Source organism: Malania oleifera, chromosome 5, assembly GCF_029873635.1.
Source record: "Malania oleifera isolate guangnan ecotype guangnan chromosome 5, ASM2987363v1, whole genome shotgun sequence".
NCBI lineage: Eukaryota > Viridiplantae > Streptophyta > Magnoliopsida > Santalales > Ximeniaceae > Malania > Malania oleifera.
The window spans coordinates 13,274,276-13,346,364 of NC_080421.1; the positions used below are offsets into that span (position 1 = coordinate 13,274,276).

General features: G+C 36.5%; 3 protein-coding genes across 8 annotated transcripts; 1 reads left to right on the forward strand and 2 right to left on the reverse strand.

Annotated features, from left to right (window-relative positions):
- Window positions 1-4,406: 4,406 nt before the first annotated feature.
- On the forward strand, window positions 4,407-16,256 carry LOC131155736 (pentatricopeptide repeat-containing protein At3g57430, chloroplastic-like). 3 transcript variants are annotated; one of them, XM_058109104.1, is made up of 5 exons: window positions 4,500-6,785; window positions 6,897-7,309; window positions 8,044-8,157; window positions 8,428-8,655; window positions 14,591-14,882. In XM_058109104.1, exon 1 carries the CDS (start codon window positions 4,718-4,720, stop codon window positions 6,749-6,751), a length of 2,034 nt encoding a protein of 677 aa, XP_057965087.1. In that variant the 5' UTR covers window positions 4,500-4,717; the 3' UTR covers window positions 6,752-6,785; window positions 6,897-7,309; window positions 8,044-8,157; window positions 8,428-8,655; window positions 14,591-14,882. The 3 variants fall into 3 exon arrangements, with proteins under 3 accessions (XP_057965086.1, XP_057965087.1, XP_057965085.1); XM_058109102.1 differs by having other exon boundaries at window positions 6,897-8,157; window positions 14,591-16,256; XM_058109103.1 differs by lacking the exon at window positions 14,591-14,882 and having other exon boundaries at window positions 4,407-6,785; window positions 6,897-8,157; window positions 8,428-8,975.
- Window positions 14,133-22,714, reverse strand: LOC131155738 (B3 domain-containing protein Os01g0723500-like). Of its 3 annotated transcripts, XM_058109111.1 has the most exons (5): window positions 22,396-22,714; window positions 19,698-20,070; window positions 19,161-19,480; window positions 17,933-18,101; window positions 14,133-14,687 (listed from the first exon to the last, which is right to left on the reverse strand). In XM_058109111.1, the coding sequence occupies exons 1-5, from the start codon at window positions 22,462-22,464 to the stop codon at window positions 14,659-14,661; spliced, it is 960 nt and encodes a 319-aa protein (XP_057965094.1). In that variant the 5' UTR covers window positions 22,465-22,714; the 3' UTR covers window positions 14,133-14,658. The 3 variants fall into 3 exon arrangements, with proteins under 3 accessions (XP_057965094.1, XP_057965093.1, XP_057965092.1); XM_058109110.1 differs by lacking the exon at window positions 14,133-14,687 and having other exon boundaries at window positions 17,649-18,101; window positions 19,161-19,474; XM_058109109.1 differs by lacking the exon at window positions 14,133-14,687 and having other exon boundaries at window positions 17,649-18,101.
- Window positions 22,715-43,415: 20,701 nt separating this feature from the next.
- LOC131154801 (B3 domain-containing protein Os01g0723500-like) lies at window positions 43,416-52,377 on the reverse strand. Of its 2 annotated transcripts, none has more exons than XM_058107557.1 (4): window positions 51,927-52,377; window positions 44,805-45,186; window positions 44,306-44,592; window positions 43,416-43,840 (listed from the first exon to the last, which is right to left on the reverse strand). In XM_058107557.1, exons 1-4 carry the CDS (start codon window positions 52,014-52,016, stop codon window positions 43,610-43,612), a joined length of 990 nt encoding a protein of 329 aa, XP_057963540.1. In that variant the 5' UTR covers window positions 52,017-52,377; the 3' UTR covers window positions 43,416-43,609. The 2 variants fall into 2 exon arrangements, with proteins under 2 accessions (XP_057963540.1, XP_057963541.1); XM_058107558.1 differs by having other exon boundaries at window positions 44,306-44,568; window positions 51,927-52,358.
- Between the last annotated feature and the right edge of the window lie 19,712 nt (window positions 52,378-72,089).

Genomic DNA, 72,089 nt, shown 5'->3' on the forward strand with positions numbered 1-72,089 from the left:
AATGTTAGTGATTATTTCGACCATGGCCATGACCATGCCTGCGACCTCGTCCTCAACCACGAAATGTATTCATATTCACTTTAGAGAATGGTGTCAAACTAGTTGGACGAGTTTGGTAATTTTTCATCAAAAGCTCGTAATTTTGCTTAGTGACAAGAAGACAAGATATTAGTTCAGGAAATTTAGTAAATTTCTTTTCCATATATTGCTGCCACATGAGCACATTAGTGAGTAATATTTTCACCACATAATTTTAGTTTCGAGCTAATCTTATGCAGAGCCAAATTATATTTACCGACTGTTTTAAAATCTTGCAACCTTAGGTGCAACCATTCATATCGAGTTTTTGGTAAAATCATAGTTTTCTAGTGGTCAAATCTATCCTTTAAATTTTTTCATAGGATAAGTAGTTATTTACCAATGAGGTATTCAATCTTTAATTTTTCATCTAAATGATGATGAAGGAAGATCATATCTTTTGCACGATCCTGCAAGGATGCAGTATTTCCATCTAAAATAGTGTTTCTCAAGTTCATTGTATTAAGATAAATATCAACATCAAGAATCCATGATAAATAATTGTTGTCATTGATATCAATGGGTACAAATTCAACTTTACTTAGGTTCGATATCTGAATAAATTAACAATAATAAGGCAATTTAGAAAATAAAATGTAAAACTGAAATAAAATTAAGATAATAATATAATATTATTTCCATGCACCCTTCTGGGCTACTTAAATATGTTTCTTCACGAATATTATTTTATTTTTGTGAAGACTCGGAAAAGTAAAAAAAAGTAAAAATAAGATTAATTATTAATTAATTAAATATTATTAAATTGAATTAATTAAATTAAGTAATATGATAGTTATATATATATATATATATTTTTATATATATAAGATATTAATATATTGATATAATATATTATAAGGATATAATATTATTATATAGGAAAGGAAGACTTCTTAGGAAGTCTTCCTAATTTCATTTTCAATTTCCCCCCAAAACATCTCTCTGTCTGTCGCCACTCTCTCTCACTGCCTCTCTCAACTTTCTCTCTCCTCCGTCACCTCTCTCTCTCTCTCTCCTCATTTTCTCGGCGAATTCTCGGTCAATCGAAAAACAGAAAATATCCTTGGATTCCATTCTCGACTACCAACATTTTAATCGGAGTGGATTCATGATTAGGGCGTCTTAGGCACCACTCTTGGGATAAGGTAAACTCTCACTCTTTCCTTAATTTCTCTCAAATCTTTAGCCAAATCGATGATCAGACATCACCACAGGATCCTAACTTCGATCCTCGTTATTTTAATCGGAGCAGATTTTTAATTTGAGTTTCCTAGGAACCGCTCCAAGACTAGGATAAGGATAATGAAATTATATTAGTTAATTATTTTTAAAGTTTAATTAGTTATTGGGAGTGTGTGGGCCTAGGAAATGTTAAAATAATTGTAGTTTTAGGGTTGAGTTGATTAAATTGAGAAAATGTGATTTCAGGGTTTTGAGCTCCGAAACGTCGCGAGCTTGGGTTTTAGGCAGTAAGCAAGTAGTTTTGGAATACTATGAAATGAATATTTTCCCTGTGCTTATTATATTATGATTATTAGTTAAAAATTATGTAGCACGAGGAATATGAAATAACAGTTGTATTAGTAAGAATGTGGTTGATATTGAAATATGTGATATAGAGATATGATAATATGAGATACTCAGATATGTTTTTATTCATATGTGAAGTTATGGGAAACCCAGTTATGTTTTATATATATATATATATATGATATGAGATTTATATACAAATGTGTTTTTACTAAGAAATTATGATAAATTGTGATATACAGAATATGTTTACAAAAAAATATTGAAATGAGATATGTATACAAATATGAGATGAGAATTATACAGAAATGATGAGAATTACAGATAATGAAATGGGAACACAGAAATGTGGAAATGAGAACCCTGATGGACCATAGTATACAGAGCACGATACCGTTGCTAGCATTGTGTTAGTGCAACCACATGGCTTGCATAGCGTGTGGAGAGGTAGTCGATTGGGCCTGTGAAGGGTTGTGTTACCCCCTGGGGTCCGAACCAGGATTGGGTAGGCCAATCGTACTATAGACGCGTTTCTTGTTTTGATCTAACCGGGTAGGCCAACCGCGGTTAGGTCCAGCCTTTGAGCTACACAACCCAGTTATGTGGGGTGAATACATGATGATGTGATTATCCTCAGGATGGTTTCTCATTACAGACGCAAAAATGAACCAACATGAGCTACAGACGCATAGTGTATTTTATACTGGTGGATGCTCATGAGTTAGAAAATGTTTATGAAAAGTGAAAAATGAAATGATTAGTCATGAGTTACAGACGCGTAGTGTATTTTATACTAGTGGATACTTATGAGCTAGACTGTGAAAATGAGATATGATATAAGAAATGAACAGTCATGAGTTACAGAAGCGTTATGTTATATGTTGGTGGATACTCATGGGATAGAATGTGATTATGAATATGAAAAATGAAAGAGTACATATATGATATATGAAATGAATGGGTATGTATATGATATGAGATATGAAAGCTTATGTATATGATTAAAAATGATATGAAAGTTTATGATACTATGTTTTATATTTATGATTATGAGTACATATCGGTATATTTTCTCAATTGTTATACTAATTTAAATAAATGTGATGATATATTAAAACTCATGTGCCACACACTATCAATAATTTATTCTGTCTCAATGAGAGTTGTCTCACCCAGAATCTAAACATTTCAGGAAACCAAAACAGGCCAGTAGAGAGAGCTCCGAGGTAGAGGAGACAGTTGTGCCTTGGGATTCAAGGTAAGTGTTAGAGTTGGGGTATGTTGTGTAACCCCTAAAGTACCTATTGATTTTTGGGGATGTTCATGTATGTGTGTGTAGAGATTATAGCACTCTAGTATTGTATTGTATTGTTTTTTGGATGGTACTGTATTTTGGAGCTAGACACAGTATGTATTCCGCTGTGTGAATAGTAGGTTTGATGGACTGATTACCCAGCACCCACTTCGGGTCGGGTTATGTATGATATATGGTATTAGAGTTAATTAACATATGATGATTGATTATTGCTGTTTATTAAAAAAAAATGGTAGATAAACCAGGTCGTCACAATTTTTCTCAATTTGTACTCTTCAGAAGTGTGATTCCAGTTTACAATATTAAATTGGGAAATAATTTACCACATCTTTCGGAAGTTAAATATATTATCTCATCTGGAGGATAAATGTTTCACCTCTTCAGGAGGTCAAATTTAACATCTCTTCAGAAGGTTAAAAAATATACCCTCTTCATGAGGTAAATATTTATCATCTCTTCTGGAGATTAGATACATAGCTTCTTCAAGAGGCCTCTTCAAGAGGTCTATCTCTTCGGGAGATTAAATGTGTAGACGAGCAATTTAAATATATTGCCTTTTCAGGAGAACTATCTTTTCGAGAGATATATATACGGAAGATTTAAATATATATATAGTCTCTTCAAGAAGACTAATTTACCATCTCTTCTGGAGATTGGTAGTTTAAATATATATGTATATAGGTAGTGCAGAAATAAAATTGTCAATTACGATAGTATAAATATACAGAAATATATTAGTCGATTAGAGTCTTGTAAATTAAATAAGAATTAAAAAAATATGCTAGTTGGTTAGAATCTCGTGCCAATAACGTGTTATAAAAGATGCAGAAAATAAATAGAGACGAGACAGAAATTTTATGTGGTTCAACTATGCCTACTTTACAGGAGAATGGAATCAAAATTTCACTATCACAGGAGGAATTATAATATGATATGGAATCGACCTTGTATAAGATATATTTATCTTTTCTTTATCCTTTCTTCACTTTATCTCTCATCTTCTCTTATCCTCACTAAATGTCTACTTATATGGAAGTATCAAATGTGTATCCCAAATGAAAAGGGGAGGACGTCCTTTTATAAGGTAATATGGATAGTTAAACATTTATTTTTGGGGGGGGGGGGGGGGGAGGGAATCTAAGGGGTTGTAGATGGGGTGATATACACTTTATTGGTACAAACATATGGGGCAGGTTTACATGAGACATGAATTAGTGTAGATATATGTGATAGGTTTATAGTTGACATGGGGAACATCTACCTATATTTCATAACAAGATTTAATATTTCTATGAAAACAATTGTGAGTTTTAACTAGCATCATACAAATTTTTTTCCATAACAAAGTATTTAATGTAATATAATTTCATAAAGTAAAATTTTTTTTATTGCTAGAGATTTTAGGTTTTGAGGTATGAAATGTTTTAAGATGATATAAGTTATGACATGCCTATAAAAATGGTTCAAGAATGTATCAATGAGCAAGTAATGATTTATCTCTTGGATGAATTCGAAGGCTTCCTAGATAGGAGTTCCGGATAATAATAATAACTTAACTCTTAAACATGGTGGCGGCAATGTTGACCCAATTTATTATTGCTCTTTCGTTGTGTGCAACCGTGCAAATTTACACTTTACCTTGGCCGTTGGATTCCATGAAGAACAAAGAAGGGAGATAATGATTCAATTCCCAACGGTCATCAACCGTTATTTTTCCCGCCATAGAGGGTATTCTCTCCATTTCGTATATCTCCAGCACACCCATCACAACCGTTTCAATTCAACTCGTCGGCCATGCCCCAAGCTCTTTCGCACGCTTCAATCCTCCAAGGACTCAAAGAACTAAAGCCCCTTCGGCAAGTTCATGCCCACATTATCGCATCTGGGCTTGCCCGCAATATTTTCCTTTCAAACAGATTGATGAACTCATACGCTTCTTGTGGGCTCATGGCAGAATCAGAGCAAATTTTCCGTCAAATGCCCCAGAAAAATGTGGTTTCTTGGACAATTTTGGTATCTGGGTATGCTAAGAATGACCTCTTTATGGAGGCCGTCGATGTTTTTCGGGAGGTGATATTGAGTGGCATCAAGCCGAATGCCGTGGCAATTACTAGCCTTTTACCTGCTTTGGCTAACTTGGGTTTGGCCCGGATGGGGAAATCGGTGCACTGTTTTTGGATTCGGTGTCTTTTTGGTGCCAGTGTGTTTGTGGAAACATCTTTGGTTGGTATGTATTCGAAATTCGGATGTATGGATATTGCTCAGCATTTGTTTGACAGAATGTCGCAGAGAAATACTGTTTCTTGGAATGCACTTATATCTGGTTATTCTCATAATGGATTTGGTGAGGAAGCGCTTTGGCATTTTAATTTGATGCGAAGAAAAGGGTTCTCTGTGGATTTTTTCACGGTAGCCAGCGTGATATCATCTTCATCGAGTATGGTGGGTTCATTTATAGGAACTGGACTCCATGGCTTTTCAATTAAAACTGGGTTAGACAATGACCGACTTGTTAAAACTACTCTAATGGATATTTATGTAAATGGCAATAACATTGATGATGCTTATCAAATATTCACTGAGATGCCTGTGAAGGATGTGGTTGCATGGACATTGATGTTGACAGGCTTTTCAATTGGTCAATATTGGAAGAGGGCCATTGAACATTTCAATGAGATGATGGCAGCAGAAAACATTGCATTGGATTCTGTTGCTTTCATCGGTATCCTTTCGAGTTGCAGCAGTTCAGGAGCTTTACAACAAGGACTGCGGGTTCATGCATTGGCAATGAAAATGGGGCTTGTAAATGATATTTTTGTAGGATCTGCCCTTATAGACATGTATGCGAACTGTGGAAATTTGGCAGATGCAAGAAAAGTATTTGAAGGGATAAAGGAAAAGGATGTTGTATGTTGGAATGCCATGATTGCTGGTAATGGGATGGTTGGGTATGGTCATGATGCAGTTGATCTTTTTTTGCAAATGAATGCTTCAGGCATAAATCCAAACGAATCAACTTTTGTAAGCATTCTTCATGCTTGCAGTCATGCTGGGATGGTTGATCAAGGGCTCTTTATTTTTGATCGTATGGTTAAAGACTGGCACATTGTTCCTAATTTGCGACACTATGCTTGCGTTGTTGATCTTATGGGACGAGCAGGGCGCTTAGATGATGCTAAGTCATTGATTAGTAGCATGCCACTGCAACCTGATTCTGGGGTCTACGGTGCACTCCTTGGTGCTTGTCGTGTTCATGGTAACATTGAGATGGGACTTGACATTTCCCAGAAATTTTTTGAGTTGGAAGCAAATGATGCTGGGTATTATGTCTTGCTTTCAAATATGTATGCTTCGGCGGGAAATTGGGGGGGAGTGCAAATGACCCGAGCATTGTTAAGATCAAACGGATTAAAGAAGGACCCTGGATTCAGTTCGATCGAGATAAATCGGGAAGTCTTTACATTCATAGCAGGAGAGAAAGATCATCCCCAGTATGCTGAAATTGATAAAATTTTATGGTTCATGATTTCAAAGATAAAGAAGGCAGGCTATGTGCCTGATCTTAACTCCGTGTTTCAGGATGTTTTAGACAATACAAAGATGGATATCTTGTACCATCATAGTGAGAAGATGGCCATTGCCTTTGGACTACTAAGAACCAAACCAGGAACTATTATTCGGATAACAAAGAATCTCCGTACCTGCAATGATTGCCATTCTGCGAGCAAGTTTATTTCCACAGCTTTTGGAAGAGAGCTTCTGATTAAGGATGCAAACCGTTTCCATGTTTTCCAAGATGGAATCTGTTCTTGTGGAGACTATTGGTGATGTAAAAGGATGGTTCGAGATAAATCTTGATCAGGTGATCTTTTTATTTTATTTTATTTTATTATTTTTTTTTTTGCTGAACCTTGGTCAGGTTATCATTGTATAGCAGCATTTCTATTATTCATTGTTTTGTGATTCGATGCAGGGAGATAATGCCAACCATTTTGTGATTGATTGTGAAAGGACCAGCAGAATACTCAGGAGGGCTGCTGCCTCCATGTCGGATTTGCAACTCAACAATCACACATCATGTCACGTTAGGGTGTATTCAGCTGTGGAAAACAAGGGTGTTTTCCAGGAAATTTTCCTAAAAAATAAAAAAAATTGAAAATATCTCAGTTGTAAGAAAACAAAAAAAATTAGAAGAATGGAAAGCTAAAAATAACTTGGCATGGAAAGCAAAAAATAACTTGTTTTACAAAATTTCCTCCTCTCCCTCCAGAACTCATTTGACGCTTGAAGCAGCTTGCTTCTTTCCTCCACTCCACAGATTGATCAAGGATTTGTTTAGCATCAGATAGAGGAAATCTGTTGAAACTTGAAAATATTTCACATATGGTAAGAAATTATCATGTACGTTTCAGATTTGACTATTTTTTTATCGATCAATCTGACCTATTTTTTTCTTGAGAGCTCTTTTAATTCTCTCAGTGGCTGAGATATTGGTATTCTTTTGAGCTCTTAACGATTTACAGAGAAAAGAGCTTGAATTCTCTCTTTTTTGTGCCAATTCCTAACCCAGAAATTCTAGTTTCAGAAACTCTCATGAACTTTTATACCTAAACCAAGAGGTGAAGGTCAATTTCCATTGAAAATTCAGAGACACAGGATTCAACCTCACAATAGCCTCAAACTTCTTTTTATTCTCATCTGCCCCACAAAGTTCAACATCTTTCACCCATTCTTGATGTCCAAATCATCATCCCACCACAGTTACTTCTTCTAATCTTTTACCTGCTGCATCATTATTTACGTCATCAAGGGGCTGCTGGGTTTTCTATGGAAACGATGATTAAATGGCATAATGTATCAAGAATCCAGCTAGCTTTAGTAGAATATGTCAGCTGCATCTTTGATAAAATTTTCTGTCAAATTTAATACCTACATTTTGACAGATAGCTAGGAGCACAATCGTCCTGTCCAAATCAGTGAAATCACCATAACATCAACTTCATCTTCCTTTTTTTTTTTTTTTTTTTTTCATTTTCTTTTCTAAGACTATGAATTGCCACTACCAATATAGACCTACTGCATTATTACTGCTATTAAGCTGAGTAAAAAATTTTCTACAGGACAATTATGAGATGGAGTACTGCAGTACTGCAAGTCTCAGGAAATGGTTAATTTTCCTTGGAAGGATGATTAAATGAAGTACTGCCCCCAAAGACTGGCTTTATAGCCAAAATGTAGGTCAGCTTTACCTTATGGTAAATTTGTCTATCAAATTTAATTACTTACAGTTTGACAGGTACATTCTTCATGACATAAAAATTACAATTTTTTATGTCATGGATAGCAAGGATAATTCTTGAATGGCAAAAACTGTTGACCATATGTTCAACTTCATATATTTAGCCTTTTTTTGGCTAAAAAATCCCGCTGTTTCCTGTTCTCCTTTTTATGTATCTTCTTTTCTGTTGGAGATCTAATGAGAATTGGTGTGAGTTGTTGAACAGGTTGACAAATGCACAAACTCAGCTTTAAAGGGGAACGCGTGGCAGTTTGTTATTGGTAGAAGAGAGAGAGGACGAGGACTAATTACAGATTGCGGGTATGGAAGTTCAAACATTTTCGAAACCTGCTACTTTGCTCCCATTGCTGATTTGGAGTCTTAGTCTCCTGACCCATTCGGTGGAACTCAAAACCATAGGTCTTGTCTCAAATGGTTTGCTGTTGGTGCTGAGGTCAGTTCCATTTTTGTTAATATAGAAAGGAATTTTTGTTTTATGCTATATCTGGCTCATGGGAAACTGTAGAAGGAAAAAAAAAGTTATAATTTGTTTGGGATCTAGCATCCAAATTTTTCCTTTCATTTGCATCCATTTTCTTGGCAGCCATGTGGAGCTAGGTTGTGTCAAGCACTTGGCCTAGTAACTGATTTTTACTTATAGAATCAAACACACAAATTTCTTCAGCTTCTTCTTAATTGCTGTTGTAATGGATATTTGGGCCCTGTTGGCTTTGCTTTTGTAATGTTTTATTTTAGTAAGTTAATTAGGTGTTTTGTCATTCTTTTTTAATGCCCCCTCCCCCTACCTCTTTTCTTTTCTAATTTCCATGTTTCTATATCACAATTTCATGACTGATGAAATTGTTAGGAATCTAGGAACAATAATCACACACAAGCAAAAATAAGCACGCAAAATAAGAACACTAGATTTAATGTGGTTCGGTCTAATCTGACCTACGCCCACGGAGCACACCTAATTTACTATAACTTGAGAGAAAATACAAGAGGAGTAGACACCACTCAACTCAACTCTTTTCTCACACCTTTCTCTCTCTCACCTTCACCACAATACTCTCACACTCACTCACATCACATTCACGCACACACTTCTCATTATATAGTTGAAAGGGATGGATAGTAAAGGAAGGTATTTTAATGGGATTCAATAAGATGGATTAGCACACAGACATTCTCACTCCAACGCATCAAAGCTGGCTCCTCCGCAACTCATCCTCATCAAGGCTCATCAAATCTCATCATCAATACTTCGTTTTCATTTTAACTTAACAATCTCCCACTTGGAGACAGAAACACCATCTCAACCAGTATATAGATAAATGATGTGCTCAAATCTGTCTTCAAGCATGAAGACCAATTGAAGTTGAACACAACTTTAACTTCTCTGTAGTCACCACCTTTGTCAACATATCTGCTGGATTCCTACTACTTTGGATTTTTTCAAGTGTCAACACTTCATCATCTAATAGAGATCTAACGAAGTAAGAACGTAGTCCAATGTGTTTGGTTCTAGAATGAAATGCAGAGTTCTTTGCCAGATGTATTGCACTTTGATTGTCACTGTGTAAAACATTTCTCTCCTGCTTTATTCCGAGCTTTGTCAACAAACCTTGAAGTCAAATCATCTCTTTACTGGCTTCTGTCACTACTACGTACTCAGCTTCTGTAGTGGATAGGAGAACTATTTTCTGTATCTATGACATCCAACTAACAGTTGTTGTGCCAACAATGGACACATATTCGGTGATACTCTTGCGATGATCAATTTCACCAGCAAAATCGACATCAACATACTCTTGAATTTTCAAATCTCCATTGTTGAAACATAGATACTTATCAATAGCGCCACATAGATATCTCAAGATCCACTTCACTGCTTCCCAGTGAGCCTTCCTTGGATTTGACATGAACCTGCTAACAGCTCCCACTGCTTGACCAATGTCTGGTCTAATACCAACCATGACGTACATGAGACTTCCAATGGCTGAGGCGTAAGGTGCCTTAGCTATGAAGTCCTTCTCTTCATCTGTTTGGAGAGTCTAATCCTTGGAGAGGCGGAAGTGACCGACCAGTAGTGTATTTACTGCTTTGGCGCTGCTCATGTTGAATCTTTGTAAAACACGACTAATATACTCCGACTGAGATAACTGCAACGATCCCTGTTGTTTATCTTTGGAGATCCGCATCTCAAGTATCTACTTTGCTGAACCCAAGTCCTTAATGTCAAACTCCTCTGACATTTGCTACTTCAATTTCCTAATCTCTTCTGCATCTGGTCTTGCGACAAACATTTCATCGACATATAGTAATATAATGATATAACTAGATTGATACCTCTTGAAGTAGCAACAATGGTCACCATTGCATTTCTGAAAATCTTTCCTGCACATAAAGTTGTCAAATTTTCTGTATCATTGTCTGGGATTTTGTTTGAGACCGTACAAGCTCTTCTTCAATCTGCACACAAGATCCTCTTTACCTTTTACTGATAATCTTTTGGGTTGTTGCATGTAAATCTCCTCATCAAGATTACCGTGAAGAAATGTCGTCTTCACATCCAACTGCTCGAGATGTAAGCCCTCCTAGGCAAAAATGCTCAAGATTGATATGATCGTTGTTAGCTTCACAACTGGTGCAAAGATATCAGTGTAGTCGATTACTTCCTTCTGCTCAAAGCCTTTGACTACCAACCAGGTTTTGTACCTCCTGGATCCATTATGCTCCTCTTTGATCCTGTACACTCACTTGTTGTGAAGAACCTTCTTACTTTTGTTGGAGGTGAGAGACTTTATCTCATCCTTCATTGCAAGCTCCCACTTGCTCGAATCTCCTACTTGACATGTTTCATCATAACAGTCGGGTTCTCCTCCATATATAAGAAGTAAATAATTCATATACCTATTATTTGGTATATGCATCCGAGAAGATTTCTTAAGCTCCGGAGCTGGAGTAGGAGGCAGTGGTGCAACGATCTACTCCACCGATTCCTTCGCCTGAGCATTCTCGGCACCGGTGTTTCGTTGTCGTGTCCTGACACCTTCTAGGATATCATCCAAGTCTACATAAGTTGTTTTATTCTGAATTGGTTCTGTGGGTTCTGTTGTGTGTCTATCTTTGTACATCACCTTTTTATTAAAGATACATCTCTGCTTCTGATCACCTTCTTGTTTTCATGATCCTAAATACAATGCTCATGTGCATTTCCGGGATTTTGGATTAGGCTTGTTTCTAATATGATCATTGATATGCACATATGCAACATAACCAAAAACTTTCAAATATGAAAGTCTCACCTTTTTTCCGCTCCATACTTCTTTTGGTAGATTGTGGTCCAATGGTACTGATAGACTCCTGTTAATCAAATATGCTGCTATGTTGACTGCTTCTGCCCAGAACTACTTTGGTAAGCCTGACTGCATATGCATGCTTCTGGCTCTTTCAGTCAATGATCAGTTCATCTGCTCGGCTACGCCGTTGTGCTAAGGCATACCTAGCACAGTTCTTTCCATCCTGATGCTATGCTCATAGTAGAATTTCTTTAACCTGGTGTCTCATACTCACCACCTTTGTCGGTTCTCAGCTTCTTGATTTTTAAATCAGTTTCATTTTCAACCATTACTTTCCAAATCTTGAAAGATCAAAGACATCAGATTTATATTTCAGAAAGTAAACCCATAGCTTTCGAGAATGACCGTCAATAAATGTCACGAAGTAATTCCTTCCACCTGTGGATGAGATGGTCGTCGGTCCCCAATGGACTAGTTCAAGTCTCACTTTCTTTGGGGTTCTGGTGTATGTCTGGAAACTGACCCTCTTATGTTTCCCGAGTACGCAATCCTCGCATATATCAATCTCTACTGGCCGTGGATCACTCAACTTTCCCTTTGAGTGTATCACCCTGAGTCCCTTCTCACTCATGTGATCGAGTCGTTGATGCCAAATGTTGCTATCGTCATTTCCTGTAGCAATTGAAATAGACATGCAGACATTAGAGGTCACATAAAGTGTTTCACTTTTCTTACCTCGTGCAATCGTCAGTGCACCCTTTGAAATCTTCCATTCATCACCAATGAATGTTGTGGTGTATCCCTCATATGCTAGTTGTCCAATATAGATCAAGTTCTTTCTTAGGTCTAGAATATATTTGACATCCTTCAGCTTCCGTATGGACTTGTTCATCTTGATCTTCACAATTCCCTTGCCAGCTATGTCGCAAGGTTGATCATTGCCAATGTACACTTTACCAAAGTCACCTGGTGTATACTCCTCTAGGCAATCTCTACTGCAAGTGACATGAAATGAGGCTCCAAAGTTTAAGACCCAAGACTTTTTCTTGCTCTCCAAAAATCATATCAAGATATCACCTTTTTCTAAAGCGACATTTGCTTCTGCCTTTACCTCATATTCTTTCCTTGGACCTTTGCACTAATTTCTGTAATGCCCGGTCTTTCCACAGTTCCAACACTCAATGTTCTTTGCCCTGGAAACCTCTGGGATTTCTGGATCTAGACTGCTTGGACCTAGATCTGCCGCGATTGTTTGATCGTCCATGTCCGCTTGCTTTCCATGAATCTCTCCCTCGGCTTTCCACGTTCAAGGTTGAGTTTGAAGTGGAAGCATTGTTTGACTGCATCCTGATCTCTTCTGTCAAAATCATGTTGATGACCTCATCATACTTCAAATTAGATTTTTCTACAGAGCTACTGATCGCAGTAACAAAACCTTTCCAACTCTCAGGCAACTGACTAAGAATCAATAAGACACGAATTTCACTATCAAACATGATTTCATTTGAGGCAAGTTGATTCGACAACTCATTGAAATTGTTCAGATGTCTACTAAAACATTCACTTGCAGACATGTTCATGGTAAATAACTTTTTCATTAAGTGTACTTTATTGGCGGCTGATGGCTGCTCGTAGATGTTGGAAAGTGCATCCATAAGATATTTGGTGGTTGTCATGTGCTTAATGTTGAAGGTAATAGACTTTGTCAGCATCATCCTGATAGCTCTGAGAGCTTTCCAATCAAGCAACTTCTACTCGTCCTCCTTTATGGATTCTGACTTTTCCTTTATTATTAAGTGCAACTCCTTACCAAACAAGTAGTCATCAATCTGCATCTTCCAGAAACTGAAATTGGTGTCGTCAAACATCTTGATCTTTGAGCTCTTTTCATTCGACATCTCGATTCGCCTATCTAAAGATGGAATAAGCTCAAACAGACAGCAGAGTTGGATCTAGAATGATCGAAAACCTTAAAAATGGTTCAAGTCGTTCGAAAAACGAACCCGAAATGGCTCTGAAAAACCTGGTCAAACTTTCTGGTCAACCTTTCGTTAAACTTAACGAAATATTCTCCTCTTTAATGGAATATGCCTGACGCCATTACTGACACCATTAACTGACTGTTGGGGCCTAATTGCTGACATGGCTGCTGATGTGGCAAGTGGGCCCAGCCACTAACATGACAAGTGGGGTCCAGTTGTTGATGTGGCAAATGATTGGGTCCTGACTGCTGACGTGGCACGGTGACATGGCGTCTGCCTGTATGCCATGTGGCTGTTGACGAGGCGCTGTTGCGGCTTGCTGACGCTGACGCAGACGCAGACGCTAATGTCGGTTTGTGAGGACCGTGAGCTTTCCGGCGCATGAGAGCGCGTCTGGTGGTGTGTGAAGACGTTGCACTCTCCTTGGAGCGCATATGGGCGCATGCGGGCTCGTGGGACCTCCATTCGAGCTCCAGTTTGCATCGTTGGTTTCGTCTCATCTAGAGGAACATGATGGTGTGCTCAAAAATCAATTCTGAGATCTAGCGATTTTGCTCCGATCTAGCTCTAATACCAATTGTTAGGGATCTAGGAACAATAATCATACACAAGCAAAAATAAGCATGCAAAATAAGAACACCAGATTTAACGTGGTTCGGTCTAATCTGACCTACGTCCATGGAGCACACCCAATTTACTATAACTTGGGAGAAAATACAAGAAGAGAAGACACTACTCAACTTAACTCTTTTCTCGCCTTTCTCTCTCTCACCTTCAACACAATACTCTCACACTCACTCACATCACATTTACGCACACACTTCTCATTATAGAGTTGAATGGGATGGATAGTAAAGGAAGGTATTTTAATGGAATTCAATGAGATGGATTAGCACACCGACATTCTCACTCCAGCGCGTCAAAGCTGGCTCCTCCGCAGCTCATCCTCATCCGCAGCTCATCAAGTCTCATCATCAATACTCCGTTTCCATTTTAGCTTAACAGAAACTTCTCTTTATGATTTTCTGTAGCTATCAATTGCACTGCCATTGCCAAGGCTTTAAGTTTTTCACCCTATTCTAAAATCTCTAGTTTTTGGTAGGTGGAGGAAGTGAACTCCTTGGTGGCTGAGCTTGCTAACATAACTGCAAGGGAGTGTGTTTTGCTTAATCAGTGCAAAGATATCTTGTCCACAGCAGCTGCAATGCAGGTAAGAACAAAATTCAGTTTCCATTGAAAACATTACCGGGTTTGAATTTCAATGCCTAAAGCTGCTGAAAGAATTCTACTGTATTCTACAAAATATTGGCCCTTTTCTTGCATATTTCCTCGTACATTCATTTCTCACTCAAAATATAAGGATAATTTACGGTAATTGCCCCTGGCTTTCTAGTCCAAGAGTTCTTAGCATATCAGTTCAATTACTGCAGTGGCTGTAGCTTATAATGTCATATCTGCACTATATTTTTCAACACTTGCTAGTTATTGCAATTGCGGACATCATTCTTTTGAAAAGAATTTTATAATATTTTTTGCATTGCCACTGAATTTTTCCATAATGATGGAAGGCTTAGAGTGTGATTATCAGCTGGACAAACTGAATTTTATTATATTATTACAGTGCGGTGTGCCAATTCCATCCTAATTGTTTTTTGGGGAATGACATCTGTAGTTGTCTCTGCTCCATGCTCCAGTTTGTCCCATCTTGTACTACTGCCTTTCTCCTTTCTCTTGCATAATAAATTTAACTTATTTTTAAATTTTTCAAGATTGACATTAAAATTGTACAAGATGTAGTCATAAAGAGTTTATCTAGTTGTACAAAATATTTTTTATTTTTTATTTCTAGATTTTAAAATAATTAGAAAAAACACCCCTTATTTATTTTATTTATTTTATTTTTCTAAGTATTAGTATGATGGATTTTGTGACTTGAATTTAGATTTGTGTGGGTTATGAAGAAACTTAATATATAATTGGATAAACTAAAGTCTAATTCGAATTCTATGTTCTTATGCACAAAGTAAGAAATCTAAAATCTAAAATCTAAAAAATAGGAATAAATGTGATGATCTTGGGTCTAATTCGGATTAGATATTATTTGTTTTGACCACTTGTTTCATTAGGTTGTCTTATAAAAAACGTTTCACATAGTTGGAACTAAACCAACCCTTATAGGTTTAAGATTTTTTTTGTATGCATCTAATGTGAGATTGTGAGATTCTCCCTTGTCTAATCTTTGATGCTCTTGTGTGCGGACTTGTTTCCATATAATAGTACCTTGAGGGTGGCTCTAATATTAAATATAACAATCTCGAGCCTAACTCTAGTGAGATATTATCTATTTTGACCCACTGGCCTCATGAATTTTTTGAAAAAAAAACGCATTACTTAGTTGGAGCCTATACCAAATTATGAGCTCAAGATTTTCCTAATACATATGTGACGTGGAACTGTGATATCATCTCCTATCTAATCTCTGATTCTCTTGTCAGAGTGCCCTACTTGGTCCCACATGATACTACTCTCTAGGGTGGCTTTGATACCAAATGTAATAATTTTGAGTTCAATTCAGTTGAGATATTGTCCACTTTGACCCATTGGTCTCACAAGTTTGTTCTATAAAAGACGCCTCACATTATTAGAGTTTAAACCAAATTTAAAAGTCAAAGATTTTAATTAATAAGATATTTTAAAACTTTTCTCTATAGATTTGAAAATTAACAAATAAAGTGGGGTTGTTGTAATTTTTCAAAAAAAATTAAAAAAAAAAAAAACAAAACTATTTCAATAAGCAAATAATGTCAAATCTTTTTACTTTTGTTTATTTATTCATTTTTCCATAAGCAATTAGTTATTCTTTCCCCATTCTCAATTTTAAACTAAAAAAAAATAGAAAATAAAAAATCATATGAGTCCATAAATTTTTAACTTTAAATTTGAATGATATAAATTTAAACAAACTAGAGTATAAAAATTTGTATTAAATTTCTTATAAATTTAAGTTTCAAAATTTATACTTCAATCACTACCATAGATTTTCCCACCGGCAGAGGTCATGGGGAAGCAGATGGTAGGAAAGGATAAAAAAATGGGGAAGTAAAAAGGGGTAAGACAGCATTTTTCTTTCACAACTTCATGAATCATTTATATCTCCACCTCAATTTACCGCTGATGTGGCCGTTCAAGAAAAAAATTTATATTGTTCTACAACATATAATAGGAAAGGAATAAAATTTTCTTAATAAGATTTGGATCATTGTTAGACTCATAAAAAAATATAAATTATAATTTATTTATGATTGAATTTCTTAGGAAGAGACTTTGGGGAAAAAGAAAAACGGGTAACGGAAGTAATTGAGCCCAATGCATGAAATTGAGTCCATGAAAATACAAATCTAATCAAGTACAAATGGTGCATCAAAATTACATACATGCAATTATATAATCACATAATTATGCAATTAACTAAACAATGAGTGCATACAATCGATATACTTGATGTATACTGAAAGAGTCCTATTACTTGCCAATGACAAAATTCAAAATTACATTCGCGCAATTACATATACTTGCATATAATCACATAATTATGTAATTAACTAGATAATTACATGCGTAGAATCGATATACTTGATACATAAAGAGTGTTTTCTGTTGAATATCGTCCCTTGCAAGTAATAGGTCATTTCTTCAAAGTCCCAACCTAATTCTTGATGTGCCAGTCAATTACAACACCCTAGAGATGCTTGGAAAAAAATATATTTTTTACTAATTCTATGAATTTTTTTTGAAATTATACATGCATTTACAAACAATCGTATAGCTCAATGACAAAGGCAAGAAGGGGAATTTAGGCACAAGGGAAAGATGTCCCATTCAAGCTTGCATTGCTTGATAAGAAGGATTAGAAATGCAACGGTGGAACTAGTACTCTTAACCATAGAGCAATTGCAGAAGACTTTAGCAGGGTGGAGGGTGAGTTTAAAAAATTCCTGAAGGCCAAATTTATTATTACTGAGAATATCCTAATTAATATTTTTTTCCCATAGGATAAATTTCTTTTAGGCAATACCAAGTAAGAGGAATTCATCGATGACAAATGTAAATTTATGTTCTAAGACAAGTTTGTTTTGGTGACCAAGCATGGTTCAACATGAAAAACAGAGGAGCCAATCACATATCTGAAGCGGGGAAGAAATGCTTTTGTCTAGCAGGACTAAAATTGAGGACTCCCAACACAATAAAAAAGTTGTTGACCAGAATCTATTAACTACTATTTTGTAGATTTAAACTTCTCTATTGAAATGTAAAAACATGAACCTGCATTAAATTTTCATCAACAACCTAAATCTTTCATTGCTCTATGAACTTGTCTGGTCAATGGGAAAGACATGGACCTGCATCACATTTTTATCCACAAGCTCGAAAACACAGACATCACCTTGATTGAGATTGTTATCACAGGCAAAAGCACGCCATCCTCCAGAAAAAGCATGATATTTCTTGTTATAATTAGATGCAACTTCCCAAGCTTTCCCCTTCGAATTTTTTAGGACAAACCTTGTTTTCTGCTGAGGAAGGTAAGCCTTCGAAAAGGAGGTGGGGATACGCTGCATGAATACATGATGCGTCGTGTTAGTGGCTTGAGAGAGAGAGAGAGGCAAAAACAAACATTCAGGCACAAAACTATCAGTCTTTCTTATGTTACCAAAAGACAATATATGCATCAACACAGGTCGAATTTTTCATGGGTATGGCCCAGAGAGGAGGCAACATTGCAGTTCTTTGAAAATGAATTATATGCCAACCAAGTTTCAAAATCTTCATACAACCTTCATCACCTTACCACTAAACCCCAATGGTAAGTCACCAAAAGACAAAAGATTATGCTATCAGGCTATGGGCCAGCTTAATACTCCTCTTCTTTGTAGCCCTAACCCCTTCCATAGGGGCTTTACACTGGAATGCTATATTAATAGGGTTGTGTTCACGTGGCCTACAATCTTCCATAAGGAAAATTGCATTGAGGAAACTTGTAAAAGTAGATGATCAAACTGGGTGGATTCTGATTCACTTTACTTATGGAGCTTTGATTTCCTAGTCATTACAAAATGCAGTAAAATACTATGTTAGACAAGTTGTGAGAGTAATTAGGAGAAAGACAAGTTGTGAGAGTAATTAGGAGAAAAAAGGTGTCCCCATGCCATAAGGCCTGCCGTTTGGCAAGGACAGGGGGAGGATGGTCATAGTGTATACAGTCTTACCCCGGATTTTATGTAAAGAGGCTTTTCCTTGGACTCGAACCTGTGACACCAGCTGTTCACAAAGGAGCAACCTTACTGGTGATCCAAGGTCCACCCTCAATAATTAGGAGAAACAAAATGGAAATTCATCCACTGAGAGGCAGTCTAGATGAAATTAGGAAGCATGTGACTAATATGGCATTGTATTAAAAACCAAAGTAGACCAGTGGAGACATTGGATAGTGGCTTCAAGAGACACTGATCAAGATGTATCTCTGACTCAATGAGGATCATTTGTTACATGCTGGCTGGAGTACAATTTGAAGACTAATAGACTGGAGAGAGTATATATTAATTGTTAATGCCCTGCCGTTATGCTTACCGAAATATGTGGAAAATTAAGGAAAAAGAGGAAACCATGCTTACCAGAATAAATGCCCTTTCCGTGTTATAGGCTTTCATAAAGCTCTCAAAACAGGGAAATCTAGAGTTAAATGACCTGGCCATTTTCCAAACCCTCTCACATTCTTCAGCTAGAGGCTGCCCTCTTCGGAGTATGTGACTATCATGTAACTCCATTTCCTGGGCAGACAGGTCTTCTTCTTTCTTGATCTTCCTTTGGATGTTCTCATTTTCTTTAAATTTCTTGGGCCATACATCCTTTGCTCTGCTTTTATCTATTCCAGTCTTCATTTGAATTTGTCCCTTTTCTTTCAATTTCTCAGGATCATCTGACTGACCTGTTCCTTTAAAAACACATGAGGGACATGATTTTCAGTTGTGGGTATGTTTATGTGCATGCATGCTTTAAAAGGTGCATATTTTTTTGGAAGTATGTACATTAAAATCTTGTGAGTGCATGCAAACTAATTTCTGTACTTAAATCTTCATATATCCATCGACATGAGTGTTAATATGCCCTTGCTCTGGTGTGCATAAATCAGTATTTTAAACTACTTATACCTGGATTGTGTTCATGAGTCTTTGGCAGATGGAGGTGCGAGAAATATTTTCTTGGTCTACCCCTTTTTCTTTTTCCATTAGAGCTGGAAGATTCCACATGGTTTCTGTCAGTGCATACACTAACTCGCTCCCATCCACTCTTATCAAAGATTTGTACATTAAAACTCATGTTCCCCTCATATCTGAAAATTAATAACTCATAGTCCCCCAAGGAGTGATCTTTTATGAACTGTGGCCAACCATCATGTAGGAATATGCCATTTTCTCTCTCTTGTAGCTTGACATGCCAATGGCTGCCAGAAGGGCCCTTTAAAGTTACTCCACTGGGAATTTCATGTGATAAATACTTCTGGATAAAGTGTGGCGGAATTCGCTGCATGGAAGAAGAAAGTGTGGAAGAAAACAGAAGAAATGAAAGAAAAATCCAAATAAATGAGAATGAATGGAAAATCAGCAGAAGCATGCTCCTAAATTTAATACAGATATATATATATATATATATATATATATATATATCCACAATGAAAGCTCTCAAACTTCTATTCAATTTATCTCAAATTTCCAACAGTCTCCCACAAGTTTTAAAAACTTCAAAAATCAGAAAAGAAACACATGGACACACACACACACACACACAAAAGAAAATCATCCTAGTGGGCAGTAAATACAGTTAATGGGTATAAGTGTCCGTCAACTTGATCCTTGCTTAAGGTTGATAGTTTTCACATGAAAGAACCATAATGGACAACAGAAGAAATGAAAGAAAAATCCAAATAAAAGAGAATGAATGGAAAATCAGCAGAAGCATACTCCTAAATTTAATACACACACACAGACACACACACACACACACACACACACAGATATATATATATATATATATATATATATATATATATATATATATATATATCCACAATGAAAGATCTAAAACTTCTATTAAATTTCTCTCAAATTTCCAACAGTCTCCCACCAGTTTTAAAACTTCAAAAATCAGAAAAGAAACGCATGGACACACACACACACACACACAAAAGAAAATCATCCTAGTTGGCAGTAAATAAAGTTAACGGGTATAAGTGTCTTTCAACTTGGTCCTTGCTTAAGGTTGATAGTTTTCACATGAAAGAACCATAATGGACTAAAGCCTTGAATTAGCTACTCTTTGACCAAATTTTTTAATAATCGCCTGAGAGTACCAGCCATAGGACTTCTGTGGGGTTAGCGCTATGCCCTTTATCTTGATTCTCATAGTAATTTTAAGAAAAAACCCAATCCCCACAATCCCCACCTTGTGACCACTATCACAAGCTAGGTGAGTCCTCCAAGGGTATGAGTGGCAGTACCTAGCAAGAATTCTTGCCTTGGGTTCATTTATGGATAAGCGCCTCCTTATTGTCACACTGTGTGTACAATCAGCATAGAAATGGGAGGAGACACTCTCTCATGATAAATAATGTGCTTCTTCTATGAACCACCCTTACACAAGTTATTTCTAACCTCCTTCATGGGATCTTAGATCACAGAAGTTGGGTTTCCCTTGATGGTGACTCTAGGTCTCCATTTCCCTTGATGAAATCAACTATGCCCCTCTTAGGCTATTGTAGCTAGTAGCCTCTTATCTACTAGGAATTGCTCATAATAATACATCAATTTAAGCTTTCAAAAATTCAACACCCATAATTTCAAGAATCAGAATGCACCACACTATAAAACTTTCCTCTTAGTCAAACCCTCACATTTTTAAGAATTTCTTTTAAACTCCCTTCCGGGCACAAAGCATATTTTAAATGAACACACAAGCACACAGCTGCACACTACCACATTATATTGAAATGCAATAGGTTGTTTTTTGTTTTTGGAGCATGGATTTCAGGCTTCGATATGAATAAGACTCCATACAATTTTGAATTGCTCACACAAATCCAAATTTAAGGTCCCAACTCCAAGTTCCCAAACATGGGGATATATGTGTACAAATCCATTGGCCAATTTATTCAAATAAAGAATTAGATAATAATGATGAACGAATCCAAGTAATACAAATAGTAACAAATAATAACAAGGCTCAAATAATTTCAGCACACAAATCCGTTTGCTAATTTATTCTCATGCATGCCAATATTTATTTATTTATTATTCCTTTCCAGCCAAAACCTACCATATTAAAACCCACAACAAAGATAACAAGTAATTACCCCAAAACAAAATGCAAAAGTGATTAATGACGGTGCTTTTGTTTTAAACAAGACAATGAAAACACACATATAAAAGCCAACACATATATACTGATGACTGAAAAATAACAGTAATGCAGTGCAAAATAAATTAGGAAATTAGATATTATATATATTCGGAAGGTCTCAAAATAAATTCATATAAAATAATTTTAGAAAAAATATCTTTTCAGCGCAGGTCCGCAGCCATGGCAGAACTTTCATAGGATAAGAAATGGTACCAGTAGAAACTAAGGAAACATAATAGAAATATACTCAACTCAATCAATTTAATAAAGGAAAGAATGATATATCAATTTAATAAACTAACAGACTAATCAACAAAAGCATTCATTAACTGATCCGTAATCGCAATGCCCGTCTCAAATTGCCAAGTTTCGCAAGCTATGGTTCAAAAAGCCTTTAATACAAGATCAAATAGCATCGCGAGAACTGAAAGATTGATCAGAACAACAAAATACCAATCTGTCATTGGGGTAACCGGCAATAATAATCTTGAAGAAGGACGGGAATCGCTCCTTAGCGCTCATCTTCTCCCTGCTTCTCTGCTGCTATTAATCACTGATGAGCTCCCAAGACCATAAGAAGTGGAGGAGAAAGATGAGAAACTGTTAATACTGGAAGCCCTTAAGGGCATAGAGAATCTGATACACTTAACTGTTTTTCTTCATCTGTTCTGTAATGCATAACAAGAACGACAGGGAAAAAGGCTAGAAAAGTGGAGATTGCTCCCTTCACGGGAAATTATAGCTGGCGCCCGTCCCTCCACGTGGCCCTACGCCGATCCACTGGATGCATGACACGTGGCTATGAATGTGAAGCCAACGCTAGCAGTTCCCAACGTCCATCGCCCAGTGCAGGAACACTTCAGCCACGATAACCGACAATCTCGGCGCCGTGGTCCAACTCCGACGGCACGACGTTGGGTATGGAGCTAAACCGCATGTTCGGCGGCAGTGGCAGCGCAGCTCGCTCTTCGGGCCGAAGAGGCAGTCGACCCATTGGTACTCCCTCATCAATGTCTCTGTTTCCAAGTTTATGTGTAGACAAAAAAACATTGAACTACTCAAATTTATTTTCAAAAATTTTCTTGCAAGTCAGGCTGGGCAATTCGTTTAAACTTTTTTTCCACGAGAAGCTTGCTCAGGTCTGTCCTCATCTTTCCCCCTTTTGTTTCAAGTTTCTTCCCCCATTTTGAGTATGGAATCAAAAGAGAAAAAAAGCCATTGAAAGTCCTAATATATGTTGCCTACCGCCTGTTTGTTGTAATGTTTAGCTCAATGTATGTTCGATTATGTTGCCTACTACCCATTGACTTTATGTGGTTGCCGGAGATTTTCTGAAAATGAAACCCAAAACAGAGCACATGGAATATAAGCAACAGAAAACAAACTTTTTGGCTACCGGAGATTTTCTTCTGCGTTGGAGATTTTGATGGCTGGTGGAAATTTTGTTTTGAAAAATGAACCTGCTATTGAAAATTTGATCTTTCAAAATTTTGTCCCAGTCGGAGCTGGATCGCGGGGCCAGCATCACTGGCTTCGTCAAGGCCATCAAGACGAAGATGGAGTCGCTGGCGACTGGGTGATGGAGATTGGGAATCGCAGGATTTTCCGGCGGCGTTGCTGTGCACTTGTCGGCGTCAGTGTTTTGGATGAACAGCGTTAGCTTCAGAGTTTTTCCCCATTTTATCCCTTTCTTTTTAAAATATATTATATAATACCTTTTTTGGGAAAATATTTCCCTGAATAACCCTGACGTAATCTCGCTACTTCTACTTGGAGTAGCGAGATTTAAACAAATCTCGCTAATTCAAGTAGCGAGATTTGGCACGTGTCATTTCCATAAAAAAAAATTATTAATATATTTTTTAAAAAAATAAAAATTCAGAAAATAAATTATTCTGCGTAATAAATCAGGAAATAATTTATTACGCAGAATAATTTATTTTCCGATTTATCATTTTTTAAAAATATATATTAAAAAAATTTATTGTATAATAAATTGAAAATTTGAACTTTATTTTAAATTACTAATTTTAATTGTACCTGAAATTAATATATATATATATATATATTTATATATACTGACAGTTTGTTAAAGGGATAGAAAATATAACGTTCAAAAATATTATTCATTTTTTTAAAATCTTTAAAAATAATAATATATATTTAGAGTTTGAAATTTAAATTATTAATATGATTTTTATGTATTGTACAAAAATAAATAATTTTTTTATAATTTTACCCAAATATTAATTTGACTCTCGAATTCAAATTCCCAAATATAATTTTATTTTAATTATTAACTGGTTTTTTATGATCGATGAATAAAAAAAATCAAAGTAAAAAGTTGATTTTTTTAAGGGAAAAAAAAAAAAGTGTGTTGGCTTTTTTGAGGTTAAATATTCTTAAATCAAAGATTTGTGTAATTAATGTATTTATTTGTGAATTCTAATTATGTCGGAAACTCTTTCTAAGACTATTTTTTAGGTGTTTTCACTTATTGTTTTGTTCAATTAATAAAAAAAAATGAGAGAAGATTAAGATATGATAATTATGTATACATTTATTATTCAAAGTAAAGATGAATTATCTTTATTATAAGAGATGAGAAAAAAAAATGTTAAAGACTTGCTTAGTTGTGGAAGATATTTTTTATTTTCTAATATTTAAAATTTTAAAAAGTTATAAAAATTTAGCTTTTTTAAAAAAATATTTTGAATATACATATAAAAAAGGTATAGAATTGAGTGTAAATACCCAGAAAATATAATAAGTAAAAGAAATTGAAAAAAATAGATTTTTGGCTGAGAAAGGAGAAAAATCGGCGACGATTTTCTGGAGAGGAGAGAAAACCGGTGGCAGTTTTGGGGATTTGTAATGTGACGGTAAATAAAATTCATTTCAAATTCTAAATAATTCTCTTTACATTTTGTTAATTTATTATTTATTAAATATAATTCCGCCTAATTATCAACAAGACATTTAAACTATGATCATTTGTTAGCAATTTTTAAAAATTAAATTGTCGTATCCAAAATAATATATGAATCGCTTTAATTTAAAATTTTAAACAGAAGATAGTGCTTTTGAGATTTAGTGAAAATATAAAAATATATATTTTAAAATTTTGAGATTTGTTCAAAAATATATATATTTATCTTTATATTTAATATGAAAATATATATTTAAAAAAAATTATTCTACGTAATAAATTATTCTGCGAATAAATCGGGAAATAATTTATTACGCAAAATAATTTATTTCCTGATTTATCATTTTTTTTAAAAAATATATTAAATAATAATTTTTTTTATGGAAATGACACGTGGCAAATCTCGCTACTTCAAATAGCGAGATTTCGCTACTCCAAGTAGCGAGATTACGTCAGGGTTATTCCGGGAAATATTTTCCCGGAAAAGGTATTATTTAATATATTTAAAAAATAAAAAGTTAAAATGGGAAAAAACTCGTTAGCTTCACGTGATTATTTTTTCGGCATGAGCCACGCGTCATGCATCTAGTAGGACGGGCGCCGGGTATAATTTCCCCTACTTCACCATGGTCATCTGAGCTCTGACATTTTCATCTGGTGTGGTATAGTGGTGCGAGTGTGGGTATTCCCTGCGACACTATAAAATTCAATTTTATCTGCGTTGGAGAAAATGAATTTTAGGGTGCGAACTAGATTAGAGTAAATTTGAAAAAAGATTTTTTTTTTTTTCAGTATAAGAAAATAGGCTCCGTAATACATGGCCAATATGTTATAACATTATTAAATATAATAAAAAACATTAATAATGATGATTTAATATTTATATTAAAATATTAATAATGATTTCATAATATTAATATTATTTTTTAAATTTATGTAATGTATACTATATTATATTAATATAAATTATCATAATAAGTATTGTGCTCGGAGGAATTAAATTTAATTTCAACGTAAAAATCAGGAATTAAATAAATAAATGGATCATAAATGATCCTACCCATTTTGATCCTACTCGTCTTAATCTCTATTTATCCATTTAACATGTCTAAATTATGTGGGTCAAAATCATAAAAGGAGATTTGAGGGGTACAGATTATTATTTACGCAGTTTTGCATTGTTTTAATTTAATTTTGGTCTAAATTCATAGCTCAAAATTCATACTTTCAAATCTAAGTGGGAAAATTTTGATTCATCTCTAATAAGCAAACAATTTCACATAAAAGAAAGTATGGCAGAATGAGTAATTGTAGTAAGAAAATTCTACTATTGATTTTAGTGAAAGAAAAATATAGGAGGCATTAGAAATTTTAATGATGCATATGCATTCCTAAAATATTTGCAATATATGTTCTGCTAACGACAAAACAAGACTTCTAGTTTGTTTTTTCTAAAGTATCTAATGTGCTTCCTATACATAATCCTCTATTGGAATTCCTGATACTATTATCTAGATAACAAATCAGGGAAGGCAGCTCCATCTTCTCTTAACTTCTATCAAGAACATAAACTTTGAATCCTCTGTTAACTAATAGGGCTCTGCAAAGTGTCTTCTAGGTCGGTTCCTATCGAAAAGTAGTATAAATAGAAATTGTTCTACAATAAATGTGACAAAATTAATCATCACTTGCTCAGTCACGCTCAATTTGTGGAGTCACTTGCTTAGTCACACTCAATTTGTTGCCTAGCATTGACAAATGGCTAGTCCTCTATTGGGGTGGATCGAGTCATAATCACACACAAGTAAAAAATAAATAACAAAAATGGAACACTGTATTTATGTGGTTCGGCTGAATCAACCTACATCTATGGAGTGAACACCAAATCACTGTAACCGGGAGAATAATACAAGGAAGAGGAGGCTACTGCCTTCAACTCAACTCTCTCTCTCTCTCTCTCTCTCTCTCTCTCTCTCTCTCTCTCTCTCTCTCTCACACCACACTCTCTGCTCTGCTCACACAACTCTACACTATCTGCACACACTTCCACCCACATATATATACACAGATGGGGGGTAAAATTCAAAGGGGGTGGCTGCAATTTCAGCATGGTCGGCAGAGGTTGGTGGCCGCTAGTTTCCAACGTCAACGAATGTGACTGGGTTGGTGCGGCTACCGACAACTCCACACTTACAATCTCAACATCCTTGTTTCCTTTCTCCAAATATCAATTTGCTTCTTAAGCTTATTGCCCATGTTTACAAAAATTAAAAAAAAAAAAAAAAAAGATCTTACTATAATCATCTTGAGTCTCCTCCTATTCATGTAAAACCTATGAGTTCTTATTACTAATTTTATAAACTAATTTTTTTAGTAGTTGAAATAAAGTGAATTATATTTCACTTTGTTTTTTATCTATTCTTTCTTGATTCGCATATTTATTAATAATTTTATTTCAATTAATAAAAATTAACATAAGGTCATCCATTCCACAAAAAGGCAAGAATGTCCAGGAGAAACCAAAGTGCATATTTTAACATAAACAATGTAAATGAGAAATACATTGTTAGAATCAGAGAAACGATTGAAATGTAAAGCTTAATTGATTATTTATATATATGTGTACGCACGCACATAGATTGTCACAATATCTTCAACTATCATACTCTTCTCAATCAAACTTAATATTAAAATATCTTCCTTGAATCTACTTTAAAATATAAACTTGGATTAATAACAAAGGAAAATTAAGATCACAAACAAACAAAGGAAAACCAACAATAAATATAGAGAGCAAAGCAGCAATCACAACAATAACAAATAGTTGGAACAAATCAGGCACTTAACTCTGGTTCCCCAAATCAAAATCGAAAATTTTGGCGGTTACCACGTGCAAATTTTTCCAAGTTTCCTCCTTTTATATTGAATTCAGAAGGAAATGTGTGGAAGCTGGAGGGATGATATGTATGCTGTGGCGATAGCTATGATGGTCACAAACAAATCATAGCTAGCCACTTACCCATAGCTAACTAGTTTGGAACCAGATCTACATCCCGCTTAAATTTAAGAGTAATGCTATGTGAAATTTCTGATAACCACCACAAACCCACTTGTCACACATAGATTGGAAGGAGACAACAATGCATAGATTGAAAAGAAAGAGTAGTGCATAGACTCCTAGTTCATCTTGTATGCGTAATGTGGCCTATAATAGTTACAAGTTGTAACTGACTCGTAGTGCTATGTCCTTGAAAGGGAAAATTGGATCAACTTGGATATTATCTTATCAACAAGAAGAGGCCCATATTATTGGATTAGTGTAACAATGTGATGAATAATATCTTTTATTCATACACCCCATCCACTCTATATATCATCAATGTATTAAGTAGGAGTTGCCAACTAGGGGCAGGAACAATATTTGATTTGGGCAGGAATTTATAGGCGCCAGCTAAAGGTGGTGCAACTTAAGAACCAAAAGATAATTTGGTAAATATGAGCGATAAAAATATAACAATTTCTTACCATGGTAAACTGTGAAGTGCTACTCAACACCAATTAGGGGAAATTATATGCTACAATAGTGCGCGTAGACACATAAGTAGCAGAGATCCACTTTCATCGTCTTCTTCGTCTCCACTTTCATCATATTCTTCATCTTCTCATGGTCTTCCTCCTTCATATATGCTGCCTTTGCTACCTACTTCGTACTCTATATCATCATTAAAATATATGTACTTATAAATTAAAATATATTATTTAAAATCAGCTCCAATTATATATATAACTATTTTGATAGAAAACAACCAAACAATTTGCTCACATTAAAAAAAAAAAAAAACTAAGTATGAAAAAAGTAAAGAGGGTGGGGGCTTTATATAGGAGGGGGAGAAACCCCCTTCCTCTTGGTTTCCAATGTGGGGTGAGGTAGAAGGCCACACATTACGTTGAATTATATCCCACGTTGAGGGCCAATCTATATTAATCCAAGTGTGAAATGCAGTTTCCACCCAATTTATCAAAAAATGTTCAAAAAAAAAATTTATTTATTGAAACTATTTAAACAAAGATATTTTTTTTAAAAAAATAAAATTAATCTAAAATTACTTTTTTAGACAAGTATTTTTTCATAATTTTTTTAAAAAAGAGTTATTTTCCTTCAAACAAAGTAATTTGAAATTTTTTTTTTTTTATAAAAAATAAGTACTTATTTAAGTATAAACCAAACACCTTTTTATTGACATGAGTAGTTATAAAAAATAGTTTTATGAGAAGTACTTATTTTTTAAGATGTTCCAAATGGGGACAGAACAGTAAGGGTGTTGGAAATTGCACCCACTTAGCATGGTATATGTCCAAATAATTAAGATTTGGAGGATTAATTAATTTTTTAAATTTTATTCATTAGGTGGTAAACTCAAATAAATAAGATTAGATTATTAGATTTCTATTGAAATTTTATGAAAATTTCATAAAATTATTACGTCCTAATTGAGATGAACCCTAATTTTTTTTATATATATTAAACCCTAATTTGTTGGAAGAATGAGTTTCAAGGGAGAAATTTTTAATTGCAGCATTGATAAGTAGATTATGGAGCGATTTCAAAACATAAAATCCTGTCGACAATTATGAGGGGCATCTTTTTTTCAAAATAAATGTAGTGAAAAGTTGGTTTTTTTCTTTTTTTTTTCTTTTTTTTTTCTTTCTTTTTGTTTTGATTAGTACTCCATTGCTATAACTAAATTAAAAATACAATGGTTTATGATTATAAATAAATAACTGTAAAAAATAAATAATTAAAATTAAATTATGCATATAAGCTTCAACCTATCTCAATTGGAAATAAAAATTATTTCTAGTACAAGGATAGTTATGATTCTAAAATTTCAATAAAAAATGAAATGGAGATATATATATATATATATATATATATATATATATATATATATATATATATATCTGTGTGTGTGTGTTTCTATACGCACGTATGTGTATATGATATACATAAAATTCATTAACAAGGTGGTAAATTTACTAATTTATCTTTTGACTGTAATTATTAACTTTTAAGTCCAATAGGACATTTTACATGTTTATCGTCTAATTAGTACTGACTTAATATAAATATATGATTTAATGGTACGATTAAAATTTAAAATAGTCATAACAACTTTAGAATTTTTTCCCATGCATCCAATGTTAATTAATGGTTGATTTCATGAAACATAAATTATACAACTGTAAATATGACTCATATGGTGCACTCCTATACACACAATAAATTAAAATAGAAATATGAGAAAATACAAAAAAAAAAAAATATGCGATTCAATAAGACCCATTTATTTAAGAAACCTCTCTAAAAATCTCTACTATGTAGTGATCCTAAAAAAAATAAAACTAAAAAATAAAAAAAATAAAAAATAAAAAAATTATTATTAAAAAAAATTAAAATTAAAATTTAAAAATAAATAAATAAATAATTAATAATTATTATTAAATAAATAAAATAATATTATAATAATATATATATATATACCCCGAAGGATTTAAGAATCCTTCAGGCAAAGTAAAGACACAAAGTCCCCCCCCCCCCTCTCGTCTCCTCGTCTCCTCTCTCCCACTCTGCTCCATCTCGTCTTCGTTACTTGACCGATCAAAAATCCAAAAATATTGTTGGACTCTACTCGCCGCCACCGACATTTCTACTGGAGTGGATCTGTTGTGGGAGCTGCATAGGCATATCTCCTAGGGTAAGGCCGAATATCAAACTTACCTCAATTTCTTTTAAACTATGAGCTCCATTAGCGAACCAAAATTTTCAGGAGACTCGTGGGGAAATTATCTACAATCTAGTCGGAGCAGGGTTTTGAATTGGAGCTCCAGGGTACCAATCCTAAATTGGGGGTAAGTTTAATAATTTAAGCTTTTATTAGGCTATTTAGGGTATTCAGAATCTAGGAAAATTAAAAAAAAAAAAAAATTACTCTAAGGATTGTGACGAATAATGTAGTGAAATTTGAATTTCAGGATTTCAGGGGTTTTTGAACACCTAGGGCGTAGGCTGGGGTATTATCGGGTTTTTTTAGGAATCAGGTAAGGGGATTAAGTTAAGTCAGTAATTTTATGAAATTTGAATCTATTTAACTATTATGTTTATAAAAATTTATAGAGGTGTAAATTTATATATTTATTTATTTATTCATTTGGGAATTTAAAAGCTATTTTGAAAACCAACCGTTCGAAATGGGTTTTACAAACGTAGGATATATGGTATAGTATTTTTTTAATAAAATGAACGGTGGAAAGTTTGTTTATTTATATGGATATGTTAAAATGTGAAAATTTATGTGGTAGATGATATAATTTGTATGGATTATTGTATATCTGGATTTGAGATTTTGAAATACTAAATTGTTTGAGAAATATTGGAATTGTTGTGAAAAAAATACTAGAAATGCTTGTGAAAATACTTGAACTATTTATGAAATGTAGGAATTTGAACTAACGGCCAGTGGCCGGGTATTATTTGATTGGCCAAGGGCTAAGATTATTATTTGACGGCCGAGGGCCGAGTTTTAATTGATGGCTATATACCAGATTGTATTTTTGGTCGGGGGCTGGGTTTTTGGAATAACAAGAAATATATGTAAAATGATATTTTAAATAATATTTTCTGTTATCTAAATTGCATGATATGCTTTAGGAACCTTGGGGACTAGTGTAGTGTGAGTACGGTACCGTTGCTAAAGATTTGTTATGTGGCCGTGTGCGCCCACACCTGTGCTAAGAGGTGTAGAGTGGCCTTGTCCGATTTGCCTACATGAGGAGAATGCACCCCTAGGTGAGGGCAATCAGATCAGCAGTTGGAGGTGCGTGTACCCGCGGAGTATGTTAGCGGAGAGTATAGATGACTACTGTCTGGGTGGATCCCCTAGGACATTAGTCCAGCCTTCGCACAACCCGTGCCATGTGGATGTAAATGGTGTATTTGTCACAGGGAGCGTCTTATATGCATATCTATTAATTTATGTGAATATAGTTAATTAATAAGATAACTTCGAGGGTTTACTAAGAAATGTGAGTACCCTGGTAGCAGTAATGGTATTAGAGCAAAGGGAAGTTACTTGTATGGGCGGGTAATTTTCCCTATCCTCGGCTAATTGTGTGTGTGAGTGTAAAATAAGAATGTTTTCATAAATGTATTTATCTACTTAGTAAATTGGTTATTTTCTATACACTAAATGCATGTTGGCCACACACTGACATTAACTTAGTCGTTCCTTTGCTGAACTGTGTCTCACCCCTACTTTACAAACTGTCTTTTCAAGAAATCCTATAGATCGGGTCTAGCAGGCTAGAGGATAGGGAAAATTTTGTTTTTGTTTAGTTTTGTGGCATGTAATTATTTGAAAATGGATATATTTGCGTATAAAGATAATTAGAACTCTAGTGATGTAATTTGAAGATTTTGTATTTTATTTCCGCTGCGTATGTGTATTTTATATTTGATGAATAAGGTATCAGGTACATTGACGTCACTAAAGTAGCACTCTGGGCTCACGTGGCAGGTCGGGGTTGTTACAGGTGGTATCAGAGCCTAGGTTTGTTAGGTTCTGCAGACTTTGAGGATTGATAATTACCAAAGTATAGGTTGAGATAAGATTGGGATAGGAGTGGGTAGGTTAAGATGAATTTTGATCTGGAAGCTTGGAGGTAGAAATCTATTGACAGACTTCTGTGATTTTCTGAATCAGTCGCGAGTTTTAGAAAATCATGTTAAATCCATTGATGGTTTCATTTCTAGGTTGAGGGACTTGAACTCAGGAAATTTAGGTTGAAATGTTAGTATGAGTGGGTATGTGTGTGAAGTTAATGTTAGGATGAAGATTTTTACCTCAATGATTTTGTGATAGAATGGGATATGTATTATTAAATTAGAACCTATATATTATATCAATTCCATTATTCCATAGTTGCATTGATTATGTTAAATGTGAAATTTCTAAGTCGGGTTATATCCTATTTACATACTGTTAGGTAGTGCCATTGTATTATTTGATTTAGGTGCAACCCACTCATTTGTGTCTCGGGGATTTGTTAAACTATGTGGGTTAGGGGTTCAACTATTAGAGACAGAGTTAGTAGTGGGCACACCGATAGGGTCAATGTTAGTATGTAGTAAGGTGATCAGAGATTATCCAGTAGAGATTCAGGGGAGAGTGCTGCCTGCTAGTTTGATAGTCCTTGATATGCATGGTTTTGACATTATTCTGGGTATGGATTGGCTAGGATCCAGCTACACGAGCATTGACTGTCACAGGAAGGAGGTGGTATTCAAACCTCTTGGGGAGCAGGAGTTTGTATTTGTTGGGTCTTGTGTGCGTTCGACACCATGGATCCTTTCGGCTATCCAGGTAAAGAGGTTACTTTTGGGGGGTTGCCAGGGTTACTTTGCAATGGTAAAGCGCCGAAGAAGGAACTTAAGTTGGAAGATAACCTAGTGATAAAGGAGTTCTATAATGTTTTTCCAGAGAATTTACCGGGGTTGCCTCTTGATCGTGAGATGGAATTTGCAATTGATCTGATCCTAGGTACAACACCAATCTCCAAAGCCCATACAAAATGGCTCCAACTGAATTAAAGGAGTAAAAGGAGCAACTACAGGAGCTTCTAGACAGGGGGTTTATTAGACCGAGTGTATCACCCTAGGGTGCACCGGTGTTGTTTGTGAAGAAGAAGGATGGGTTGATGAGGATGTGCATCGACTACCAAGAGATTAATAAGGTAACAGTGAAGAACAAGTATACATTACCCCGAATTGACGACCTGTTTGATCAGCTTTAGGGTATGCAAATTTTCTCTAAAATCGATCTACGATCTGGATATCATCAGGTGAAGGTTAGATCAGATGATGTATCGAAGACTGCTTTTCAGACTCGGTACGACCATTACGAGTTCTTGGTTATGCAGTTGACGAATGCTCCAGCGGTATTTATGGATTTGATGAACAGGGTATTCCATGAGTACTTAGACCAGTTTGTTATTGTGTTCATAGATGATATTTTGGTTTACTCGAGGAGCCTTGAGGAGCATGAAGCTCATCTGAGACTAGTACTTCAGGTGCTCAAGGAAAAGAAGTTATTTGCTAAACTTAAGAAGTGTGAATTATGGCTAGAGCAAGTTGCATTTCTAGGTCATGTGGTATCCAAGGAAGGGATTTCAGTGAATCCGCGCAAAGTGGATGTTGTAGTTGACTAGGCAAGGCCGAAGAACGTGTAGGAAGTCAGAATTTTTCTAAGTCTTTCCGGATACTACCGCTGATTTGTCGAGGGGTTCTCCAGATTATTAGGGTCTTTGACACGACTCACGAGAAAGAATGTGAAGTTTCACTGGACCGACGAATATGAGTAGAGCTTCTAGGAATTGAAGCAGCGACTAGTCACTACCCCAGTGTTGACCCTTCCATCAGGTGAGGGTGGATTTGTAATTTACAATGACGCATCACAAAAGGGACTTGGTTATGTTCTAATGCAGCAGGGGAAAGTCAATGCATATGCGTCTCGTTAGTTGAAAGAGTACGAAAAGAACTATCCTACGCACGACTTGGAGCTGGTAGTAGTTATGTTTGCATTGAAGATCTAGTGACACTAGATTTATGGTGTAAGGTGCGAAATCTTTACTGACCAAAAGAGTCTCAAGTACTTCTTCACCTAGAAGGATTTGAGTATAACGCAGCGCAGTTGGCTCAAGTTGATAAAATATTACGACTACACCATTAGCTATCACCCAGGAAAGGCGAGTGTGGTAGCCGATGCATTGAGCTGAAAATCTGGGGTACGTCAGCCTCAGTAGTTATGGATTCTCACCATATTATGATGGACCTGGAGAGGTTGGGTGTAGAATTAGTAGAAGGGAATCATCAGGTGTTCATTTCTAGTTTGGTGGTTCAACCGACTTTACGGGAGAAAATTAGAACAGCTTAGTTGAAAGATGCAGAGTTGATGGAGATAGTAAAGAAGATACAGGATGAGCAGCACACAGACTTTAATGTTGCTGAGGATGGAGTTCTTAGATTTTACACTCAATTGTGTGTGCCAGATGATGCGGAGATAAAGAGGACGATTCTGGGGGAAGCTCACCGTTCTCTCTATACTATTCACCCGGGTAGCACGAAAATGTATAGAGACTTGTGAGAATTGTTCTAGTGGAGTAACATGAAGAGGGAAATTACTAAATTTGTGGGTCAGTGCTTGACATGTCAGCAGGTGAAGGCAAACATCCCTATGTGGAAGTGGGAGCATATCTTAATGGACTTTGTATCGAGATGACCTTCATCGTTGCATGGGCAGAATGTCATATGGGTAGTGGTTGACAAATTAATGAAGACTGTCCATTTCACTCCTATTAGAACTAGTTATTCCATGGATAACATAACAGAACTCTATGTTCAGGAGATAGTCAAAATACATGGCGTGCCCATGTCAATCGTTTCAAATCGGAATCCGCAGTTCACTTCCCGTTTTTGGAAGAGTTTATAAGGAGCGTTGGGTTCTCAACTCACTTTCAGTACTACATTTCACCCTTATACGAATGGACAGTCTGAACGAACCATTCAGATTCTCGAGGATATGCTACGGGCATGTGTGTTAGATTTTGGGGGCATTTGGATCTGATATCTACCATTGGTTGAGTTTGCATACAATAACAGTCACCAGACCAGTATTGGAATGACACCATATGAGGCTTTGTATAGTCGTCGGTGTCGATCTCCAATGTATTGGGATGAAGTAGGCGAGCGGCAGATTTTGAGACTAGAACTTGTTCAGCAAGCCTCTGCAAAGGTCAAACTTATCAGGGAAAGGATTAAAGTAGCCCAGAGTTGGCAGAAGAGTTATGCGGATACTCGCCAACAGGAGTTAGAATTCGAAATAAGGAATATGATATTCTTGAGGATTGCTCCGATGAAGGGAGTGATGAGGTATGGAAAGAAGGGCAAGTTGAGCCCTAGATACATTAGACCGTTCGAGTTTCTGAAAAGGATTGGTTCGGCGGCGTACAGGATAGCACTACCCCCAACAATGTCCAGGATACACGACGTGCTTCACGTGTCCATGTTGAGGAGTTACGTTCCAGACCCCTCGCATGTGATTAATTATGAATTATTGGAGATCGGAGATACTTTGGCATACTAGAAGGTACTAGTTCAGATTTTGGATTGAAAAATACAGGAACTGCGTACTAAGGATATACCGTTAGTGAAGGTGCTATGGCAAAATCATGCAGTTGAGGAGGTTTCTTGGGAGTTGGAAACGGAGATACTGTGACGACCTGCTTAATTTTCACATTTTTTTAATATATATTTTTAATATCATAAATCCCAGATTAGCATATCATAATCTACCTGGACCCGTGGGTACCAGAGATACATCAAAACACACAACGGAAGCCTAAACAGCAACAAACATACAATCACAATATTATAAATTCGAAAACATCCATCACATTACCATAAATACCAGAGTCACAATATCCACTGTATTTCAGTATATATACATCTCAAAAACAAAATCTAGGGATATTTCCCACCAAAAATCCAACAGTTCCTACTGAAACTTACCCTTAAAAAAACAGGGCAGACAACAGTTTTTGGTCAGCGGGGCTTTTCCCGCTCTCCTATCTGGAGCTCCTAAAATATTTATAAAATTTTGGGGTAAGATATCTCTCAGTAAGGGAAATAAACTAATACCAGTGTGTGGTAACGTGAGTATTCCGTGTTATACATATATCATACAGAACATTTTCAGTAATTGTTATATCAAATCTGGGAAAACATATATATCATTAAAACATGGTAGAACATACTGCATTTTCATAAACATATTTCTTCTCATATAATAATAATAACACAAAAACATTCCTAGTAGGTTAACTGGCTGTTGTCATGTATTACCCCCACATGACTGGGTTGTGCGGCCCGAAGGCAAGACCTGACAATGGTTGGCTGACCACCACCAAGTCAAAAGTACGGTCTGTAAGTCAGATGAGTCTGCCAAACCTGGTCCGTATACCAGGGGCGCTTACACACTTCTTAAAAACCACATCGACCATCCAATCTCACACCACTCCGTACTACGGCGTTAACACAAATATCATGATCACAAAGACCATGGACACATAGCAACAGTACTGTGCAAGTGCTAGCATAGACGAAGCCAACCAGGTTCTGATATCATAGAACATATATTGAAACTGTGATACATGGATATCTCATATCATTAATTATCAGATCAATCATATCATTTTTCATATATACATATATCATGAAAATCATCGGCCCGTACGCCGGTATTACACATTTTATCATAGCTCGGCTTGTACTCCAGCAAATCATAGCATAGCCCGTACGTTGAAAAATCACATCATAGCACGGCCCGTACGCCGGCAAACATATCATAGCACAACCCGTACGCTGGCAAATCACATCATAGCATGACCCGTACGCTAACAAATCACATCATGACACGACCTATACGCCGGCAACTCACGTCATAGCACGGCCTGTACACCGGCAAACATATATAAAAATCTCGGCGTGTATGCCGGTTTTCCCATTATAAAAATCTATATCATAATCCCATTCCAGAAAAAAGTATTTCATAACATTTTATACTCATGCCACACTGAATAGATTTTCTGCATATTTAACATACCATCATTTTAACTGTATTTTCCCAAATATAAATCATATATAAATATATTCATTTCCCTAAAATCAAATTCTATAATAATATACATACATTTTTCATAAAATACTAGCTTAGTTTATTCCCTTACTTGACTACTGAGAAAGCCCCCAAAATATTCTAGTCTAACTGTAACGACCTGCTTAATTAACATTTTTTTTTTCCATTGTAGTAATTAACATACTTTGATACCATAGTATTAACCTAAGCAGCAGGAAGCAGAAGTCATACAAACACAACCATAAACCACTATATACAATACCAGAGTTCTTAAATGTTTTCCAATATATACAAACATAACTACATTCCCAAAATATCCTCAACTAGTGAGGGCTATACAAAAATGCTCCTAAAAATGATACTCACTCTTGGTCAGGACGCTACTGAAGCCCTTCTATTTGCGAGCCTGGTCTGCTCGCCTACTTGGATCACCTGAAAAATATATCAACATTGGGATGAGCCAACGCTCAATAAGGAGAAGTCCCAAAATATCCTCAACTAGTGAGGGCTATACAAAAATGCTCCCAAAAATGATACTCACTCTCGGTCAGGACACTACTGAAGCCCTTCTATTTGCGAGCCTGGTCTACTCGCTTACTTGGATCACCTGAAAAATAAATCAACACTGAGATGAGCTAACGCTCAGTAAGGAGAAGTATGCTATTACTAGTGTGTGGCAAATGAGCTACTCTATATATATATATATATATCATGAAATCCGTTTCCATATAAACATGAATAGTTGAATGCAAAGTACAGTACCAATAATAAAAAACACCACCCCTTTTCCCTATTGCTTAACATACATTATTATGGTTATAATTCAAATTACTTCTAGTACATAATTAGAGTCCCTGTTTCTGTAAATCCGTACGTATATAATAATAACTGAAACTGTTTCCTGTGGCTATCTGTGTCATGACATGCCCCTCATGACGAGGTTGTGCAGCCCGTAGGCTGGATTTACCCTGACTGGCCAACCAGGAATAAATCACTGAACTCCGTCAGTCGACCTGCCCACCCCAACCCATATCTAAATGGGGAGCCTAACCTCTTCAAGGGCCTAGGTGGTCGACCGTATCACGTATTATCTGAATAGGTGGTTGCACTCATAAAGTAACGTAGTATCTGTAGCAACGGTACCGTGCTCTGAAGCTACAAGTCCAACAGGGTCTGATATCGTATAATATATTTCTACATACATGTCTATATGATTTACCATAATTCTGAAGTACTGAAATAACCATGATGCTGCATAACGTACTGAGGTCTGAATAATCATAACATGGAACTGTATATTCGTAATACTGGAATTCGTATAATCATGGTACTGAGATTTGTATAATCATGGTACTAAAATCCGTAAAATCATGGTACTGAAGTTCACATAATCATAATACGTAAATCCGTAAAATCATGGTACTAAAATTCATAAAAATCATGAAGCTAGCATTTGTAAAACATATCCCTTACTACATACATATTCACAAGCCACATTATACTTTAATACATAATTTTTGTAAATAAATAAACTGTATAATATTTAGAAATATCCTAGCATAGCATATTTCCCTTACCTTAACTTTGAAAAGCCCCTATAGAAAACTGGCCTAACCCAGCAGGGCCTTATACACAACACCCTAAAAACAATATTTTCCAGAACTAAACATCAGTATTTTTCCGTCTATATCACTTCATATAACTACCAAAAAGCCAAAAACTAGCTAAAAGTCCTTACCTTGAATTTGGGATGATTTCCAACTCCGATATCCCGACGATCCGCTCCGGTAGATGCGTAGAGAACTCCGCCAAGAGCGTCGTGGTTACCTCGGATCGTCGATCCGGCAACTGGCTTGATGAGGAGAGAAAGAGAGAGAGAGAGAGAGAGAGAGAGAGAGAGAGAGAGAGAGAGAGAGAGAGAGAGAGAGAGAGAGATAGAGAGAGAGAGAGGAGAGAGAGAGCGGCAAGAGAAATGAGAATATCTTGGTTTTTCCTCCTTATATACTGCCAAATTCGTCAACAAGGCCCGACACTTCGTCGACGAGTCCTTCATTAAATTCGTCGACGAAACCTTGTATTCGTCGACGAAATTTAGGCTGCCTCAGAACCCCTCTCGGTACTTTCTCGTCGACGAAGCCCTGTGTTCGTCGAGGAAATTCTGAACACCTTCGTCGATGAAACCCTGTGTTCGTCAACGAAACTTGGCAATTTCTGAAATTTTGATTATTTAATATATTCTCCAAAATGCCTTCTTCTGTTTCTTTTTCTATTTTCTCTCCCTCTTAATTATTAAAATGCTATTATTCGAGTCACTACACTAACACCCGAAGGATTTCCTGGCCAAAACCCTAAAATTGAAAACTCCCAGTATTAAACTTCAGTATTTCCACATGTATATCTTTTTTTATAACTATCGCAAGATCAAATTTGGCTTAAAAAGTCTTACCTCAACTCAAGGATGATTTCTAACTTACTTTCGCCAACGATCCGCCCCGAAAGATTTGGAGAGAACTTCCCCAAAAGCGTCGTGGTGGCTTCGGATTGTTGATCCGGCATAAATTTAGCTCGAAATCGACAAAAGAGAGAGAGAGAAACGAAGGGGAGAGAGAGAGAGAGAGAGAGAGAGAGAGAGAGAGAGAGAGAGAGAGAGAGAGAGAGAGAGAGAAGTGTTAGCTTCTTTAGAAAGTTAAAAATCCGGATTTTGATATTTATAGAGCAGGGGATTCGTCGACGAAATTCAGTTGGCTCAAAATCTCCCTCGGTATTTCCTCTTTGACGAATCCTCTATATTTGTTGACGAATTCTCTTATATCCTCGTCGACGAATCCCCTATATTCGTCAACGAAGCCTTGATGATTCCCTCGGTTATTCCTTTCAAAATGCAATGTCGTCGACGAAGTCGACCTCCTCCTTCTGTTACTGTTTTCCATTTCCCTTTCTCTTAATTATTTAAATCCCATTATTATTCGGGTCATTACAGATATGTCAGAAATACCTGCAGCTATTCAATGAGGACTAGTGCCAAACGGGTAAGGGTGTGGTTGTATAAAGAGGAATTAGAGTAGGTTGTGTGGTTAGTTTTGTATAGTTTTAATTATAGATAGTCTTTGGGAAAATTTGTTATGATTATTGTAATTTTTCAAAGGCAGCATTATAACCACGGTATTCCTCAACCATAAGTGATGATAGTTAATAAATGTGGGACGGAGCCATTATGTGGGTGGCTATCGACTCTTCTGTAGACAGGGATCGTGAATTAAGGAGATAATTTGTAATAGTTAACAAATTTCGAAGACAAAATTTTTGTAAGGAGGGGAGAATGTAGTGATCCTAAAAAAAAAAATAAAAAAAAAAAATAAAAAATATTATTAAAAGAATTAAATTAAAATTAAATTATTAAAAAATTAAAATTAAAATTTAAAAATAAATAATGAATTAATAATTATTATTAATTAAATAAAATAATATAATAATAATTTAATATTATAATGATATAAATATATATATATATATAAAAGATATACCCTAAAGGATTTAAGAATCCTTCAGGCAGAAGTAAAGATACAGAGCGCCCCCCCCCCCCCCCTTCTCGTCTCCTCGTCTCCTTTCTCCCACTCTCCTCCATCTCATCTCTGTTACTTGGCCAATCAAAAATCCGAAAATACCATTGGGCTCTACTCGCCACCACCGACATTTCTACTGGAGCGAATCTGTTGTAGGAGTGGCGTAGGCATATCTCTTGGGATAAAGTCAAATCTCAAACTTACCTCAATTTCTTTTAAACTATAAGCTCCATTAACGAACGGAAATTTTCAGGAGACTCGTGGGAAGATTCTCTACTATCTAGTCGGGGTAGGTTTTCAAATTGGAGCTCCAAGGTACCAATTATAAATCAGGGGTAAGTTTAATAATTTAGGTTTTTATTAGGTTATTTAGGGTATTCAGAATCTAGAAAAATTTTAGGAAAAATTACTCTAGGGATTGTGACGAATAATGTAGTGAAATTTGAATTTCAGAATTTCAGGGGTTTTTGAATACCTAGGGCGTGGGCCGGGGTATTATCGGACTTTTTTAGGAATCAGGTAAGGGGATTAAGTTAAGTCAGTAATTTTATGAAATTTGAATCCATTTAACTATTATGTTTATATAAATTTATAGAGGTGTAAATTTATATATTTATTTATTTATTCATTTGGGAATTTAACCAACCGTTCGAAATGAGTTTTACAAACGTAGGATATATGATATGGTATATTTTAATAAAATGAACGGTGGAAAGTTTATTTATATGGATATGTTAAAATGTGAAAATTTGTGTGGTAGATGATTTAATTTGTATGGATTATTGTATATCTGGATTTGAGATTTTGAAATACTAAATTGTTTGAGAAATACTGAAATTGTTGTGAAAATACTGGAACTGTTTATGAAATGCAGGAATTTGAACTAACGGCTAGTGGCCAGGTATTGTTTGATTAGCCAAGGGCCAAGATTATTATTTGACGGCCAAGGGCCGAGTTTTAATTGATGACTATATACTGGATTGTATTTTTGGCTGGGGGCCAGGTTTTTGCAATAATAAGAAATATATGTGAAATGATGTTTTAAATAATATTTTCTATTATCTAAATTGCATGATATGCTTTAGGAACCTTGGGGACCAATGTAGTGTGAGTACGGTACCATTGTTAGAGATTTGTTATGTGGCCGTGTGCACCCACACCTGTGTTGACAGGTGTAGGGTGGTCTTGTCCGATTTGCCTACGTGAGGAGAATACACCCCTGGGTGAGGGCAATCGGACCAGAAGTTGAAACTGCATGTACCTGCGGAGTATGTTAGCAGAGAGCATAGATGACTACTGTCTGGGTAGATCTCCCAAGACATTAGTCCAGCTTTCGGGCCGCACAACCCGTGCTATGGGGATGTAAATGGTGTGTTTGTCATAGGGAGCGTCTTATATGCATATCTGTTAATTTATGTGAATATGGTTAATTAATAAGATAACTTCAAGGGCTTACTGAGAAAGGTGAGTGTCGTGGTAGCAGTAATGGTACTAGAGCAGAGGGAAGCTACTTGTATGAGCGGATAATTTTCCCTATTCTCGACTAATTGTGTGTGTGAGTGTAAAATAAGAATGTTTTCATAAATGTGTTTATCTGTTTAGTAAATTGGTTATTTTATGTACACTTAATGCATGTTGACCACACACTGACATTAATTTAGTCTTTCCCTTACTGAGTTGTGTCTCACCCCTACTTTACAAACTGTCTTTTCAGGAAATCCTATAGATTGAGTCTAGCAGGCTAGAGGAGGCGAGCTAGTGGAGTGAATTTTATGTAGGTAGTGTGTAGATAGAAATTTTGTTTTTGTTTAGTTTTGTAGCATGTAATTATGTGAAAATAGATATATTTGCGTATAAAGATAATTAAAACTCTAGTAATGTAATTTAAGGATTTTATATTTTATTTCCGCTGCATACGTGTATTTTATATTTGATGAATAAAGTATTAGGTATACTAACGTTACTAAAGTAGCACTCTGGGCCCACGTGACGGGTCGAGATCGTTACAACTATCCTATTAACAATTAAGATTTTAATCTAATATATATAATCTTTGCTTTGTGAAAATCATAAAATAACATCATCCAACAATATAATGATATTACACCCTATTAGAAAATACTCACCTCTATGTATTTTTATCAATTCTTTCTTAATTCCCATATTTATTAATAATTTTTTTTGTCAATTAAAAAAATTAACATGAGGCCATCCACAAGAATAGAAGAATGCTTAGGAGAAACCAAAGTGCAAATTTTGACATAAACAACTTTCATGATCGATGTAAATGAGAAATACATCGTTAAAACCAAGGAAATGATTCAAATGAAAAGCTTAATTGATTGTTAACACATATACGACCGTCACAACATCTTCAACCATCACTCTTCTCAATCAAGCTTAATATTAGAATAACTTCCTTGAATCTACTGGAAAATATGAACCTGCATTTTAGTTCTATCCACGAGCTCAAATATGCAAATATCGCCTTTCTTCAAGTTGTTATCACGCACAAAGGCAGACCACCCTCCACAAAAGAAATGCTTCTTCCCCGCACCAGGAACTGAATTTACTACCCAGGCCTTCCCTACTGAATTCTGCAGGACTATCTTTGTCTTGAATGGAGGCAGGTGCATTCTGAAGGAGAAAGGGATGCTCTGCATGAATGATCATATGCAATTTTCAGTGAGTTATATACATACATAAAATCAAGAAACTAACTACTACTGAAATTTCTCTCCTTTTTTCTTGTACTTTCGGGTAAGCCGATGGAATGAACGAAAAATTAGATTTGAAGTTCGCCTTAAATCATTTGAAAGATCCATCATGATAAGGTAGGAGGGAGATTCTATACTGATCATAGGTGCAAAGGTCCATAAGTCATAAACCAAGGTTCAAAATCAGAAGTACATGATTAAAATTCCAAAACTGCAGCATTAGGAGTTCTGGAAATTCTGTTATATCAAAAAGGATGACATATATATATGACAGGAAATTTTCCACTCCAAAGATGACATAGTATAATTAGCTGGCTCATCAGGCCTAAATCTTTAGTCTACAGTCGATAAAAGAGAATGATAAACGAGAGAGAGAGAGAGAGAGAGAGAGATTAGCTTACTCACCAGAATATAGACTCTCTCTACAGAAGCCTTTTTCAGAGTTCTTTGAAAATAAGGCAATGCAGAGGTAAAAGACTCGGCTGCTTTCCAAAGCTTAGCTCTCTTTCCATTAGTTGGAACATCAGAATCTATCTTCTTTCGGGCACACATCTCTTCTTTAACTTCCATTACTTCTGGGTCCATTTCCACGATAAGCACCTCACTTTCTTCTTTTTTAATCTCTCGTTGGGCCATGTCTTTCCCTTCTTTGAATTCCTTCACTTTTTCTGATTCACAGCAGGCAAGATGTCCTAACTCATTCAAATGCATTACAAAATGTGATTTTAGTGTCCCGTATGGAGAGTGAAGGACAAATTAATGATTTCAAGGTCTTTAGTATTCCTGTGCAAATTAATGATTTCAAGGTCTTAGTATTCCTGTGCATGTTTGCTAACTAATAGACTTTGATTACATATGTATAATTATATGTTTGGCAAGAATAAGCAACAATTCAAATGCATACCACAGTCATCTTCAAAAGGCTTTGGTGGACGTTGGTGGAGGGAAGCAACATGGTTTTTTCTCGGCCTGCCCCTTCGGCTTTTAACATGAGGTAGGGCTGATATTTGATGTTTTCTGGTGATGGATGCATCCAGTACTCTCTCACATCCACTTTTGTCAAAGATTTGTACATCAAAACTCATATTTCCATCATATCTAAAAAGAAGAAACTCATTATCCCCTAAACAATTGTCCTTGAAAAACTGCTGCCAACCATCCTGTATGTATGTGCAGCCTGCAACTTGTGTTAACTTGACATTCCAAATGTTGCCTGAAGGGCCCTTCAAAGTAGCTGTTTCGGAAAATTCTTTAGATATATGTTTCAGGAAGTGTGGTGGAATGCGCTACAAGTTAAAATACAAAGAAAATAAGTTTTTAAAAAAGTATGCACAATAGGTATGAAAAATAGGCAAAGGCATTAGCAGCAATATGACTTTTGATAAAGTGAAAGAACGCACATCTGGAATGACTCCAATTCCAATCTACAATTTCAAGAGTAATCCAACTACATTTTGAGATATCATATGGCTAAAAGTCCAATTTATGTGCCATGACAGCAGTAGTGCATGGGTGGAACAAGGAAGTATATTTTTGGTTCTTCTTAGAAGAACAAGAAAAAGAAAGAACCAGCTTGGATGTCGGTTCATTTGTTGATGCTAAATAGTTTTTCTTGCAAGTACTCTGACCCAAGACAATCTACATAGGGTAGGCCCAACACTCTGAGAAGCTTAACATTGTATCTTCCTGTATTGATCAAACCCAAAATCAACACAATAGTAAAGCAAATAAATGAGTAAAATGAAAAACATCAAAATTTGCAAGATTCAGCTTTTGTCTATTGGCAAGGGCAGAGAGGATTTTCATTACACTAAAAACCTGAAACTCATAATCACTCGAAGGCTCAAATGTTAATGTCGTATACACCCAACTCATGCAAAAGAGAACAAATTGAAAATTAGGATCACTTGAACACTGCTCAAACCTAAACCTAGATACACCCAACCTCACAAAGAAGAGGAGATTGTCCAGACCCTATGAACATAAACAAGTATGTATGACTTGTGAAACTAAATAGACCATCAAGTCAAGTCACATCTATACTGTAGGTGGTGGATCTCCTTCCCCGCAACCCAAAAAGTAAAGAAAGGAAAACAAGAAAGAATTTCAATTTCATTGTATTTTCTCAATATCAAACACTAATAAAAAAAAAAAATTTGTTTCAATATGATTAAAAGATGGAAAGTATCAAAGGTTAATCATGTATAAAATCAAATTTTTGTGCACTGATTTGGTATATTTTTTCATTTTCTATCTCAATTTCCTTTAAACCAAACATAAAAAAGTAGAATCCTATGTATTTTCCTTTTATTTCCCAAATATTTTCCAAGCTCCAAATGGGGTGTAACAGTTCCAGGATTCATCCCAATTGTGTCTGGAAGACTTTGAGAGCAATGATGAAGTGGAACTTGCGGCAGGGACAATAAAGTAAAATTAAATCTAGCTGGAAAAGAACTTGGTTGACCAAGATAAACTTGGGGTCCCTTTTGTGGAATGATCACACCCTATGTTTGGGAGAGGCCTTGGATTTAGACTTGTACCAATTTGGACAAATGTAATAAAAAAAATTTATTGAATTTTGTCTAAATCTACTCAAATCCAAATCTAAGACTGGATTTAAAATTTATTGAATTTTTTCCAAATCTACTCAAATCTAAATCAAAGACTCGAAATCCATGCTCCCAATATTTTCCATATTTTCCTTCTTTCCAACCTCACTCTATTCAGATACTGAAGTGTGAGCACAAAGAAGTTGAAAGTTTAACCTCGTATTTTATCAGTGTTCATAGGAAATGAAATCATCAACTCAATTGAAGCTGGTTAGCACAATTTCTTCAAATGAATTGAACTCAAATATTCCAATTTCTTAGGTTAAGTTTGGTTTGTAAAATGTCTATTCTCAATTTGACAGCTTACCCCCCCAAAAAAAAAACAAAAACAAAAACAAAAACATAAAACTAAACGAAATTATAAAAAAATTTACTAGTCTATAGCACGAAACAAAGTAAGAATATACAATGGTGAAAAATCAGAGAATTATTCATTCTTTACCTATTTCATGCAATGGATATTTATCAAATCAATCTCTAATCATTCCATTCTTAGGAATTGAGAGAACCAAAACTTAGAAATTGAACAAAAACTAATTTACATCGCTTAATTATATTCTCTTCCCTTCCTTTTGTTCACAGTTTCATCAGCAATCATAGAGAGAGCAAGAGGAATCACTTAACCTAATGCATGCACAATGTCAAGAAATCATTGTGGCTGAAATGTTCTACACCCTTATCAATTGATATTTCTCAAGTATATATACAAGTAAAAAAGAATCAAGTTTGTTACATAGTTGGAGAAAATAACGGAGAGATTCCTGCAGTTACAGATCTTGTTATGGTGCTTCACAAGGATTATTTACAGCTGCGTTAATACGCCCCCTCGAGTCCAATGGTGTGTCAAGAACATTGAGACTCAACTGAAAGAGAAAGAATTTTTCAGAGACCAAGGGTTTGGTGAAGATATCCGCAATTTGATCCTTTGAGCTGAGAAAAGATACTGTCAGAGATTTTGCAGCCACTCAGTCACGGACAAAATGGAAATCGATGTCCATGTGTTTCGTGCGAGAGTGGTAAATTGGGTTGGCTGCAAGGTAGGTTGCTCCAATGTTGTCACACCATTAGGTTGGACCATGTGAGAGAGAGATCCAGAGCTCACGCAAAACTGTTTGTAACCAGATTGTCTCAGCTGCAGCTGTGGCAATGGAGTTGTACTCAGCCTCGATGCTCAAACGAGCTACTGTTTTCTGCTTTTTGGAACTCCAAGAAATCAAATGGTTGCCAAGAAAAATGCAGTATCCACCGGTTGATCTTCTGTTATCAGGGCATCCAGCCCAATCAGCATCAGAATAGGTTTGAAGGGTCAGGGAGGTTTTGAAGGGAAACAAGAGACCATAATTGATAGTGCCCTTAAGGTATCTCAGAATTCATTTGACAGCACTCCAATGGGAAACTTTGGGATCATGCATGAATTGAAATACTTTATTTATTGAGAAACTGATGTCTAGCCGAGTGTGTGATGGGTATTGAAGGGCCCCAACAGTACTTCTGAAAAGAGTTGGATCACCAAACGAAGGAGAATCAAAGGAAGACAGTTTTAAGGAAGCTGCCATGGGTGAGGACATGGGTTTGGCGTGCAGCATGTTGCTACAAAGCAGCAAGTCCTTAATGTATTTCCTCTGAGTGAGCAGAATACCATTCCTTAGATAATCTATTTCCAAACCCAGAAAGTAAGACAACAGGCCTAAGTTCTTAATAGGAAATGCTTGGCTTAGGGCAGCAATGAGGGAATCAATTGCAGTGTCATGAGATGAAGTGATGACAATGTCGTCAACATAAACCAGAAGATAGATTTTGATGTCACGATGAGCAAAAATGAATAATGATGGATCAGCTCTGGAGGCAAAGAAACCATACCCACGTAGCCATGAGCTCAGTTGAGCAAACCACGCTCGTGGAGCCTGTTTGAGGCCGTACAGAGCCTTCTCCAATTTGCAAACATAATGTGGATGTCGGGGATCAATGAAACCTTGAGGCTGTTGCATATAAATTGTATCATTCAAATCGCCGTGAAGAAAGGCGTTTTGAACATCTAGTTGGCGCATGGACCACCTCTGAGCAACATCGAGCGATAGAATCAATCGTATCGTGGGCGCTTTGATAACTGGATTGAAGGTGTCATGATAATCAACCCTGTCTCTTTGATGGAACCCCTTTGTGACTAAGAGCGCTTTCCGCCATTGGATCGAGCCATTGGAGTTGTATTTTGTCTGATAAATCCACCTACAACCAAGAATATTACAAGAGGGGCTAGGAGGAACCAGGGTCCAAGTGTGGTTTTTAATGAAAGCATCATACTCTTCATTTATGGCAGAGCGCCATTGGAAGCTTGGAGGCCGCGGTGTAGCTGAGAGGGGTGTCAAGGGAAGTGGTTGCAGTGGTGAAACAGTGGCGAGCAAGATAAGGAACGGTACCATCAGTGAAGATGCGGGGACGAGATGAGTGGGTGTGGGCTCTAGTGATGATGGGAGAACGAGGTGGAACAAGATTGTGATGAGAAGTGCGAGTGGGAGGAATGGGATTAGGGTTAGCTGGGGAAATTGGGGAGGGATTCGAGGGAGAAGGTGCAGGAGTGGGTAAGATAGGTGATGGGTTAGAGGGGGAAAGGGAAGAATGGAGAGAAGTTGAGGAAGATGGGCCTAGGCCCAGAATGTAGGTAGGAATGAGAGGAAGAAGGGCGTCAGATGGTTGAGGAGAGGAGAAAGTGGGTTGGGCCAAGAGGAGTGCATGTGGGAAGGAGGCCTCGTTGAAGAGGACATCCCAAGAGATGTATAGCCTATTTGAGGAGAGGTCCAAACATTTATAGCCTTTGTGTGATGGACTCTAACCCAGAAAAAGACAGGATTTGGATCTGAAATGCATTTTGTGATTATTAAAAGCCTGAAGATTAGGCCAACATTCACATCCAAAAACTTTGAGAAATTTGTGGTCTGGATCTTTATTAAATACCAGGGAACATGGAGATTTATTGTGTAAGGTAGGAGAGGGAAGACAATTTATGAGATAAACGGCAGTGTCAAAGGCGTCGGCCCAATATTTGTAAGGTAATTTTGCATACGCCATTAAGGCAAGTCCGGTTTCAACAATGTGTCTATGTTTGCGCTCGACAAGTCCATTTTGTTGATGGGTGTGGGGGCAAGTTAATTGATGCGTGATGCCAAGTTTTTGGCAAAAGGGAGTGAGTGACTTGAATTCGCCACCACCATCGGTTTGAATAGAAATTAATTTGGAATTAAACAAACATTCAACATAGGGTATGAAAGTGGTGAAAACATGAAAAACATCAGAATTAAGTTTGAGCAAGAAAAACCAAGAGAAGCGAGTATATTGATCAATAAGAGATAAGTAATAACAAAAGCCACATCTGGACAAATATGGGGTCGGGCCCCAAATATCAGCACAAATAAGTTCAAGAGGCTTTGAGGCCTGGGCCTGTTTTGGGAAGACGGGCAGCTGATGACTTTTGGCCAAGGGGCAGTCCAGGCAGACATAGGAGAGGTCTGTGCAACCAGAGATCAAGTGGTGGCGATGGAGGATGCGAGAGACAAGCTGAAGCAAAGAGTGGTCGAAGCAACAATGCCATTGAGCAGTGGAAGTCTTTTCACCGACATGTGTGGAAGGGGAAGATGAGGGCGCCAGCGTTAAGGGAAAGAAATAGAGTCCATTAATGTTGGGACCGGCAAGGAGGAGTTTCCTAGTCAAGGTGTCCTTCACAGAGAAATAGGAGTGAAATACAAAAAAGCAATTGTTATCTGAGCAAAATTTACAAACAGAGACAAGATTTTTAGTGACAAATGGACATGGAGCAAATAATTTAGGGAAGAAGAAGAAGAGTCACCGATGTTCTAGATGGAGAGGGCAGATCCATCACCTACACGAACTTGATCACCATCGGTATAGGTTTGGGAGGAGAGATTGAGGTTGTCAAGATCGCTGGTGATGTGGTGGGTTGCAGCTGAGTCTGGATACCAGGTGGTGTCAGGGTAATTAGAAGATGGTTGGAAAGTGTTTGTGAAATTTTCTGAAAATGATGGGGGAGCCTCATATTGGCAGGAATGATTGAAGTGGTGCCGGCATTGTAGTGCAACATGGCCTGACTTACCACACACCTTACAGGCCGAGTGAGCGTTTGGGGATGAAGGGGAGGTATATGAGGGTGAGTTGGGATAGCTGCCACTACGACCTCCTCTGCAGTAGGAGGTGGAGCATCCTATGAAATATCCATTTCGGCCAGATTTTCCTCCTCTATTGTAGGAGTAGCCCCGACCACATTGGTCAGGACCACCAGCTATTGTGACATTCACCAAAGGATCAATGGGAAACATGTGCCTGGTTGAGTGAGCTAGCCTGCTCTCATGAACAAGCAGAAGCTGAAATAGCTCTTGGGAGGAGACGGGAGTGGATCTTGTGGTGATGGAGGTCACGAAGGACTCATATGAGGAACCGAGGCTAGTGAGCAAGTAGGTGACAAGATCCTGGTCAGGAAGAGGACTTCCAGTTGAGGCCAAGACATCTGCTAATGCTCGTACCTTTGATAAGTAATCTGTGATGGAGAGCTCACCTCGAGGAGGGTTAGCTAATTGAAAACGGACCTAGAATTGTTGGGCTTGGGATTTAGAGGTAAACAGGGAGTCGAGAGAGCTCCAAAGTTCATGGGACGTTGAGGAAGAGAGAACATGACGCAGAATGGATTCTGAAATGGAAGAAAATAAAATGCTCAGTACAAGCTGGTCTGTCTTCATCCAAGCAGAGTACTTGGGATTAGTAGTGGTTTGGTCAGGGATGAATTGAGGAGGAGCAGTGAGGGTGCCATCGACATATTGATACAAGTCTTGCCACGGAGATAAGCACTGATCTGAACTTTCCAGAGGGGAAAGTTGTCGGTGACGAGCTTGCAGGTTACGACGTGAGAGGAGGGTGCAGGGGAAGAGATACTTGCAGCAGAGGCGTCGGCCATCTGAGTCGGAGGTCTGGATTGGGCTCTGATACCATGTCAGGAAATCATTGTGGCTGAAATGTTCTACACCCTTATCATTGATATTTCTCAAGTATATATACAAGTAAAAAAGAATCAAGTTTGTAACATAGTTGGAGAGAAGAACGGAGAGATTCCTGCAGTTACAGATCTTGTCATGGTGCTTCACAAGGATTATTTACAGCTATGCTAATACACAATGATGAATGAGGAAAATCCAATCAAGTATGCATGCATTATAAGTAAATATCAGAAATCCCAGAAGTGAAATGAAACCCATTTGAATACTTTCCCAAACCCTGCAAAAAGAAGGGAAAAAAAATTTCCAAAAGAACCCAAGTTTCAGATCTATCAGCAACATTCAATACCCAAACATAATCATGTGGCGAGGGAAACAAATGATCGTGTGGGTTCGTAATCAGAGAAAGATTGAAATTACCAACTGATGAGTGGTGAGCCCTTGATAGATAATCTTGAAGAACGCCGGCCTCCTGTCTGGAACCATGCCGCTGCTAATATTATTCACCATTCTTCAAAATAGTGGAGAAGAAGAAGAAGAAAAAGAAGAAGGTCTGCGATCAGAAAGAAGGGGAACGCCAGAGAAGGGGAGGGGGGCGGAGGAGATATATAGAGTGAAGGAGAAAAGCTAAATTGGTGGTCCAAGAAACAAACAAATCTGAAGAAATCTTTTGTCTTTCTAGTTCATGATTGCTGCATATGATCCATTTCTTCTTCAGACAGAGATGGGGATTCAGAGCTTGTTGTGGTGCATTTCAGTGTAAGGCGACAATTATTTCAAAAGCTTTGGACTCCTTACAAAAAGAAAAAAAGGCTCACTTCTGTATTTAGACTTGAGACGAGTAAAAAGTGTGATCATCACACACATGCTTGCTCGTGTATAAACGTTTTGAGTTTTTTATCTAGAAAACTTTAGATTATTTGAGTGTAACATGTCAATTATTCCAAAAGCTTTTAACTCATTAAAAAAATGTTCATTTTTTTGCACTTGAGCTTGAGCAAGTCTGATTACACATACTTGCGAGTGCACACACTCAAGGTTTTATTGTTATTCTTTTCGCAACGTCTCAGAAAAAGGTTTGGTCTAGAAAAAAGTTCAGAATGACGAGGAATAATAGATATTGAATTTTGAAATGGAGCCACTACTAAACTATTATTTATCTTGGTACGGTTAGAACAACTAGTCTTAATCTGCTTTATCAAAATCGAGATTAGGAGTTCGATAATTTCAGGGAATCCAGCTAGATAGGCAGACCAAGCTCCGCGTTAGTAGAAGCAGTTTATACCACCCTAGTATGAGGGTAAATTACTGAGATAGGGTTAGATGGTTCTTGAATTATGATCCTAGATTTATCTTTTTGGTTCTTTGGGATGTAAATATATATATACTTGAAAGATTAGTAGTACTCTAGCATTGTAACTATTGGATGATATGTATGTAATTTATATTTCCCGCTGCTTTGGTATCAAATGTTGTATTTTAGGTATATCCCTGGTACCATGGGTCCAGGTTGATTATGTTTTATTCAGCTGAACAGGATATCATGATTATCATATTAAATGTTATTATGAAAAAAAAAATTATTATAGTAAAATAGGCAAGTCGTTACAGTTTGGTATCAGAGTTTAGGTTGTTAGGTTATGTAGACTCTAGAGTATAGCGAAAACAATACCAGAGTATAGGAAAAGGATTTGAAATTTTGTCTTGTAGTTTAGAGGCAGGACTTCCGTGGTGGTTTCTGTGTTTTTCTTGGGGTGACGATTTCAGGAAAGTCATAGTAAACTATTGTTGTGTTGTGTTTTTACAGTGTAGGACTGAATCTTAAAATAAAATAAGTATATTAAGATAAGGGGTGATATGAGATTTTAATTAGATGTATAAATTATAAGAATAGGGTCCCTGAGCCTTGTTATTTGTCTTTTCAAGATTGTCCCTGGAGGAGGTAGTATTCGAGTGGTAGTGAGGGTGCAGGGCTCTCGAGTGCAAGCGAGACTGATTCTAATGCGGTATTACGCAGTGTGACTCAGCAGGTTATGACTGATATCGCTAAAAGCTCCAGAAAGCAAGGAGACCCATCTACAAGCCATGGGTGCACGATAGAGAAATTTACCAAGATAAATCCTCCAACATTTTTAGGAGGGATTGATCCTACAACGGCCAAGAATTGGATGCAAGAGATCGAGAAAGTTTTGGTGGTATTGCAGTGTACGGAGGAGCAAAGGGTCCTCTTCGCCACCTATAAACTGACAAGGGAGGCTAAGAGGTGGTGGACTGCTGTGAGAATTTTGGAGCAGTAGAGGACAACGTCGATAGTTATGACATGGGACTGATTTAAAGAATTATTCATTGACAAATATTTCCCAGCCACTGTCAGGGAAGTTAAAGTGGAAGAGTTCCTAAATTTGAAGCAAGGACAACAGTCGGTCCAGCAGTACGTTGCGAGGTTTATAGAGGTATCCCTCTTCTCCCTGTATTTTTTTCCTAATGAAGTAAAGAAGGCGAGACAGTTTGAAAGAGGATTGAGGCATGGAATATACAAGCAGGTAATAGTATTGAAGATACAAGACTATGCTAAGTTAGTCGATAGAGCAACATTGGCTGAGACTAGTGAGCGAATGGATGCAGAGGAGTAGGGATAGAAGAAGAGATCTACGCCTTCAGGCTTTTAGCAGGGATATAGGTGGGGTCAATGGAGGAGAGGAAACTATGGTAGAGGACAAAGGCAGGATACTGGAGGTTGTGAGTTTCAAGTGGTGCAGAATTTTCCTATCTGTCAGGCTTGTGGAAAGGGACATTTAGGAGAGTGTCGAGTGGGGAGAGCGTCTATTATCATTACGGTAGACAGGGACATCTGGTGCGAGATTGCCCTACACCACCTAGTACCGCTCCTGCTCCCACACCATACTAGGGAGGCTATTAGGCGCCCCGTGGAGGCCAGCAGATGAATGTAGCTCCAGCGAGGGTCTATGCTTTGACGCTTGGAGATGCTGAGATAGCCGGCGATGTGGTGACAAGTATGATTAACATGCTTTCATTTAGAGTTATTGTATTGTTTGCTTCAAAAGCCACACACTCGTTTGTGTCTATGGGGTGTATTAGATTATGTGGGGCAGAAACACAGTTGTTAGACACTGAACTATTAGTAACTACACCGATAGGGTCAATAGTGACGTGTAGTAGAGTGCTTCGAGGCTATCCAATTGGTATTCAGGGGAAAGTCTTGCCAATTGACTTGATAGTATTGGACATGTATGGGTTCGATGTAATTTTTGGTATGGACTTGTTGACATCTAATTACGCCAATATAAATTGTCATTTGAAAGAAGTAATATTAAGACCTCTGAGAAGACCAGAATTCAAGTTCATAGGCTCGCGTGTGCAATCCCTGCCTTAGTTAGTATCTGCCATACAGGCGAGGAGATTACTCTTGGATGGTTTCTAGGGGTTTATGGCCTTTGTAAAGGAAGTGTTAGAAAATGATTTGAAGCTTGTTAATATGTCAGTGGTGAAGAAGTTTTCAGATGTTTTTCTAGATGAACTACCTAGTTTGCCTCCTAATCGCAAGGTAGATTTCCCTATTGATCCACTTCCCGGTACGGTACCAATCTCTAAAGCTCCTTACAAAATGGCTACAATAGAGTTGGGAGAGCTAAAATATCAGTTGCAAGATTTTCTGGATAAGGGTTTTATTCGACTTAGTGTATCACCATAGGGAGCTCCAATGTTATTTGTAAAAAAGAACAACGGGTCTATGAGGATGTGTATAGATTACAGGGAAATTAATAAGGTAACAATTGAGAACAGGTATCCTCTACCCCGTATAGACGATCTATTTGACCAACTTCAGGGTATGTGGGTTTATTCCAAGATTGACCTCAGATCAAGCTACCATCAGGTGAAAGTAAAAGTAAAAGACGTCTCGAAGACAACTTTTAGAACCAGATATGGGCATTATGAATTCATCATTATGCCTTTTGGTCTGAAAAATGCTCCTGCAGTATTCATGGACTTAATGAATAGAGTTTTTCACTAGTATTAAGATCAATTAGTTGTAGTTTTCTATTAGCTTTGGTGTAATCCCAACAGGGGGTGAATTGGTATTTAAAAATTTCTTCCTAGGTCAATCAATATAGCAACAGTATTACAAAACCTAGGGGCAGTCTAAGTATATATGAAATTGTAGATATGAAATATTTACCAATATTTAAAGCATACAACGCAATTTCAATATTTCTCAACTCAATGCAATTCTGTGTCTATTAAATACGCAGTATATTCAGCAAGGAAATTAAATCAAACACACAACAAAATATAATACAGGAAATGTAAAAGTGACATCAAATATAATATCGGGGTTTGGCCAATCTTGCCTACGTCCCCGCCTTAGCACACCTGCACATGGATTACACTAAGGCTCACTTAACGAGTGGAGCGGCACCTAAACAACTAGGTCAATTAGCACAGGGCTGACCTCAACCTTTACAAACAATCCTTATCAGGCTAGATTATTGTCCCCTCAGGCCATGCCTAAAATACAACATTATTTTCACAATATAATCGGTACAGTGATTATGCTTCTCAAGTAAAGCAGATATGTACCAAAATGCAGTACAAACAAATATGCACTCACAGATGATATGGATTTAATGCTCAGGTGAGATCCAATATGTAAACTCTCCAAGATGTGTGAGCGTATGTATATGTGAGAGTTCAACCTTTGATTCAAGATAAGATATTCAACACACAAATGATCAAAGGAAGTTTAACACAATTCAAATCAAATATCTCAAGGATATTCTAAATGTAAAGCACAATAGATATTTTGGATTGAAGCTAGCAAAAATAATATCAAGGATAATATGCAAGCTTGTGTAAAATAATATTTTTGAAAATCAAAATCGACAAGCTTGATGAGTTTTGCAATCAAGATGCAAAGACTCACTAGCTATAAGGGTATTCATGTTTAAAGATTTATTGTTTAAATAGGGGGGAAAACCCTAACTAAAAACTCTAAATGAAAATAATCAATCAACAAGTAAAGAGAGTTTTAGTAATGTAAAACACTCAATAATACTTTTGGGAACTTGATCTATTAAAGGAATAACAAAATAGAGAGTGTATGGAAGTAGTATAGGCTAAATGAGATTTGAAAATTTGAGAGAGTTTTTTCTTAATGATCTTGCTAATCACTCCTTAATTTTTCAAATGAGAAGATATATATAGGCAAAGGCAAAATTATGACCATTGGGGACTCAATGGTCATTATTAAAAAGATTTTAAATGAGTTTAATAATTTAACCCTGTTTAATTAAATTTAACCCCAGTAAAAAAATATTTAACCCGCGAGATTCGGCTGCTCGGCTTGAGGTTTGGGTGCCCAAATAGACTCAGTAAGAAATTCAATTTTTAAAGGTTTGGGTGCCTGAATTGAGGAGCAATTGGCTGAACCAAAATCAGTAGCCAAATGTCCGAAGTTCGGGTGCCCGAGGCTACATTTGGTTAACCGAACCAAGCAATTCGGTCACCCGAGCCCTTTTTGAACGTGATCATTCGGGTGCCTGAGTAGTTGAAAAGTGTTCTGACATAGGTTTGGGTGCCCGAGGGAGATATGCTCAAATCAGGTTCGGGTGCCCGAACACACATTCAACATATTGACTTGTTCGGTGCTGAGCTATTTTACACAACTTTGGTTTGATCACCCGAATCCACTCAACATTTTCAGTTAAGTCCATATTTTTGCCTTATTTAATTCCTTTGATTATGTAAGTGATATGGAGACTTAGTAGTGCATATGTGTTAGGACCTGAGGTCTTTTCAAGTACGCCCAAAAACCTAGCATCGGTCAACCGAAGGGTGCCCTAAGGTCATTCGGTCCCTATGGTCTTGTTGAGTATTAAATCCTATCATGCATGCAGATGCATTATTACAAATCATATAAATTATTACAGACCAATTAAAAAGGAATGCCAATACAATAGAGAATGGGTCTTCATTCTTTTAATTCTTCAGACGCCATAAATAAAGCTTGATCTTCATAGTTTGTATGACTTGCTTGAGTTCCTACCAACAATGCATGCAAATGATAGACCTATTCAAGAAGTTCAGTGTATAGGTGAGAAACATTAGTTTTGTCATAGTCAAAACGGGATCAGACTCATAGAGTCAACATTTTCTTTCTTTTTTATGATGACAAAATAACTTGCAAAAGTAGGCAAGGCCAATAGGATAGGCTCCCCTTAAGTATATGCATAAAATTTGAATTTTAAGTGCAGACATTTGAATGAAGACAAACATACGCAAATTATGCATTCAATTTTAATTGTCAATAAAGCTCAATTCTTATATGTATTAAGATGTATTTAGCTTTCCCAATTTTGCATTAGACATTTCTCCTCCTTTTTGACATCAGTAAGAAGGGCTAAGATAGGAAAGTAGACACAAGACATTAAGATATAATATTCAATTTTGGGAAAATTTTTGAATTTTTTGCAGCATGCCATTTGAAAATAGAGCAATTTCCAAAAATAAATCAAAGACCTGAATGATTACAAGAATAGCTCATTATTAATGTGTGTAGGATATTCAATATACTCCAAAACAGTGCATGCCATGATTCAAATACATCCAACATTCATGATTAGTATGAAGCACACAACTTAATATATATTAAGAGCATGAATGTAAGTGTTAGAATTGTTAAGGAATTTCAGAGTTAGATAATTTTAAGTTAAGTTCCTCCCCCTAACAATTTAAAGATATGGTTTAGTTGAAACGAGTTACTTACACAAATCAAGATTCATTTCATTTTGCCTACAGTATAAGCCATTCATTTTAAATCTTTTAACTCAACCATATTGATGATTTATCAACTATATTATGATTAGTATGGTCATCCCTATAGGCCACAGATGCATCTTGGAAAATATATTAAGCCATGAACTAATACTCATAACTTAGAACAATCCATATCTATTCATAGACCTTTAAGAACTGGATATGATGTTCAAGGTTCATATGAAAAGCCTTAATATTTCAATAAATGATAGTGATGCATATAAGATCTTTAAGCCCTTTCTTTAGGGATGGAGCTTAGCTCCTCTAATTACCTGGTGATTATGCAAGGATGAAATTTAATTTTCAATTAATTTTCACTCATCCTTTAAAAAAAATATTTAAACATTAATTTTATTATAATCATCTTTAATACAAGGTTTTATATAGGAAAGTCCTGGCGAAATTTTGGCAGCATGCCATTTGTATATAGGACATTTTCTCATAAAATCTGTACCTAATAGTGGGTTGTTTTCAACAGGTAAATTATATAAAGCAAGCAACAACCTAATATCTACAACTAGCATGCAAATTATATCACTGCATCCGTCATGCAGGAGGATTTCAATACAAGCATACTTTCTAGTAGTTCAATCAACAGCTCATAAAAGAAATGAACTATCAAATAAATGATATAAACAATAACTAACAATGGATAGTTATGAGATTTGTGCAGAGTTGTTCTCATAAGAGCATATAGACATATAAGTATAAATAAACAATGAGAGCATTTTAATGTATATGGATATGAAAGATAAATACTCCCCCTCAATTATGCACTCGACTCATTTATGCACTCGATTCAATTATGGCTCGTCACTGCACCAGTACTGATGATTCCTTCTGGAGGTGATGGCTATGTAATTTATAGTGACGTGTCTTTAAAAAGACTTGGTTGTGTGTTGATGCAGCATGGTAGGGTTGTAGCTTATGCCTCCTGACAGTTGAAAAAGTATGAAAAGAATTACCCTACCTACGATCTGGAATTGGCTGCAGCGGTACATGCACTAAAGATTTGGAGGCATTACTTGTACGGTGAGAGATGCTAGATATTCTCTGATCATAAAAGTTTAAAGTACTACTTTACACAAAAAGAGTTGAATATGCGACAAAGAATATGGTTAGAGCTCATCAAGGATTATGATTGCACCATCAGCTACCACCCAGGTAAAGAAAATGTGGTGGCTGATGCACTAAGCCTTAAGTTAGAGGGTACAACGCAGTTAATAGCAGTAATTTAGCACCCAATTCAAATAGACTTGGAAAGGCTTACTGTAAGTTAGTGGAGGATGGTCACCAGACATTTATTGTCAGCCTAGTTGTGCAGTCTATGCTATATGAAAAGATTAAAGCCACTCAGGGAGATAACCCAGAATTAGCAGGGGTAAGAGCCATAGTACAGGATGGTCAGGGAGAGGAGTTCAAAATTTCTAATGATGGAGCTCTGAGGTTTCGAATTAGATTGTGTGTACCTGCAGATAATGATATTAGGAGAATGATTTTAAAGGAGACTCACAGATCTTTGTACATTGTTCATCCTGGCAGTACTAAAATGTATAGGGATCTACGAGAGTATTTATGGTGGAGTGGCATGAAGAGGGAGATTACTGAATTTGTGCAGCAGTACGCGACGTGCTAGCAGGTTAAGGCTAAGCACAGGAGGCCGTAGGGCAGTTGCAGCCACTTTACATCCCTGAGTGAAAATGGGACCATATATCTATGGATTTTGTTACTAGGCTACCTCTTGTGCCGCCTGGTCAAAACGCCATCTGGGTAGTTGTTGATCGGCTAACGAAAACAACCCACTTTTTACCTATTAAAGTTAGCTACCGTATGAACAGATTGGAAGAGATCTACATTCGGAGATTGTTCGACCCTATGGAGTGCCAGTATCTATAGTCTCGGACCATGACCCACACTTCACATCATGGTTTTGGAAGAGCTTGCAGGAGGCTTTGGGATCTCAATTAGCATTCAACACCACTTTCCATTCTCAGACAGATGGTCTGACAGAGAGAACGATCCAGGTACTTGAGGATATGCTACGAGCGTGAGTAATGGATTTTGGGGGTAGCTGGACCCAGTATTTGCTGCTGGTTGAATTTGCCTACAATAACAGCTTTCAGGCTAACATCGACATGGCACCGTACAAGGCGCTTTATGGTAGGAGGTGTCGTTCTCCTTTATACTGGGATGAGATAGGTGAGAGGCGAGTTTTGGGGCCAGAAATAGTGCAGTAGGCGTACGATAAAGTCCAACTTATTTGGGATAGAATTAGTGCAGCATAGAATCAGCAAAAAAGCTACGCAGATACTCACCGCCAGGAATTGGAATTTAAAGTGGGTGACCATGTGTTTTTGAAAATAGCACCACTGAAGGGAGTCATGAGATTTGGGAAGAAAGGTAAGTTGAGCCCTAGGTTTATTGACCCATTTGAGATACTTAAGAAGATTGATACAGTTGCATATCTGCTAGCTTTACCACCAACTCTGTTTAGAATACATGACGTATTTCATGTTTGTATGTTAAGGAAATACGTCACAGATCCTTCCCATGTCATCAGTCATGCAGAATTAGAATTCAGTGATGCTTTAGCATATAAGGAAACTCCAGTACAGATCTTAGACAGAAAGGAACAGGAATTGTGTGGTAAGAAAATACCACTAGTAAAAGTCCTGTGGAGGAATCACGCGGTGGAGAAAGCTTCTTGGGACCTTGAAGAGGGAATCAAACAGAAATACCCACACCTGTTTAGTGGGGTATAGTAGTAATTCGTAAAGTTTAAATAATAACGATTTTATTTTGCTTAGTATAGAGTAATGAATGTGTAATTGTAATTTAGAATATAGGATAGGTAATGTTTTGGTTTTGGGGGATTTTTCTTTTATGAGTATATTTGTAATCTCTCAGGACCCTGAATATAATCACGGTATTCCTCTGCCATAAGTGAGGGTTAGTAATAAAATAAGTAGCCTGTTTCATGCTAAGAATGGTGTTCAATATAGATAGTGAATTTGGAGGACGAAATTTTTATAAAGAGGGGAGAATGTAGAGACCCGAAGAATTATAATATTAACTAATAAAAGAAGAGAGGAAAAGGAAATTTAAAAAGGGGGGAAAAGTAGGGTTCGTCGACGAACCCTCCAGCCTCGTCGACAAACTCCTTATTGTATTCATCGCAAGCCACGTGTCCCGTTGACAAAAGATTACTAAGAGGGGTAATTTCAGGGCCTGAAATTCATTGACAAAGGTTGTGAGTTCGTTAACGAACTCCCTTCTTGGCTTCGTTGACGAAGTGATGTGTCTCACCAATGAAGGCAGCTGTATAAGTATGCCAAAATTCATTTTTTAGCTCAGGATTTCGTCCAATTCACTTTCTCTCTCTAAAAGTCAGTGCTCCCTCCTTCTCTCTAGGTTTTTGGCTCCGATTCTCCCCGGTTCGACGATCAAAAACTACCACGGTGATCCTGGGGAGATTCTCTACAACATAGTCGGAGCTAAATGTTGATTTGAGAAGTTTGAGAACCATCCCAAAACCAGGTAAGTAGAATATTTGGATATTGTTAGTTTTACCAAGTTCATTTGAGCCCCAATCTAGTATTATATGAGAATACATAGGGGTTTTGTGAAGTAAAATTAGGGTATGATATTTTCAGGAATAAGGTATTTTGGGACCCTGCAGGAATGGGATGAGGACCCCAGTGGATTTTTTTTTCTTCAGAAACTCAGGTAAATAATAAGTAGTTTATGATTTTGAAGATGGAAAAATGAAGAAAATTCTGGGTATTCAGTTGATTGACAGGATATATATAATATTTTCAGGATTATGGAATTATAAATGCCAGAGGTGTAATTTAGAACGTTAGTAGGCGAGCTAAATTACGAGGTAAGAGAAATATGTTATGTTTGAAATTTTAGTATGATTATCAATAGAAATTATATGTTTTACCAGATTATTATTACCCAGATTAATTATAAAATATTTGTATAGCAGAAAATACAGATTTTAGAGCATGTGAATTTATTTATTTAAATCGTGTGGCATAAGCTTATAGCAAATTAGTACAGTATTTATGTAGTTACAAGTACAATGTTTTACAGTATATTAGCAAAAAATATTGATGGGGATCAACATGCCTTATGTATCCCTTTTACTGATATGATGACACATGGACGACCTCCCGATCTCCACTCCTTTGCTGACATGGTGACACGTGGATGACCTCCAGATGTCCACTATTGTTTATATCTATTTTTCAGGAACACATGGGATTAATTGAAGATCATCTACTTCTTTGATAGAAGATTTTTTTTATGTGAAGACTTTGCTATTGTGTTAATTTATATTTTTCGTGTATATGTTATTTCAAGATTACTAGGTGCTTGAAGACCATGCTTGAAGACCCAAATGAAGTATTGAAGCAAAGTCCAACTCAAAACCCATGTGGCCCCCACATGGCTCCAATGGGTCCCACACGGTTTTAGCCTTCCTTTTGGAATGTGTTTAAATTTCAAATTTGAATTGTAATAATGCAAGACAACTAAGTTTGACTTGTGTGCTTATGAGTTGGAGTTCCTTGTTTTTTTAGTAAGTATTAATTGTGTTAGGTTAATAGTTGTTGAAAGTTGTTGAGAGTTGTTGTTGAAAGTTATTGAGAGTTGTTGTTGAAAATTGTTGAGAGTTGTTGAGTGTTTAAAGCTATGTCTCCTAGGCTATGCCTATAAATAGCTTTCTTATTGTAAGAACAAAAAAAAATTGAACTTGAATATTGAAGAAGCATCTCTTTGCTTAAGCTTGTAAAGCTTGTTCCTCTCCTTGTGAGTGAGTAGTGTGAGGCTACGGCGTTCTCTCTGGAGATCAAGTGGTGAGAGACCACTAAACTATCCAACGACTCCATCAACCCTTCCTCCATCTAATATTCTCACGGCCCCTATCAACACCACACGACCAGCGTCTTCATACACCCACACGACGATCATCATCTACACTTCATTGCTGTGTTCATCTTGTGATTCAAAGCTTGTACACAGGACCAACGGTATGACCTAACTACGTGTGGAACAACGTCAAGTCATCCAAACCAATATCTTGGTAACTTCAATACTTGTGTTTGAATCTTTTTTTATATTTTGTGAACCCTTGCTAGTAGATTAAAATCACATCTTTGAATAGCCCATTTGATCCATAGATTGCAATATTGGTGCTTGCTAGTTAAAATCAATTGTATGAATATTAGTTTGCTAACATAGAACTTTTATTCTTGAATATTTGAAATAACAACTTTTCAGTATATAACTTGATTCCTTTGTGAAAGAATCAATCGGGACTTAATTGTTGGACAAGTCATACACCTTTTCAAAATCCTTGAACATGTGAAATAAAACATGATTTATTGTGTTTATGTTCGGATAATTAAATTCTTAAATTAAAGTATTTAAGTGTATGTGCTTGTGTGAGGGTTGAATCGTAGGACATAGGTCGACCTTTCCCGTCCTACATCAAATATCATGGGATATATACATGTTTTATAGAACGATGACTTTTCAGTATACATATAGATAGAAATTATACAATATATTCAGAAACATGATTTATATTATTTCGAAAATATCATGATTTACAATATATGTACAGAAACATATATTTTCAGCAAATTCAGAATATCATGATTTCAGAACCATAACACCAAAATACTCAAATATTCAGACAGATATTCAGTTATACAGACATTAAATATTTAGTAAGTTATTCAGATTTTCAGATATTCAGATCAGTTTTACAGTGTTATGGTTTTTTCAAAATTATGATAAAATAGTAATATAGATATGTCAGTTACATATGTAAATAGTATCAGACCCTAATGGACTAGATTCGGTCAGCAGAGCACGGTACCATAGCTATTTTCAGTTCAGAGTGCAACCACATAATTCAGATAGTATGTGGATTTTTAGCTGTCGGTTGTGCCTATGTTGTGGACAAGCTCCCCATCAGTTAGGGTTGAGGAGTTGATTTGACTTTCAGAGTTCAGTTGACTTATTATGGTTGGCCAGCTAGGATAGGTCCTGCCTTCGAGTCGCACAACCCTGTCATGAGGGGTTAAATCATGACTTTTAGTTATCCATCCAGGGAAATTTTCTCAGTTATTATGTATATATTCAGATTTACAAAAATCGTAGACATACTTAAAAATACTAGAAGTATAATGAAAAGAATATTCAGAAATTCAGTTTATGTTAAGCAACATAGGTATGAGCTATATTGTAATATTTATACGTGTTTTCTCAGACTCGGTTATTTATGGTATTTCTAAATTAGTTTTTACAAATATGTAAACTCACCTGCCACACACTAGTAATAGCATATTTCATCTTACTGAGCATTGTCTCATCCCAGTAATTTAATGTTTTTTAGGTGATCCAGCTAGGCGAGCAAATCAGGCTCGCAGATAGAGGGGACTACAGTACTACCATATTTGTAGGGTGAGTGTTTTTGGGAAGTCATTTTTGAGTAGTCCCTAGGTCTAGATGAGGGTATTTTGGGAATAGTTGTGTATGCATATTTTGGGAAATATTCTAACACTCTGGTATTGTATATATATTGATATGGTTGTATGTATTTCGGCTTCTCGCTGCATAGGTAGTTTATTGTGTCTAAGATTCCACAGGTCCTATTTGGAATGTGATATTGGTTTGATTTGAAACTAAAAGGTATCATAGCAGTGAAATTTTACAGTTAATATATATATATAATGACAAGAAAAATCAGGCCGTTACAATAAGCCCCCAGGCGGTGTGTTCTACTTCGCTTTAATTATTTATTAACTCACTCAATTTCATTTCTCATTTTCTTTCTTGTTCCAATCTCATTTCATTTCCATTTCCATTTCCATATCAAGCTCATGAGTGTCACCATAACTGATACATCTGTGTCTGTACTCATGGCTGCCCTAAGGATATTTCTCCATGTCATGCTTCCCCCCATGAATAAGGTTGTTGATTACGCGTCAAAACTACGTAATTGGACGTTTAACCCGAGTTTTACTATTTATATTTTTAATTAAATGTCCAAAATTGTCCAATATTTTAATAAAGTGACAAAATCATCATTCTTGAATTTTATTGCATTATTTATGAAGTTTTGGTAATTTTTTTGTCGCAGGAAAATTCCTAGGAACCAAAACCGACACCTGTTTGTATTTCATACATAACTTTTCCATCCGAGCTCTAATCGAGACAATTCAAATTTTTGAAGAAAGAGAAAAGGATCATCTACAACTTTTGTGTTTTGAGTTTTGTGAGATACGGGCTCCAAAAGAGTTTGATTTGCGACAAACAGAGAACAAATAAAATAAGAAAATAAAAAATATATATACATTTGAATGGATATTTGATGTGACCCGGCCATGCATGGCCGGGTCGGGTCAGTGCTATCCGGGTAGGGCTTCTTCTTTCTTTTCTTTTTAAACCCCTCCTCCAGCGCAGCCCCGTCTCTTCTCTCAGCTCTCCTCTGTTCTTCTTCTTCTTCTTCGGTCTTGTATTTTTTTCTTTCAATTGCTGCTTTGCTCCTTCACTGTTTCCCTTTCCTTCTTCCTCTGTTTTCCTTAATCTCTTGCAGTCTCTCCCTCTCCCTGTTCCTTACCTGCTGCTCCAGCTTCGTGGCACACCAGCAATCCCGAGAGCCACCACACCCGCTGCACACCATCTAGCAGCACAGTAAACCGAGAGCCACACCCGAGCCTCTTCTGCAGGCCAACACTAGCCAGAATTTCTCTGCTCCTATGCCAACAACTCCAAACGGCAGTGCCACAGCAGTCTCGGCCAATCTCCAGCACATCCAGCCCCGAATCCACAGCAGCAATCTGCTGCCAAGCCATTCTCTGCTGCAAACAGCAGCCGCTCTGCTGCAACCCGTGAAACACCAGCACAGCAAGCCTACTCCTCAGCCCCCTGTTCCAGCACAGCCAGACTCTGCACGGCACCAAAAACTTGACTCACTCAAAAAATGAGCAGCTCGGAAGCTATCCCAAGTATAGGAGTTCTGTCGTGTAATATTAAGCCAAAGGGCTAGATCGTCTCCTCAGGGAATGCGTTTAATCTCAGATTTTACGTTCTTCCAATCGAAATTAAAAATGCACTAAACTCGGTTCAGATTCAGATTTTCAAGATTGTTGAGTTCTACTTTGAATTAAATGACATGTAATTTAAAGTCCTAAACTAAAATGCAGTGAATTGAAGAACACTAAAGCTAATCTACTTAAGGAAACATCGGAACATGCGTTGATTAAAGATGGAAATTGGAACTCAGAATTAAAAACACACAGGCAAGGAAACTCAATTAGATTCAAACGCAGACACTAAAATTGAACCTTCATCAAATTTAAGATATTGAATCAAGAGTCGCAATCTAAACACAAACATAAACAAAAGTTCGACGCTTAAATGACAACGAAACACAATAAAAACTCAAACTTTAATCAACCCGACCGTAACCAACCCAAGATTCAATAAAAAGACTAAACTTTGGAAAAACAACTTCAAACAAAAATTCTTTTTTTTTTTTTTATTATTTGGCTACAAGTAAAACAGGATTTAAATTAAAAGAATGATAGATAAATAATTGAAAGAAGCTAAACTAAACTCTACCAATCTAATAACAATATTAATTGAGAAATCGCAAATAAACAAGAAATAAACATCAATAAAATAAAATAAAGTAAAAGTACTTAATAATCACTCAAACAAATTTTCAAAACTCTATTTAAGTAACTAAATAATTTAAAAACAAAACATATTCAATTGCAATAAAAGGAGAAGGAGAAAAAAAACATAGCAACTGGTGCTCAAGTTGCTACAGCTCCACCTGAGACCCAGCCAACCGAAAGTAGCCCCATCACATCCGGCAGCAGCAGCAAGTTGAGCACCAGCTGCTATGTTTTTTTTCTCCTTCTCCTTTTATTGCAATTGAATATGTTTTGTTTTTAAATTATTTAGTTACTTAAATAGAGTTTTGAAAATTTGTTTGAGTGATTATTAAGTACTTTTACTTTATTTTATTTTATTGATGTTTATTTCTTGTTTATTTGAGATTTCTCAATTAATATTGTCATTAGATTGGTAGAGTTTAGTTTAGCTTCTTTCAATTATTTATCTATCATTCTTTTAATTTAAATCCTGTTTTACTTCTAGCCAAATAATAATATAAAAAAAAAGAGTTTTTGTTTGAAGTTGTTTTTCCAAAGTTTAGTCTTTTTATTGAATCTTGGGTTAGTTAGGGTTGGGTTGATTAAAGTTTGAGTTTTTATTGTGTTTCGTTGTCATTTAAGCGTCGAACTTTTGTTTATGTCTGTGTTTAGATTGCGACTCTTGATTCAATATCTTAAATTTGTTGAAGGTTCAATTTTAGTGTGTGCGTTTGAATTTGATTGAGTTTCCTTGCCTCTGTGTTTTTAATTCTGAGTTCCAATTTTCCATCTTTAATCAACGCATGTTCCGATGTTTCCTTGAGTAGATTAGCTTTAGTGTTCTTCAATTCACTGCATTTTAGTTTAGGACTTTAAATTACATGTCATTTAATTCAAAGTGGAACTCAACAATCTTGAAAACCCGAATCTGAACCGAGTTCAGTGCAATTTAATTTTGATTGGAAGAACGTAAAATCTGAGATTAAAACACATTCTCTGAGGAGACGATCTAGCCCTTGGGCTTAATATTACACGACAGAATTCCTATACTTAGGATAGCTTCCGAGCTGCTTATTTTTCGAGTGAGTCAAGTTTTTGGCGCCGTTGCCGGGGAATGTCAGTCTTAGTCTCAAATTTGCGTTTTTCTCATCATTTTTATTGGTTTTATAAAAAGAAAAAAAAAACAGAAAACAAGGAAAACATAAAAAAAAAAAAAAAAAATTGAGTTTTGAAAAATGGCTGCACCTGCATCGCGCACGATAATGGACTTTTTGCAGCTTGAATATGCCATTGCATCCTCTTCCACTATTTTGCCTTATGACGAGTTTAATTTCATGATGCAGTGTGGGAGGACGTCATTGCTACCCGAGTTCTACGGGACAGAATCTAAGTGCCCTTATCAGCATCTAGCAGAGTTTGAGTTAACCTGCAACATATTTTTCTCTCATGCTAGAGCTGACAAATCTACTAGACTGAATTTATTTCTTGCTACTTTACAGGATATGGCACTGATTTGGTTTCATTTCTTGAGACCGCACTCTATCATTAATTGGGTTGATATGGAGCGTGAATTCCTGTATGCATTTTGTCCCTCACAGAGAACTCAATTTTTGCAGGAACAAATTCTTAATTTTGTGCAGCACGATGACGAGACATTTCGGGCTTGCTGGGAGCGATTCAAGGATCTACTAAGCACTTGTCCACATCACGGGTTTGACTCATGGAGGTTAGCTGATTATTTTTATACTGCTCTTACCCCTGATGGCAAGTGTTTTGTCCAGACTATGTCTAATGGAGAGCCGTCAGCGAGGATCCAGATCAGGTATTATCATTCTTTGATTACTTAGCTGACAATGTCCCACAGTGCAACACACGATACACTCAGGCACCCATGACTGCACATCCTATCAGCACAATTAGTGGTGGTGATGCATATGAACCACCAAACTGCCCAAACAACCCTCTGCCTCAATATCAGCCACAACAGATCTCTTCAAGCTGTACGTCGTCAGACCTTTTCAAGGATAACATAACATAGATGGCGAACATACGCCAATAGTTTATGCAAACTCAAGTCGATCATAATAATGAATTGCGGGACACCATTAATGCGATAGGCACGCAGTTGGATATCTTAGAAAACGAAGAATTCCTCGCAGAACCTCAGCCTAGTCCTCAAGAGTACCAGCAACCACAACAACAAATGCACGATGATCTCTTTGACACAGCAGAGGCCACCACTACTTCGAGAAGCGAGAAATAATTTCCCCAACCTGAGATGCTTATCGTCGAACAACCAGTTGTCCCAGCACTAGAAGTCGTGGCTGAACCAGAAGAGGTAAAAGAAAAATCAGAGGAAACGAGGCCACAAGAAAAGTAGTTAGTTGATAAGGAGACTGATACTCATACGGAGTACCAACTTGTGGTACCTCATACTCCGAGCTCAAAAATCGTGAAATCGTCACTCCCGCCTAAATCAGATGTTAAGAAACCTAATGTGGAGGCAGACTCTTGTAGTGGTATGATGATATGTCAACCCGATAAAGAGGGTGACCAGTATGGTGAGCATATAATTTTTAAAGAATCAGGTAAAACCTTTAATGTTAATGCTTCTGAAGAACTGCAGGTAATTATTCCGATCACTTTCTCTCAACTGTTAGTTCATAAAGAAGCACATTTCCTGAACATAATGTTGAATAAAGACCCTTTCTTATCCACACAAGACGGTCGACCTGCATACGTATTGTTTGGTATATTGATGAGCATTAATTCATTTGAGGTTGATTTTCGGGCAGGTTTGAAGACTAATCAATTTTGGCGGCTCAAATTTGGAGACCCGCCGATGCAATTTATAGACCTGCTGCCACCAGACGAAATTCCTCCTGAGCCTCCGCCAAGACAATTGTGATGTTTTTCTTTCCCTTATTTTCCTTTTATTTTATCTTATTTTATTTTTAGTTAGTTTTCAGGTCTATTTTCTCATAGTTCGATCTTTGTTTCCATTATTTTGCCACTCAGGTACGCCTTACTTTTCCCGTGCACAGTATTTTTTATTTCCCCTATGCTTTCACATTGAGGACAATGTTCCACTTTAGTTGAGAGGAATGAGCATTCACATATGACACTGTGCACGTACACGTACTGGGTTTTTAAAAAAATAATAAAAAAAATCAAAAAATCAAAAAAATCAAAAAGAGAGAGAAAGAAAAGAGGAGCACTGAAGGAATTACATTGCATTATGCCATGCTTAACACTGATTCATACCTTTCACATATTTGCATATAACTTAAGAATGACACACTTGAGTCAATCATGCATAGTTTCTCTCTATATGATCTTATGACTCCATGAAGAATCGATTGGTAGTACATTCATGTTAATTTGACTATATAATTTCCTATATTTACATGGCATCTTACGAGGCTGAATAAACACATTCACGTGATTCATTGCACTTAGGGTTTCATGTGAGCACTGAGAGAGCACCCGTGGAGACTATGACACCTTGTGAGATATCCTTGAGCTATTTATCGTCCTTTTGAGCGTTAATATCAAATCAGAGTTCACAAAACTCAATTATCTTTTTCTAGATGATTCCTTGTACACTAGTCTCTGTTTTTGATTTGCTAGCCTAAAGGTGACACCTAGTGGGGAGATAGAAACCTAGGTCTTGTAGCCTACTCAAAATGTGAAGGCTGAGCCACCCCTAGAGATAGATTTAATTCATGAACTCCTATTCAAGCTAAATTCCCATTGATGGTATGAAGATTACAAAAGAAGTGTTATGATTGTCCTTATTGCTCAAGAAAAGACAAAAAATAAAGAATGAGCAGAAAAAAGAATAAGCAATACACATGCGCATGAAATGAAATGTCAATGCCGGCCTAAATACATATCACAAAAAGTCAAGGACGACACATATTTTCCACGTACCCACGTACAAAGATTCTTCAACCGATTAATGCCTCAGATGAATTCACGACAAGTTTGTGAGCAAGTTGATCTAGGGTGGTCTCAGTTGGATATGGCGAGTAGGTGAGAAGATGCTAGGGTGAAGGACCTGACACCTCATAGATAGGCTAGATCCTTTCCAGACTAGTCCACTACATATACTTAGCGTTTGTTCCTTTTTAATATGTGAGATGTTTGATCGCGACACTCCTCCTCACATATAATGAGTGAACCCATTTTCTTTGAATGTTCTTGAGGGTATACTAGTTAGGCCGAGTCAAAGCGACCATTCTGTAGGTGTCCACTGATATCCTAGGTGTACTGAGTCACACACATCACACACACCTCGAGAGTTTACCTGTTTATACTCGAACTTATATGATTGCATTAACTCTGAATGTGCCACTGATTAATTTCATGTGAGTATACTACTCTTAAATGATATATAAACGATAAAACTTGCATAAGTGACGTTCTTTGGAGTCGTGTGCATTGAATATGAACGAGCTTGTGTGAAATTCAGTTATGTTTTTGTATGTGAAACGGTATAGTTATATTACATGTGCATTGATTTCATGATTACTGGAGTATTTAGTTGTAGATACCACCCTGAGATTCATTCACGTCATTTGCTAGAGACTAGCAAAATGTTAGTTGGGGGGTGTGATTACGCGTCAAAACTGCGTAATTAGATGTTTAACCCGAGTTTTGCGGTTAATATTTTTAATTAAATGTCCAAAATTGTCCAATATTTTAATAAAGTGCCAAAATCATCATTCTTGAATTTTATTGCATTATTTATGAAGTTTTGGTAATTTTTTTTGTCACAGGAAAATTCTCGGGAACCAAAACCGACACCTGTTCGTATTTCATGCATAATTTTTCTGTCCAAGCTCCGATCGAGACGATTCAAATTTTTGGAGAAAGAGGAAAGGATCATCTATAACTTTTGTGTTTTGAATTTTGTGAGATACGGGCTCCAGAAGAGTCAGATTTGCGACGAACAGAGAACAAATAAAATGAGAAATATATATATATATATTTGAATGGATATTTGACGTGACCCGTGTAACACCCCGACCCCGAGGGGCCTGGGATATTAACTTTTTACTACTAATTT

What these genes read in the sequence shown, in the direction of transcription:
- LOC131155738 (XM_058109109.1), bottom strand. Translation starts at nt 22,464, where the DNA reads ATGAGCGCTAAGGAGCGATTCCCGTCCTTCTTCAAGATTATTATTGCC. An exon ending in GTTACCCCAATGACAGATTG is followed by an intron (nt 20,071 to 22,395) that starts GTATTTTGTTGT and finishes TCTTCCATGCAG; the next exon opens with CGAATTCCGCCACACTTTAT. An exon ending in CGGAAAGGGCATTTATTCTG is followed by an intron (nt 18,102 to 19,160) that starts GTAAGCATGGTT and finishes GTATTCATGCAG; the next exon opens with CGTATCCCCACCTCCTTTTC.
- LOC131155736 (XM_058109103.1), top strand. Translation starts at nt 4,718, where the DNA reads ATGCCCCAAGCTCTTTCGCACGCTTCAATCCTCCAAGGACTCAAAGAA.
- LOC131154801 (XM_058107557.1), bottom strand. Translation starts at nt 52,016, where the DNA reads ATGGTGAATAATATTAGCAGCGGCATGGTTCCAGACAGGAGGCCGGCG. An exon ending in GCCTTTTGAAGATGACTGTG is followed by an intron (nt 44,593 to 44,804) that starts GTATGCATTTGA and finishes TGAATGAGTTAG; the next exon opens with GACATCTTGCCTGCTGTGAA. An exon ending in TAGAGAGAGTCTATATTCTG is followed by an intron (nt 43,841 to 44,305) that starts GTGAGTAAGCTA and finishes TCATTCATGCAG; the next exon opens with AGCATCCCTTTCTCCTTCAG.